This window comes from Callithrix jacchus, chromosome 16 (genome assembly GCF_049354715.1).
Source record: "Callithrix jacchus isolate 240 chromosome 16, calJac240_pri, whole genome shotgun sequence".
NCBI classification, from domain to species: domain Eukaryota; kingdom Metazoa; phylum Chordata; class Mammalia; order Primates; family Cebidae; genus Callithrix; species Callithrix jacchus.
This window is the reverse complement of record NC_133517.1, coordinates 63692290-63764378: the sequence shown is the minus strand read 5'-3', so window position 1 is coordinate 63764378 and position 72089 is coordinate 63692290. Positions and strand designations below refer to the sequence as shown.

General features: G+C 44.8%; 1 long non-coding RNA gene across 1 annotated transcript; it reads right to left on the bottom strand.

Moving 5' to 3' along the window:
• Positions 1-28430: 28430 nt before the first annotated feature.
• On the bottom strand, positions 28431-50988 carry LOC144579802 (uncharacterized). Its single transcript, XR_013528214.1, has 4 exons — positions 50891-50988; positions 49780-49860; positions 29651-29924; positions 28431-28601 (listed from the first exon to the last, which is right to left on the bottom strand). It is a non-coding gene; the product is annotated as an uncharacterized LOC144579802 (long non-coding RNA).
• Between the last annotated feature and the right edge of the window lie 21101 nt (positions 50989-72089).

Sequence of the window (72089 nt, the reverse complement as noted above, 5' to 3'; positions counted from 1 at the left end):
TCTCATGCCTGTAATCCCAGTACTTTGGGAGGCCGAGGCGGGTGGATCACAAGGTCAGGAGACCGAGACCATCCTGGCTAACATGGTGAAACCCCGTCTCTACTAAAAAATTAGCTGGGAGTAGTGGCGCATGACTGTAGTCCAAGCTATCAGGAGGGTGAGGAAGGAGAATTGCTTGAATTTGGGAGGCAGAGGTTGCAATGAGCTGAGATTGCACCACTGCACTCCGGCCTGGGCAACAGAGCGAGACTCCATCAGAAAAACAAAACAAAACTGACATTTGAAAGGCCACCTGAAATATGTTCACAAGGCAGGACAGGGTGACCAGGAGGTTCAAAATCATGTTTTAAAATAGCATTTGAAGACCAAGGGCAGTTTAGCCCAGGGGAGAGGCACCTGGGGACTGGGGGACAGGACTGAGTTGGAATCAATGTGCTTCTTAGGGGCTATTGTGGAAAAAGAGCAGGCTTGCTTTGTGAGGAAATCTGGGGAGAACCAGGGCAAAGAGCTAGACACCACAGGGAGATAGCCACATCTCTAAGGTAAGACTGGGAGAGAGCATTCTCCCATCAGACCTTTCCAGAGCTGGATTAAGCAGACTCACGAGATTTGGGAGTCTGAAGAACCATCGGGCCGGAGAAGTCAGCTATTCCAGTTGCAGGAAGGACTGTGTGTACGTGGATGTAGGCACTGAATTTGGTAAAATTCCAAACTGGAGTTTTTGGGCTTCTTCACTGTTTTCCTAGGAATTTTGTCTCCAGAAGCCCTTGGTGAGACTGTCAGTGACCCTGGGAGGGGCACGTTTCTTGGCCTATGATCAGACCTTTGAACTTCACATGCTACTGAGACAGGGAATTGGGTGCAGCTTCCTTTATTCTCTAAGACAATGGTCCTTCTACACGTTATTAAAGGGAAATCAAAATATTTTGTTTCAGGGTTTCTCAAACCTTTCAAAGACAGGAAAATCTGTGATCTAGGGTGTTGCATTGCCCAGTCTCTCCCCCATGGCCTCCCATGGCCTCCCGTGGCATTTTCCTCGGAGGTCTATCTCAGTAATTGGTACAAAGTACAATAAGGGTGTATTTGACCCCTCCCAAAATGAGTTTATCAGTTTTTTTTTTTTTTTTTTTTTGAAACGGAGTCTCGATCTGTTGCCCAGGGTGGAGTGCAGTGGTGTGAACTCGGCTCACTGCCACCTCAGCCTCTCAAGTTCAAGAGATTCTCCTGCCTCAGCCTCCCGAGTAGTTGGAATTACATGGTACCACGACTGGCTAATTTTTTGTATTTTTAGTAGAGACGGGATTTAACCATATTGGCCAGGCTGGCCTCAAACCCTTGATCTCAGGTGATCCGTCCACCTCAGCCTCCCAAAGTGCAGGTGTTGGGATTACAGGCGTGAGTCACTGTGCCCAGCCCCTTAAAGGAGTTTCTTATGTGTAGAGTTTATGTCTTATTTATTTCTGTATTCCCAGTTAAGTTCAATGTGTGTGTGTGTGTGTGTGTGTGTGTGTGTGTGTGTGTGTGAGAGAGAGAGAAAGAGAGGGAGAGAGAGAGAGAGTAAGAGACAGAGTTGTTGGTGGGGGTGATGTGCAGACTGAATAAATCAGATGACATTTGAATGATAATCACGATGCAACTTTTGAACTTTAAGCAGTTTTGTTTTCTGCCCTCTGACTGGAAAAAAACCAATAGGCTAATATATATATATATATATTTTTTTTTTTTTGCTCACAGGAAAATAGCAGACATTCCTGCATTGCCTTAAGTCTTCACTTCGAAATTTGAGACTCTGAAATTTGAGAGTTGTGGTAATTCCAATCCTGTGTATTTCCTGGAACTCTCAGCTGCCTTGCTGCTGAATCTCCTCTTTCCTCGTAGCTTGGGTCGGTGTTCGGGGCCAGCCTGCAGTGGCAAATGGGCATGCGGCTGGCTTCTGCTTCTGTTCCATCTCTCTGCCTGGTCTGATCTTTTTCTTCTCTAGGGCTAGTTCTGATGTGCCATAGAAAATACAAACAGACCTACAAAAAAAAAAAAAAAAAAAAAAAAAAAAAACCGCCCGAGAGCCGTCCTAGTCATGAACTGGCTTTGTCCCTTCAGGCCTGGTTGTGGCTCCAAAGATAAAGCTGTTTCTCCTGTGGGCTCTGGACGGCCCTCCAGGGCCTCCCTGCACCTGCTGACCCAGGGAGGTGGCCTCCTGAATCCCCTTCTTCAGCCACCAGGTACGCCCTGCAGCTTCCTGTTTCTCCACTTCCCACTCTCCATCGAGAATGATCTGAGGCTGTTTTCAGATGCCCGCTGCAGCCCACGCTTGGCGGAGTCACCATCTGATCACGGCGTGCTTACTCCCTAGCCGTCCATGAGTGAACGTATTCCAATGGAGCCACCCACTCATGGCCCCCACCGGGGCAGCTGGTCATCTTCTTTAATCACTTAGGCAGAAGTCAGACCTAGTTTCTCCTGTTCCATGGGGTAGAATGGAACAGGTCCTCCCAAGCTCCCTTCAAGCCCCTCTTTCTGGAGCTGGGGGTGGAAGGTAGTATCTAGCCCAGAACAAGGGATAGGGACTCTCGTATTATGGACTCACATCACTCTCGCCAGAGGTCTCTCCACCACGCTCTTTTTATTTTCTTTCTCACCTTAATGTTTCCCACTGAAAGATCCAAAGAGCAGTCAAGCAGGCTTTCCTTCATTCTTTTTGTAAATTTTGCAGCTGCATGTGTTGGTGCGGGCTTTTCCTCCCCTCCCTTTGGGATTCTGTTGGTCTAGTCCAGGCACCGTGTTTAAATTGTGGCAGGAAGAGTATGATTGGAACAGCTTGTTACTTGTATGATCCGCCTTGGGTCAGGCTCTGGGGCGTGAACAGAGCTGAAAAGGGGAATGAGGCCAGGCTTGTGCTCTGGAGGAGTGCTTAATCTGGTGGGTGGAGGGAGGGGAGAGACGGAGACAGAGACAGAGTGCTTCAGTCAGCTCGTATTTATTGAGTGCCTACGGACATCAGGTATGATGCCAGGTCCTCAACATGCACAGGTGAAGAAAATAAGCATGGTCCCTGACATTAAATAGAACATTGTAAGGTCCAGAGGGCATGCAAGGGAGAACAGTAAAGCTGAGGGCAGAGAGGTGAGGGGCTGGGGAGCACGGCACTTATGTTCTGGTGGGTGATTGTCAAGGACTTTGACTTTAACCATAGGGAGCCATTGGAGGGTTGAAAGGTGTCACATGATCTGACCTGTGTTTTGGAAGGGTCGTTCGTTCTGGTCCTTATAGGGACACAGGGCAGAAGCAGTGAAACCAGTTTGGGGCAAGTGGAGGAACGCTGTGGAGCAATGTGTAATAGGAGTGATAAGAAGTGGTCAGCTTCGGGGTTCATTTGAAAGTATAGCCAATGTTTGCTGATGGATTCCACCTAAAGGGTGACTTCAGGACTTTTGACCAAGCTTCAAAGGAATGAAATTATCATTAACTGGAATGAAGACAATTGTGAGAGGAGGAATTTGGAAGAGGGGTGGGAAATCAGAAATGTTGGGCAAGTAAAGTTTGAGATGCTTTTTATGCAATGCAGTGGAGATATTTGTGTGCATGAGAGCGATCAGACCTCTCCACAATAAAACTGGGGAGTCATCAAGGAAAAGATGATATTTAAGCCATGATATTCAGGTGCTCACCTCAAAGGTGCATGTAGAAAGAGAAGAGGTCTGGGGAGTAAAGCCTGGGTCATTCCAGTGTTTGTTGGTGGCTGACATAGGGAAGAACTGTCAAGGAAGAAGTCAAGGGAGGATGAGGACCGCCCAGAGCCGCGTCCTAGAAGCCAACTAAGAAAGGGTTTTGCCAGGAAGCAGTGATTAACTTATCAAACATGCCCGGTACAATGAAGTACAACGAGACTGAGGCATAACCGTTGGGTTAGCAATGGGTGGACTATTGGAGTTCTTGACAATGGTTCTTTTGTTGGATTTGTGGAGATGGAATTAGGGTTGGTTGGAGTTAAATAGATAATGGAAAAAACGTGAATACAGACAATAGTTTCCAAGGGGGAGAAGGGAGATGCAGGGTCAAGAGAGAATATTTGAAAGATAAAATATAATACAGCTACTAAAATAATGATGCAAAAGAGAAGGATGAGAATGGAGAAAAGATGAGATGTAGGAGAAGAACTAGCTTTATATAGGAACACAGACACTCAGTGGCATTTGACAGAAGGGCAGAGGTTGTGAGTACAGGTGCAGGGCGGTACATGAGGTAGTGGCACTATGCAGAATTTCTCTTCTAATTGCCTAATTTTCTCAGCAAAGTAAACAGAGGGTAAACGTGGCGAGAAGTCAAGCTGCAAATACTCCATGGTCTCTTCAAGATCATGGCAGCAAATATTGACGTCTCTTTTTGTTTCAGTAATTTTCTCAGTCTTTGGAGGACTGAAGACAGGACCAGCAACAGGGGTCCCCATCTGAAAGCCTCTGTCAGATTTCCCACCAAGGCCTAAGGCTGAGAACCCCTTTTTTTTTCTCTTTCATGCTTCAAGTTGGAAGTGATTTGTGCCTATTGCCAATAGCTCTCAAAGACCTGTGGGTACCTTTTGTCAAAAAAAAAAAAAAATCACATTATTTTGACAGGGAGAACATGCAGAGCTGGTGCAGATTCGGTGAGATCATCATCGCAATCTCATGCCAACCTGCTGTTGGTGTTTGTAAGAGAGAGTGTTGGAGTGGTCTGAGACCCTCTTCCCAGGAATAAATTGCAGCTATGGTCAGACTTCAGCTGCCAGCTGCAGAAGCTCTGGGTCCCAAATGCCCAATTGTAGATAAAACCCTAAAGGTCTTTCCTCCTTCAGATAGAGGTGATAGAGGAGCAATAGTGGCTTGTGATTTACTGGGACTTTTGAAACCAAGGAACTTCCCTGAACAGAGGGCTGGAGTCCAGAGGTGATGTTTGAATGTTGTCTGGAGACAGAAGAGAGGGGCTACAGGAGAACCTTCTGGGGCTTCTTGTACTCTTTCAACTTTATTCTTTATTTGTTAAATACTCACATTTAAAAAATTATGGTAAAATCCACATAACACAATATTTACCATCTTAACCATCTTTAAGGGTCCAGCTCAGTGGCATTAAGTGCATCCACATTACTGTGCAACCATCACCACCATCTCCTATAAATGGAATCACACAGTATTTGTCCTTTCGTGACTGGTCTATTCCACTTAGCATAACATCCTCATGTTGTAGCTGGTGTCAGAACTTCCTTCCTTTTTGAAGGCTGAATAATAGTCCATTGTATATACATTCCACATTTTGTTTATTGATTCATCCATCCATGGACACTTGCGCTATCTTCACATTTTGGCTATTGTGAATAGTGCTGCTATGAATATGGGTGTGTTTTACTCTTTATTATAAAAGAAAAATATTAGGCTTATTCCTAGTGGGGAGATACATCTGACTTTGCCAAGTGTGTAAAACTGGTCTCTGAGAAGGACTCAACATGTAGGGTTGGGATGGTTCTGATCCTAGCCTTCCTACCCCAGCCCAAGAGTCAGACCGTGGAAAAACTAGCTGCCTGTGTGGTGTATGGGGTTGGGGGAGAGTTCTGGAAGGTCGGACCATGAGGGCTGGAACATACAGTGAACTGTCCATGACCAAGCACAGTAACCTGGAGAGAAGAACCCATGGCCACCCCAGTGCACTTCAGTGGCCCCCTGGGGACTCTGTGCTCCTTGCAGAGTGGCAGAGGAGGGTCCTGGGCAGTGGCCAGATGGAAGACGGGGTGTAGCCAGGCAGCCCCTGTTGGTGTCCCGGCTATGCTGTGTGCTGCCGCCGGGGCAGCTTTCGTGCATGTTGAGCTCTCGGTTATCTCATTTGTAAGCAGGGATGATGAGCACAGTGCCCAGGTCACCGGGTGGTTGTTAACATAAAATGTGACAACATATGTAAAGTAATTAACATAATGTCTGGGCCAGAGGACAATCTCCGTAAATATTCACTGTCATCGTTATTTCCCTGTTCTTTGAGGCTGGAGACTCCAGGATTCACTGTGCCCTTTGGACAGATTAATCAGCCCTGGACTGTTAGACATCTTCCAGGAGGTGGGGGAATAGACAGAGAGAGAGGCGGGGTTTTGGTATTTCATGAGCAGCTTAGAACTGCTGAATGACTAAGAAAGCCTTCTTGTGCCAGGCAGTGGTGGGCATATTAGTGCACACTGGTGGTGCTGCACCATCATGTTTTGCTTATGAATGTTTTTGGTTTTTTTTTTTTTTTTTTTTTTTTTGAGGCAGAGTCTCACTCTTGTCACCCAGGCTGGAGTGCAGTGGCCCAGTCTCTGCTCACTGCAAACTCTGCCTCCCAGGTTTAAGTGATTCTCCTGTCTCAGCCTCCCGAGTAGCTGGGGTTACAGACATGTGCCACAACGCCTGGCTAATTTTTGTATTTTTGGTAGAGAGAGGGTTTCGCCATGTTGGCCAGGCTGGTCTCAAACTCCTGACCTCAAGTGATCCACCCACCCCGGACTCCCAAAGTGCTGGGATTGTAGGTGTGAGCCACGGCGTCTGACTGCTTGTGAGGATTTGTTGTGGTTGTTGCTGTTTTTGTTTTTGTTTTTTCCCCCAGACAGTGGTCCCTTGAGGGCAGGACCTGGATTTTGTTCATCTTGCACCTTTGTGCCCAGGACAGAGCTGGCTACAAAATGGAAAGTAACTTGTGCTCGAGGGCTTTGGGTCTGGTCTTGTGCTTCCTATGTGTGGGTCTCGCCCTCACCTGGATGTGGCCTCTGTGAGAAGAGCAGGCAGGGCCCAGTGAACATCAACAGTGCTTTTTCCTAGAAGCAGCTCCTCAGCTGTAGGCCTCTCATAAATGAGAGAGGAAGACTCCATGGGTTTGGAGACTGGGGCCTCGAAGATGATTTACAAAATTCTGACATGTTCTGGGGCTGGAATCCTGTCAGGATGGTTATTGGGTGGGGGACACCTGGAACAGGGCCTCGATCTGGACGCCCCATTGTGCAAGAGCCCGTTGCATCCTGTCCTGTCCGTGCCTGGGGATTTCTGTGTCCCTCTCCTGAAGCAGGGCCAGCCCTGGCTGCTGTCCAGCGAGGCCACTCTGGACACGTGTTGCATTTGCCCAGCAGTGAGTAGGGAATGATAATTTTTGTTCTTAGGCAGGCACAAATGGGCCCTGTGTGCAAGGCCAGATTGGCCTGAGGTCCAGGATAACTTTCGGGCACATTTCCCCCTCTGTCCACGTGTCTTTGAGTTAAGCCAGCCTGAGTTCAGTTCCCAGCTTTGCTTTCATCATAGGTCAACTAGCCTCTCTAAACCTTACTCTCCACCTGAAAAAAAAAAAAGAAAAGGAAAGGAAAAAAATCCCAGAGGGTGTTACTACCCTCCCAAGGCTGCCGTGGGGACCAGATGGAAGAAGATGCCCAAAGCACAGATCCCAGGGTCTACACCACGGAGCAAGGCTGGGTGGTTTCTTTCCCTTTCTCAGCTCCCAGTACAAAATGTGTCTCAGTACACAAGCGGCTCTTGTGTGTCTCCTGCTAGACTCAAGCTGCTCCCTTTCTCCAGGGCCTGTGTCTTCTATCTCCCCTGGAGACACTGTTCTGAGCCTCAAGCCCCACTCCCTCTGTATAAAGCCTTCTATGCCCAGCCCAAGCAGAACAAGTGGCTCCCTTCTTTTTGGTTTGGGTCCTCTGATAGACCCAACAGAAGACTATTTCCCTGTAGGTCTGGCATTTTCTAAGACCTGGAAGTTTTTGTATTGCTAAGATTTCCAGAGTTTAGGCATTTTTAACTGAAACACTGCCCAAGAGTACTAAAAGCTTCTTTAAGCATATGAGGTAGATATTTGCACACCAGTGTATATACACAAATGCAAGTCAATATTTTAAAACATTATTTCCAGAATGGGTCTTATAAATGACAAACATTCAACTCTCCTGGCAAGGAGCGCACATCTGTACCACCAGACTGATATTTGTAGCTCAGCAGAACACACACATCCTTGTGCGTCACTCATGAAAGCAAATTTTCTGTCTTTTCTTTTTCCTTACATGACTACACTGTGGTTTACGATGATAAGATATGGCATTAAAAAAAATATCTTTACACAATAATATTTTCCTATTGTGTAAGAATTTGGATGAAATCCCAGTGTGGAGAACAAAGATTGACCTGACATTCAGAAAAGAAGTGCAAGCCCCACCCATGGAAGGCGGAAGGGGCTGTTGCCTGGTGGTACCTCCCACAGAGCAGGTAGGAGGAGGCCAGTGATTCATGGGGGAGGCTCCAGGAGTTGGGGTGGGAGATCCAGAGTTGGGCTATAAGAGAGCCTCCCTAGAGACAGAAGGAGGAGGAGGGAGGAAGCTGAGCCCACGATCAGGGCAGACGCTTGTGAGCCTGTGTACACTGGGTTGTAAGAGCATGGAGAGAACATTTGAGAATCTGGCACATGTCCCGGGGTCCTGGGACAAACATGGAACACAGGCAGGTGGCACCTCTCACCTGGAGAAGTAAGAGGTGGGAGACAGGTGGAGCTGTGAGGAGACAAGGGGGATGTGGTGTGAGCTGTATGAGGCAAGGATGGTTAGATGGGGTTCCTGTGCGGCCTACTCAAAAGGGCTGCCCGCTAGGTGTGTGGAACCCACAAGACCTTGGCTGCAGGGGGACTGGCCGAGACAGAAGCTGAATGCAGGTCCTCAAGTGTCAGGACATGGTTTGGTGCAGGGATTCTTGTGAGGGTCTGTAGAGAACCAGTTCAAGGGGCAGCAATGGTATGCCTGAGGAGCAGACACCCACTGCACCAGCTAAGGGCAAAGACTTCTGTCTCTTCTTTCTTTCTTCCTCTTTCCTCTTAGCTCCTGACCCTGGAGAGCCCAGAGGCAGCAGAGAGTAGGAACCACATCTAGGGGAATGCCCAAACCCACTTGTCCCTGGTGTCTTGCTGTAGGTTCTTAAGGTAGAGGGCAGCCCGACTGACTCCATTTGCATGAGATAGAAGCTTAACTACTACTCCTAAGGATTTGATGAGTAATAGTTAAATATTACTTAATAGTACTTAAGTAATCAAAGTACTTAAATGTACTTACTCATCAAAGTACATTTCCTGTTTGTTTTTTTTCCCTAAAATTACTAAAATATCATTTATGATAACAAAATACTATTTTTCTGTTGTGTTAGAATTTGGATGAAATCCCAGCATGGAGAACAAAGATTGATCAGAACTCTGACATTCAGGCTGGGCACAGTGGCTCACGCCTGTAATCCCAGCACTTTGGGAGGCTGAGGCAGGTGGGTCACTTGAGGTCAGGAGTTCAAGACCATTGTGGCCAACGTGGTGAAACCCCGTCTCTACTAAAAATACAAAAATTAGCCGAGTGGGTGGTGGCATGCACCTTTAATTTCAGCTACTCAGGAGGCTGAGGTAGGACAATCGTTTGAACCCAGGAAGAGGAGGTTGCAGTGAGTCAAGATTGCACCATTACACTCTAGCCTGGGCAAAAGAGCGAGACCCTGTCTAAAAAAAAAGAAAAAGAACCCTAACACCCTAACATTCAGAAGAAAAGTGCACAAGGCGGAAGGGGCTGTTTCCTGGGGATGGCTTCCTACAGCACAGGCAAGAGGAGGCCAGTGACTCATGGGAGAGGCGCTTTAATGTTACTCTTAAGCAGCACTTAAACTTCCATCCCACGCACACTGAGTGCAGTCCGCCAGGCTGCCTCCTGACTAGATGTTGTTCCTAAAGATGACCTCGAAGCCGTGATTTCTGCTGGAGGTGTCACTCAGGGATGGGGAGGGGAGCAATGACAGGCTGCATCTGAGGAAGTCTATTTTGTAATTAGACTTTACCAAATTCAGCCATTAAACAGAGTAATTACCAAAATGTTGATCATAGGAGCAGCCACCCTGAGTGAATCTACCCTTTGGATGCATCTAGTTTTAGCCTCTGGGGTAGTCAACTATGTCCATTATAGCAGGCATCAATTTACAAAGCATGCCTCTTTTTCATGTCCTGCTGAAACACGACTTTGGTGATTCCAGTGTGCTGTGTGGATGTGAGCATGACAAGTGAGCTGACAAGTGAGGGGGAGACGGGACCTCAAAGAGCAGGAAGAGCTCTTGGATGCTGTCAGGTCAGTGCAGAGGGCTGTGAGTCATGGAAGATAGGTCCCTAGTCAAACCTGGAGCGCTCATGGGAGGCTTCTTGGAAGAGTGGATTTCTTTTCTATTCTTTTCTGTTTTTTTTTTTTTTTTTTTTTTTTTTTTTGTTGTTGTTGTGGTTGAGACAGAGTCTCCCTCTGTCACCCAGGCTGGAGTGCAGAGGTGTGATCTAGGCTCACTGCAACCTCCACCTCCCAGGTTCAAGCGATTCTCCTGTCTCAACCTCCTGAGTTGCTGGGACTACAGGCACCGGCCACCATGCCTGGCTAATTTTTGTATTTTTAGTAGAGATGGAGTTTCACCATATTGTCCAGGCTGGTCTCAAACTCCTGACCTTGTGATCTGTCCTCCCTGACCTCTCAAAGTGCTGGGATTACAGGGGTGAGCCACTGTACCCTGCCAAAAGAGTAGATTTCTAAGTTAATTCCCTCCAGCAAAAAGGAATTATTTAGGAAGAGAACAGAGCACATGCTAGACCTGGAGGTGAGAAAGCCACGGGGTTTGGGGGAAGTGTCCCAGATGACTGGAACCTGAAGTGAAAGAGGAAAGAAGTGGGAGGGGCAGGAGTGGTGAGCTGGGGGACGGGGGGCACCAGGTCTACCCAGGCCTTCTCCAGCATTCCCCCTCCTGGTGGCAGGTCCCTTCTGCTAGAGACAGACGTATGAAAGCACTTGATGTGGCCGAATTGCATTGCCAAAAGAGCACTCCAGCAACAATGGATGGCGTGGGATGGAAAGTGGAGGCAGAGAGGCTCCTTCTAGAGGGTGGGGAACAACATGGACCAGAGCTGCAGTAATCCAAGATGGAGAAAGGGCCTGGGTTAAGGAGGTGGTAACTGACACAGAATAGATGAGGTTGGGAAGTAGGCATTACTTACCCCATTTACAGAGGAGAGAAGTGGTTTTTGGAGAAAATTGGAAACTTCTTCACAGTCATCAAATTAAATGATGATTTTATTCTTATTCCCGTGGTCTTCAGAGAGAAGGAAGTAGACAGAAGGGATCAAAGAGGCAGAAAAGAATGGAAAGGAAAAATAAATATAATTTCATTACCAGAAGCCTGGATTCATCAATGCATCCACAGGTTTACTGAGAGACCTCTGTGTGTGTCATAACAAAATAGGGAAGATCAGTGCATGCAAAACTGAACCCAGCCTTTGGCTAATCCCATTTCTGACTCAATCTCCTCAATTATCCAAGATTCAATTATTATTTTCATGTTGTCATATTTCCATCCTAATAAAGAGGGCAACATTGTCTGTGCACAGGTGTCTTTTTTTTTTGGAGACAGAGTCTCACTCCATGGCCCAGGCTGGTGTGCAGTGGTGCTCACTGCAACCTCCACCTCCCAGTAAGTGATTCTCCTGTCTCAGCCTCCCAAGTAGCTGGGACTACAGGCACTTGCCACCGCACGCAGCTAATTTTTGTATTTTTAGTAAAGATGGGGGTTTCACCTTGTTGCTCAGGCTGGTCTCGAACTCCTGACCTCAGGAGATCCACCTGCCTCGCCGTCCCAAAGTGCTGGGATTACAGGTGTGAGCCACCATGCCTGGCCTGTGGAAAGGTTTAACATAAATGAATTTCCCTGTAGAAATAGAATGTCTCTCTCCCCAGAGGTCTTCAAATGATTATGAATTATAAATTCTAATATTCCCTTGACCAGAGGATTTTTTTTGCCCTAGGGAGTAACATATTTGGAGGTGAGCTTCAGGAGTAGCAAGCTGGGTGGCAGGAGGGAAGTCACTATTCATTTTGCTTGTCATTACTTTTTAATCTTGATATACTTGCACTTCTAATTGGCATCATAAAATGTCTCTGGAGACAGAGAAGCCCAAAACACTTAATAGCTATCATGGTTCTGGATGAAAAATAATGAGCTGGAAACAACTTCAGTTAAAAAAAATATGCTTTTTTTTAAATGGTAAAATCCATTCGAATACATGGAAAGGAGCCCTCATTTAATACACACCATCTACGAGCCAGCTGTATTGCACATACTGCTCTGAAAATAGTTCTCAACACAGGATTCTAAGAGAGACAATATTACTCCTGTTTTGAACGGACAAAACTGAGGCTCAGGAGATTTGAGTGACATACTCAGAGTCAAGCTGCTGTAAGGTAGACCATGTGACCCCAGAGCAAATGCTCTACTCATGACACTCTACTCATTTCTGACCAGGGCCACTGTCACATGGCAGGTTGTTAGTTACGGGTGCAGTAGCAGTGGAGAAATTTAGGTCGGATGCAAGAAAGGACCCACTGATCGTTAAAGGGTAGAATAGATAGAGAGACGGTTGCTATCATTTAGACATTTGTCTGCCAAGCCTCATGCTGAAATTTGATCCCCAAGTTGAAGGTGGGGCCTAAAAGAGATGCTTGGGTTGTGGGGATGGATCCCTCATGAATGTCTTGGTGTTGTCCTCCTGGTAATAAGTTATTACTCTATTAGTTCCTGCAAGAGCTTGTGGTTAAAAGGAGCCTGGCGCCTCCCCATAGCTTAACCCTTGCTTCTTCTCTCACCATGTGATTTTTGCACAGCCAGCTTCCCTTCCCCTTCCACCACGAGTGGAAGCAGCTGGACGCCCCCATCAGAACCAGATGCCAGTGCCATGCTTCTTGTCCAACCTGCAGAACTGCGAGCCAAATAAACCTCTTCTCTTGATCAATTATCCAGCCTCAAGTATCCCTTTATAGCAATGCAAAATGAGCTAAGACAATAGTCTTTGCTTATTATTTTTATTATGACTATAGGTGTTTGCCACAGCTATTTCCTTGCTAAAAGTTTTGTAACATGTTGTTTTACTAGTATATCACTATCATTATAATAATTAATAATGTGCTAGACATTGTAATATTAACAATTACAAAGATCTTTCATCTGGCAAAGATGACCTTTTTCTTTTTTAATAAAACCTTTAAAGCAGGTATTATAGTTCCAGTTAAATAACAAGGAGCCTGAATCTCAGAGATGCCAACTGACTTACCCAGGGCCACACCATTTGAATACATCTCTTTCTTCTTGGAGCTTATGTCTTTTGCAATGTCAAGAGAAACTGAATATGAACTTTCCTCCAATGATGGCGGGAAGATGAATGAAATAACCCATTAGTTGTCCATGAAACCTTTGTTCTTTAAAAGTAAGATGGTGGTGGTCCAACACCAGTTTCCAAATCGTAAGATGATGTCTAAAGATCAGACATGGACCTGACTTACCAGAGCATAGCCTGAGTGGGATACAGATGTGGGGAGTGAGGATCCAAGGAAGCAGCTGCTCGTAACTTTCCTGAACCCAAAGATGACTCTTGCAGCCTTCTCATAGAGGGATGTCCTGTTCTGCAGGTCAGAGGCCTTCACATCCCTCAGTGCTGGCCCAAGGTCCATTCCTAACAAGAAGCCTCCCTTTTCCTGACTCCCCACCTTCTGGAGTTACCAGTCCTGTCAAGTTCAAGTTGAGATGACTGGATCCAGGCTGCTCTTCTGCCCCTTGCCCACCCCGTCACTGCCCTCGTTCAGCTTAATCTTCCTCCCCGAGCCTCTGCCTCACTAACTGATCTTCCACATGCTGCCACACTCATCTTTTAAAATTTTTGATAGAGTATGTTTAGTCTTATACATACTCATTCTAGAAATAAATACATACTCATTCTAGAAAATCTGGAAGGTACTCCAAGCATCATTTCAGAGAAATAAAACAGAATCAGATTTTAGATTATTTTCCTCCAGTTTTTATGACAGGAACATCTTTGTGATAGCCAGAATTACGTTATCAGTTGCTATTAGGGCAGGAGGCCACTGGAGCCCAGAGAGATAGGAGCTCAAAAGAGGAAGGCAAAGAGAAACCAAGTCATCCTTCCCCACCGCCCCACCCAGAGGGAATCAAGATGTGGGGTGTTATAGTCAAATGTTTTCTTCTATGTACTGCCAGAGCGTCCCTAAAACCAGGTGGAGGAACTCTCAGAGGAAGACTGTTATTTGTTCAAAATGTTTTCTTCAATCTATTCATTCAAGAAGACTATATTTCCCACCCATATAACGTTTAACCACATGATTTGCTTAGGCCAAATCAAATTTAAGTGCAATTCGTGTGTATCAACCCTGGGGGATGTTTTAAGGTGTTTCTCTCTTTCTCCTCCCACTGTCATGAGGCAAGTTTGTGCTGGATAGGGGCTACTCCTTAGTCCTGGAATAAAGAGGTGTGGAGCAGAGATGTACCCCATGTGCATCTTGAGATGAATGTGATTGCAAACAAGATCTTAGTTGCTTCAATCCACCAAGATCTGGGGGGGGTCATTTGTTCCTTCAGCATAAGCCTAAGCTGACTGTTACACCTCTGTTGATGGCTGAGCCAGTCATGCAATGTGGTTACACTGGGAAGATCTAAAAGCCGAGGACTAGGAACATTAAAAATAAAACGTTGGCTGGGTGCAGTGGCTCACACCTGTAATACCAGCACTTTGGGAAGCCAAGGTGGGTGGATCACGTGAGGTCAGGAGTTCGAGACCAGCCTGGCCAACATGGTGAAACCTTGTCTCTACTAAAAATACAAAAAAAAAATTAGCCAGGCGTGATGGCATTTGCCTGAAATCCCAACTACTTAGGAGGTTAAGGCAGGAGACTTGCTTGAACTGGGGAGGTGGAGGTTGCAATGAGCCGAGATCTCGCCATTGCACTCCAGCCTGGGTGATAGAGTGAGACTCAGTCTCAGTAAAAAATAAATAAAACATTAGCATTATGCAGTTCAAGCAGACATGGCAGTGGTGATGCAGGAGTACAACAAGCGGAGAGACAGCTGCTCTTGTTAAAATGGTGGTTACTCTAAAGAGGACCAAGACGATGAGATACACCATTAATGTGAGCCACCATTTATATGGTGCTTCCCGTGTGCGAGCAGTCCTGCAAAGTGAGATTACAGGCATTATATCATTTGATCCTTCCCCGAGTTCTAGAAGGGGGATGTCCGTGATTGGAAACAAATTGAAGCTTAGGGAAGTTAGAAACTGACTCACTCATGTAGATCATATGCAGTAGAGCAGCAATTTGTGTTCAGGTCTCTCTGACTCCAGCATCTAACTACTTATAAGGCGTGGATTCCTGGAGAGGTTACCTGCAGGGCTGTCCATTAAATGGTAGCTCCTGGCCAGGACCTTGTGGGGAGGGAGGTCACAGCAGGGGAAGATTTGTTAGAGCAAATTGCTCTACTGGCATACCCAGAAAGCACTGGTTGTCCATCTTTCATTCCCAGAGAAACCCCTCGAAGCAAAGTTTGGTGGATTGATGACAGTTGCCAAGGCCTAGATCCAAACTATAAGAGAAGCAAGAGGGTCCAGAAATGTAAATGATATCCACTCATGCTCTCAAGATATTTTTGAGATTGTAAAAGTAAGACAAATCTTTGAATTATAATCAGCTGAAGTGGAAGTGGAAGTAATCCAACTGGAGCTTATTTATGCAAGAGACAGAAAGTTACTGGGAAGATACCGAGGCAGTTCCCAGAACCAGGGACGGGAACATGGCAGGACTCAAATCTGCGAACGTCAGAAGCCAGAGACCAAGAAACAACCAGGCTCTTTCTAACCTACTCTTGGCACTGCCTCTTAGGAAAAGAGCTTCTTTCTTTTCTGTTTCAGCCTCACTCAGCTGCCATGAACTCTTGAGCTCTCACACCTCATGTTTCAACCACCTGGAAAGGACCGTCTCAATTTCTTTTCCAGAAACCTGTGGAAAAAACTTGGATTTGGTGCAGTTTGATTCAGGTCTCTATCTAAGCGGTGGACAGCAGCCTGGGGTGTGCTTATGTTGTATACATAGCAGCGTTTATGTTACTGAGCTCGTGAAGTGGAAGGTTCCAAATGAACAGCTGAGGACGGGGCGGGCAATTCCATAAAGGTTCAATTGACATGTACACCAGAGAATATTTGGATCAAACAGAAAATAATTTGAACCAAACGCAAAGAATCCTTGTCTCTCAGAGGCAACCAACTGGAATATCCTAGTATATTTCTTTATTATATCTTTTGAGTACAGTGTTGTACTACATGGTTGAAACTGTATGGCATATACTGAGTTAAAGTATAATTGGCAGAGACAAATTCTAGGCCTTAGGTTGAAGATGACATGAAAAGGGTTTCATCGTCAGAGGCTAGTTGGCACCAAGGGGTTCATTCATTTTTCCAATTAAAAACCAGACTCAAAGCACAATGTAAAAACTCAGGATGTCAGTTATGAGTTTAAAGTCTCAGTGCACGTGTTGATGTAAAGAGATCACTTTAACACGCTCTTCCCCTGGCCAATTCTCTGTTCCTCTCAGCTAAAATCCTAACCCCTCAACACAGCAAACATGGTCTTTTGTTCACTTGTTCTTAGGCCCTGCTTCAGTCTGAAACTCCAGGCAGATTCATCTGATTGAAGTGTGCTCACTGATTCATTTACTTACTTATTCATTCATCACACATTTATTAAGATAGGCAATGCAGACACAGAAATGAGTAAGGCTTCTTTTTGCTTGAGAAGCTCACAGCCTAACAGGGGAGGAAAATGAGCAATCAGGAAATATCTACAAGGTGACAAAGACTGTGGTAAAGGGAAGCCCAAGGTGCTTGCAGCCACGCAAAGCCTGAAGAACTTGCAGGGGTTTTCCATGGGGAAGCGAGAAGGCCAGGTGTAACTGTGGTTGCCTCTCAGAGCCAAAAGCTAGTATATCACCATCTTCTGCTGTTCCAATTTTTCCAGGGAACTGGCACTGAAACGTTAGTGCCAACTCCCCTGTGGGTTGGCCCTCCTCTTTGCTGTCCATTTCTACAGTATCCTCAGTCCCCAATCGAGAAAGAAAGAGGAGCACCTTTGCTTCATAGTCACTGTCACCCCCTGTTCTCCTGAGCCTGCTGTGGCTCGTGCTGCCTACAGGATTGGCATCCTCACTCCGTGTTTCCTTCAGCATCTCCCAACCCCACCACCCCATTTTCAATGCCCACCAATATTGCTAGATGTGATGAGTCAGGCATGCCTGCCACACCCCCTGGGCTGTTAGGCCATTGTCAAAGTCGACATTTCACGTTTCCAGTTGTTAAGTTGCCTTCCACCTATGTGATTGCAAAAAAGATCTTCCTTTTGGATCCAGTGCTTTTTAAACGCTAGAGCCACAGTAAGAAAATGCATCTATGTGGTGAAATTAATTATAGAGAACACTTAGCACCTCTGCCAAAGTGTTTGTGCGGAGATTGTTCTGAGTGTAGCAGAGAAAAGAGGCTCCCGATTCTCAGATGAGCAGGGATTGAGTGATTAAGTCTCGGAGTCAGGCAGGTTCCTGGACTCCAGCATTAGGTGGGAGTGTGTGTGCATGGTCTGTCTTTGGATGTGTGCACATCTGTGTGTGTTTACGTCTGTGTGTGCAGATATGCTCACATAGATACTAGTGGGCCTGAGGACTGGCTTGTGTGTAGGTGATTCTGTATGCACAAGTGATTCAGGAAGGTGAGAATTCATTCACGCATACATTTATTTACCAGTAGCAAAAGCACACCGGATGACTACTCTACCAGGTTTTATGCGTAGGCGTTGGAGATTTAAAAATGAGTAAGTTGAGATTTCTACCCTCAAGCAACAGAGTCAAGAGCAGGGTTTCTCAACTCAGCACTACTGACATTTGGGATCAGTGAGTTCTTTGTTGGGGACGAGGGGTTGTTTTGGGCACGATAGGATGTTTACCAGCATTCCAACTCTCTACCCACTCAACACAACCCCCTACCCTGCAGTTGTGACTATCAGAAATGCTCCTTAGATAATCCCAAATGTCATCTAGGGGGCAAAATCACCCCCAGTTGAGAAGCACTGTTTTAAAAAATGTTAAAGCAGCCAGGCACGGCAACTCACACCTGTAATCCCAGAACATTGAGAGGCCAAGGAGGGCAGATCACCTGAGTTTGGGAGTTCAAGACCAGCCTGACCAACACGGAGAAACTCCAGGTGTGGTGGTACGTGCCTGTAATACCAGCTACTCAGGAGGCTGAGGCAGAAAAAGCGCTTGAACCCAAAAGGCAGAGGTTGCAGTCAGCCGAGATCACATCATTGCACTCCAGCCTGGACAACAAGAGCAAAACTCTGTATCAAAAAAAAAAAAAAAAAATGTAGAAGCAGGTAATTTTGATAGGGTAGAGAGAATTAGCTTTAAAGGAGATCTACCCTGATGCTTGGGAGCTGAGGGGAGAGGGGGTTGGGAATCACAGGGAGGTTGAAAAGGAAGATTATATCATCACAGGTGACTAAAGGAAGATAATACTATCACAAGTGACTATAGCCAATTGGCAAGCCATGCTCTAGACACAGGGCTCTTCCGTAGAAGGCAGAACAAGACAAGATGGGATGGAACAGTGCTGGGCCTTAGTAAAGACAGAGCTCAGTTGCTCACTTACTTGGTACAGTGTAGGGTCTGTCTCATGGAAAGTCAAATATCAGGTGTTTCCCTCCAGGATGGAGCCTGGGGTGGGGTATGACTACAGGGAGAAGAAGGGAATGAATTCACAATACTGCAATCACAGGAGAAGGAGAACCAGGGAACCCCACTGTCCTTCTGAGATGGACTTCAAGCGAACTTGAGGGGCATGGATAGGTATGCTTCAGAAGGGAACCCCACTGTCCTTCTGAGATGGACTTTAAGCGAACTTGAGGGGCATGGATAGGTATGCTTCAGAAGGGAACCCCACTGTCCTTCTGAGATGGACTTCAAGCGAACTTGAGGGGCATGGATAGGTATGCTTCTGATCACCGTCTGATAGTGGTGTCATGCACAATACCGGCACGGCCTCCTTGGAGGAGTGGAAAGCACGTGGCCCTTAGTAGGTGGCCATTAAGCCAGAGGAGGGTGATATAGTTTGGATATTTGTATCCGCCCAGATTTCATGTTGAATTGTAATCTCCAGTGTTGGAGGTGGAGTCTGGTGGGAGACATTTGGGTCATGGGGGTGAATCCCTCGTGAATGGCTTGGGCCATCCCTGTGGTGATAGGTGAGCTCACTCTCTTATCACACAGATCTGGTTGTTTGTGTACCGCCTTCCCCTGCACTCTCTCCTGCTTGTTCCTGCTTTCACCATGTGACATGCCTGTTCCCCCTTTGTCTTTCACCATGATTGAAGGCTCTGTGAGGCTTCACAAGAAACTGAACAGATGCCAGAACCATGCTTCCTGTGCAGCCTGCAGAACCATGAACCAATGAAACTTCTTTTCTTCATAAATTACCCAGTTGCAGGTATAGCAATGCAGGAGCAAACCAACACCGTGAGGCTGAGCCGAATCCAAGTCCCCCAGTCTGGATGCTGGTAGAGATTTCCACTTCCTTGTGTGAACTCTGAGATAAGGTTGCCTGTGTGAACTGAGATGAAGGCTGGAAAGTTGCCATCATAGTCTGCTGTGTATTCATCCTCTACCTGGGGCCACAGAGTTGCTATTTCAGGTTCTCTATCTGCCTCACATCCGTTTCCACCTGGAAGGCTGCAGGATGACTCCTCCCCATTGCTTCCCAGGACTGGTTCCTGTTTTCTAAATGCTCCGGCAGTGACATCACACCAGGTGGTTTGATCTCAGGCCTTGAAGGTTACATCAACTAAGACAGAGGTCATACCAACTGGGGGCGGGGGCAGGTGTCACCTGCCAGTCACTGGGGGGAAAGGGTGGGTCCTTGGAAGGATTCCAGCAGGGAGAAGGGACTGGATTCACTGTGTTTTGATTTTTCTCTTTTTAACACGAAGATGTCTGGGGTTATAAAAGAAGGTAATACATAAGTCCTCCCCATGGCCTCCAGTTGTGAATGGGCTCCATCTACTTGAAACATTACTTTTGATTTGTATTCAGTAGATGGGTTGGGGTGAGTGCAGGTAGATTCCTCAAGGAGATCCCACAGACTTAGAGGAAAAGTTCCCCTTCCTTATCCCAAAGTCCCAGTGCTCCTGTGGGAGGCTAAGGTAGGTCTAATGTCTGTGCCGGGATCTCCATGAGGGTTTTCTAGTGGACGGTTGGTTCTGGGGAAAACTGCTCCCCTTGGAACTGCCAAGAGCTGCACAGTTCACTCTGCTCAGAGCAACAGAGCAGGGGTTCCCCATAGGCCTGGGAGATACCACACAGTCTGTGCAGGGCAGAGGGCCATATGGTCTCCATGTCTGTCTGCCTGCCTGGGACCAAAACTGTGCCTGGTACATAGCAGGTGCTCAGACAACATTGCATTAAACGGACCCAACTGATCTAGTCTAATCTAAGTCACTAACCCCTTGTGTAATCTTGGAAGAGCCTCGCTGTTCCCAGCTGTTAAGTGGGGAGCATAATAACGTGAATCTTGGACTGTTTCAAGGATTACATGAGAAAATGTACGTAAACACTCTTTATGAACTTTAAAAGGGTATACAAGCCGAAGAACAAAAGGGTAGAAAGCTGCCTCTCAGTTGCTACCGTGCAACTCTTCCAAATGTTAATTTAGCTTCGGAACATGCCAGTTTCCCCATGGGAATTGTTCAATTCTAATAGTTTTCTATGCTGTACAAACATATATTATCTGCCTAGGGCCCAGTAAAGCTATTTTCATCTTGAATGAAAAAAAGTTACAGCTTGTAAATATTTTACTTTTACCTGAAGTGGCCTTTGTGTTAATATAGGTTGTTGTGAATTTATCAGCATGCCAGTGTCTGGAGACAAAGTATGGGAAGAGAACCCTGGTGAGGAGGGAGCAGAACTTTGTTCTTTGCAAGTCAGACTGTTTAGTTCCCTGGTATTCTCCTTAGTTATTGGCTAACGACATTTTCAAATCTCCAGTATGTCCCAGCAATACTTGAGAGAAACAGGGCTCTATTTTTAGGCTCTCCTGAGGCTGAAATGTAGGTGGCTAAGGAGGGGGTCAGAGGGTATATTGCAGTTTCCTCTTGCTGCTGTAACAAATGACCATGAACTTAGACTGAAAGACACAAATGCATCTTTTTTCAGTTCTTCAGGGTGAAGTCTAAAATCAAGGTGTGGGCAGAGCCGTGTTCCTCCTGGATGCTCTAGGGGCACCTCTGACTCCTTCCTTTCTCCAGCCTCTAGAGCCTGTCTTCCTTGGCTCATGGCCACGTCTTGGCTCTGACCTTGCTTCTGCTTCTTCTACTTTGGCCCTCCTGCTTCCTTCTTATAAAGTCCTTTGTGATGACATTGGACCTATCCAGATGACCCAGGGTAATTTCCTATTTGCAAAGTCCCTTCGTGTTATGTACTGAACACTTGTGCTCCCTCCATATCCATATGTTGAAACATGAACCTTCAATGTGATGGTGTTTGGAGATGGGGCTTTTGGGAGGGTTAGAGTTAAACTGGATTATGACAGTGGGTCCTCACAATGGGATTAGTGGCCTGTGACAGGAGCACAGAAGCAAGGCCATGCAATGAGAGGGGAGTTAGCCATCTGCAAGCCAGGAATAGAGAGCTCTGATGGGTGGTCAGTGACAGGGAAATCTGCAGCCTTGGAGCTGTTGAGAGCTGCACAGTTCACTCCACTCAGAGCAACAAAGAAGCAGGACCCTATAAGCCTGGGAAATACACACCCAGTCTGTTCAGGGCAGAGGGCCGCATGGTCTTTATATCTGTCTTTAAATCCACCTACCTGGGACCAGAACTGTGCCTGGCACATACCAGGTGCCCAGACAATATTGTATTAAATGGAGCCAACTGATCTAGTCTAATCCAAGTCACTAACCCGCTACATAATCTTGGAAGAGCCTCACAGTTTCCATCTCTAAAGAGGAGATCTTAATAACATAGGCCTTGGTCTGCTTCTATCAGAAACTGAGTCAGCTGGCACCTTGACCCTGGACTTCCCAGCCTCCAGAACTATGAAAAACTAATTTGTTTTTAAGCCACCCAGTTCATGGCAGGTTGTTAAGGCAGCCTGAGCAGACTAAGACACCAGGGAAGGCCACATAGTCACAGGCTCTGATGGGGGATTAGGACATGTACCTCTTCAGGTGGCCTTTATTCAGCCTCCCACAGGGCATTGTTTGCAGAGAGCCCCAGGGTGAGGTAGGCTTGGGAAGGTAGCCTGGCCCTGAGAAGCTTCTCAGCATTAAAGTGGGAGGTCTCAGGCTGATGTGCACGAACGGGGGTCCCATTTCCCCACATCTTGCTTCCATCCCTGGCCTCCATGCCTCTGGGATGGGTCTCAGAGACAAACAGGTCCCTGTTCATCCTTCTGCTTACTGAGGTGGGGACACACAGGCCTGGGAGATGCTCCATCTGTGTGGGGCAGAGAGCCAGATGCTCATCTCTGTGTCCTCTCCAATCCCAGGACCAAAACTGAGCCTGGCACATACCAGGAACTCAGACTCCAGGTTGGAGTCAGGAACAAGTCGTGAGGTGAATCCTCTGAGGATTCCAATTTAAAACTTGGGGGCTGGGTACACTCATACCACCACCTGGCTCTTGCCGTCTTTCCATCGCTTACTTATTTATATATTTATTTGATGATATCACTGAGTGGCTGCTCTGTACTCGGCACTCTTCTAGGGGCTGGAGATACATCAGTGAACAAAACAGATGAGTAGTAAGTGTCTGTGCAATAAGCACACGTATCAGTGACAGCCCCCACTTAAAAGTTCTTCGTTCATCTCATCACCAGGAAATGGAGGCGGATGAAAAAGTAAAAAAAAAAAAAAAAAAGAAAAGAAATGAAAGAAAAAATGAAAAGAAAAATTTTTTTAAAGTTCTTTCTTTCCCAAGGTCTCCTTGCAACTGGGGCCACTGATCCTTTCCCACACAGACCCAGCTTCCTGCATCCTCAGCTCTTCCTGCAGAGAGCTCATTCTAATCCAAAACCTCACCCTGCCAGATCCTTGCTTCAAAGGCTCCCCACGATGAGCAGTACAGAGTCTGCAGTCCTGGGCAAAGTCAAGAGCACCACAGCTTACCCTCTGCTTCCCTCCTGCTGCCCCCACTTCTGACTCATTTCTCTGCATCCCCATGGCACCTCATGTCTATCTCTGCTATGGTGTCTCTTCCTGCCGCAACACCAGGACTCTGAACTGCTGATACAGAAAGAGCGCTCCAGGACTGTCCTCAGTATCTGTGCTCACATCCTCTGGCAGGTTTCTTCTAACAAGTTGCTGGGCTGTGGGAGGTTCACCCGACCCCCGTGTTGGGGTCCTGGTTTGCTGCATCATGGGCTTCATTGGGGGCTGAGTTTGCTGGTGAGGAGTACTTGATGCCATGGGGTCTGGAGTCAGCCAGGCCTAATTTGTAGGCCAGATTCCATTTCTGACTGGCTCAGTTGTCACCGTGCACAAACCACTTCAACTTCTTCACCTACGAAAAATGAATAATGTTCCCCATTTTGAAAGAATTTTAGGGACACTGGATCCAACCACTTTTTCCGTTTTTGAGCAAATGGGGTCAACTTCCTCATCTCTGCAATGGAAGGCATGAAAGGGCTCTTGGGATGAATGGAGCTAATATGAACACAATGCACGATACATGGAAGGTGCTCCATAGATGTGAGTTGTGACTGCACAATTATGTTGTTGGTCTCATGGATGTTCTGTATTTTGCCACTGATCTGAGCCTCTACAAGCAAAGTGTTCGGCAGCCACAGCAGAAGCTAATCTGGTTGTACCTGAAATAACAAGATAATCTCCCTGCATCTGAGTTAGCACTGGTTATATGCATACTTGTCTTTTTATATTTCTGTAAACTCTGAGTGAAGAGATGGATTTCTTTCTCAGATAGCATCTAAACCATCACCTGGTATCCTGAATTTGCCCAATTTGAGCTCATCAAACACATTCATTCTCAAGATCCTTTTCCATTTGAATTCAACTATCATTCACAGATACTCTTTGGTGCTCAGGCTCTTTGGTAGGCTTTGCATGCCATGTGAATTTAATGCTGCTGACCACCGGCAGGTCATGTGTTAGTCTCATCATCTGACAGGGGAGGAATGGAGCCATGGACAGATGCTCATGCCACCAGGTCTGGTCTTCTAGATATGAGCAAGGGCAGAGACGGGGCCTGGGGGGACGGCAAATAGGCATCGCTGGGTAAAATCATTTGCTACTCCTTGTCTAGATGTCAGAAACACAGAGAAGTCTGAATCAGGAGCCAAGAAGAGCATATTTTTCCAGGTGGTCGAGTGATTTTGGTCTCCTCACTTCTATAACTAAATAAAATGCATATTTCCTCACCATGGTGATCATGGTTTTCATTTCTTCTTGGAAAATGCTTCTGGAGCAATACCTATTTGATAAGCTTCGTTGTTGAAATAAAAACTCCTAGGAGGTGGAATTAGAAAATATCTGCTGGGCTAGAGTGGAGTTTTCTGCAGTAGAGCTGACCTGCTGCCTGGGCAATGCTGGGGTTTACTGGATGAGGATGAGAAAGGGGCATGGTGGAGATACCCATCTCCAATCACAGCTGGTGTTGGCACAGAATCCTTGGCCTCCCTGACCGCCCACACACACATCTGATGAAGGTTGTATTTTCATCTCTCCTATCCTTAGGCTTTTATTTTGAGGGATGATGGGAGGCCATAGTTGTACAAAGATAGCAGCTGTCTTGAAACAGACACACAGTATAATCCTGAGCAGAGAAATGGTGGCTGACCTTTAGAAGAAGAGAAGAGGCATGAGCAGAGAGAAGCCTCTAGAAAGTGGGTGGGTGGATAGATCAATATAAATTGAAGGGCATAGCCTCTCAAGCTGGACTTGCAGGTTTGGGTCCTGCTCCTCACCTCCCTAGAGATATGGCCTTGGGAAAGGCACTTACCTTTCTGTGTCTCAGTGAACTTATCTGTAAAATGGGGTAACGATAATAGCACCTGACCACCACGTTACTATGAGGACAGAATATGAGAAAGTTTAGAAAAAGGAACCTGTTTAAAGCAATGCCTGGTATATAGCAAGTGTTAAGAAAATGTGAACTCTTATTACAAGTGAATCAACATATCTAAGTAAAGCTGACTAGAGCTAAGAATGCTGAGGCCTAGAAGGGTTTATCATTTTTGTAGTCTAAAGATGACTCTTGAAAGAATATCTGCAATGCATCTTTACTTCCGGACAGTCACAGGGAGGATGTAGGAGGGGTGTATTAGTTCATTTTCATACTGCTGTAAAGAACTGCCCAGCATTGGGTAATTTATAAAGAAAAGAGAGATTTAATTGACTCACAGTTCAGCATGGCTGGGGAGGCTGCAGGAAACTTACAATCATGGTGGAAGGTGAAGGGGAAGGGGAAGCAAGCACCTTCTTCACAAGGCAGCAGGAAGGAGAAGTGCTGAGTCAAGGCCGGAGGAGCCCCTAGTAAAAACATTAGATCTTGTAATACTCACTCACCGTCATGAGAACAGTATGGGGGAAACCACCCCTATGATTCTACTACCTCCACCTGGTCTCTCCCTTAACACATGGGGATTATGGGGACTATGGAGGTTATGAGAATTACAATTCAAGATGAGATTTTGGGTGGGGATACAGCCAAACCATATCAAGGGGGGGACATGGAGTCTGCCTCCAGGAACTTTGCCTGCATGAGTGGAAGGGTCAAGTGTAGCCCAGGTGGAGAGGATAAGGTGTTGTGGTTTCTTAATATATGCTAAGCAGGTATAAAATGGGGCCCAAATCCTGGCATTCATAACAGTATGTTATTTAGAGCAGGAAGGGACCTTTGCCAGCCTTTAATCCAGCCTCTTGCTGTTTTCCATTTTAGAGCTGAGGAGACAGACTCAAGGGTGCTATGGGACTTGTGCAGACACAAAGCCTGTGGGTGGTCACAGGCAGCCTGTGGGCCCTGGGTATCTCCTCTGCCAGAGCACATCATTCCTGAGCTGAACCTTAGATTCCTCCTCCTCCATCAGCAGCCCCGCAGGCGTTAGGGCCCCCACATCACAGTGTGCGAAGGCAGTTCCCCGAGGTCTCAGGACCACAAGCCTAATGAAGACACAGTGCTTGAAAACTCAGTGTTCTTCTCCTCCCCACCTAATTATAAATATCAGAAAAATGTAAGTGCAATCCTGGCTAGAAACCATAAATAAACCCATTTTCCGGACACTCCTTCCCTCTGGGTTGATTATTGAGATGCATTTGGGTACTGAGCAAGAGGCAGAGAAACAGAAAGACTTTTTCTTCTCTTCCATGAAGGCCCTTCCTGCTTTAATTTTCAAATTTGGTCATGATTTCTCAGTGGATTCTGAGAGGGGCGTTGCTGTGGTCAGGTTAGAGAAAGACAAGGGTGTGGTGTGTGTGTTGGGGGCGATCCTGCTTGGCTGGGTGAGGAGGAAAAGGGTTGCAGGGAGGATCCTGGGGCTGAGATAACCCTCCTGGTCCCCAGGCTGAACCTCCGATTTCTCTTCTTGCACACCAGCCTCACAGAATTTGGGGTCCTGGGACCAGTGTGCAGCGGTGGTCCCCCTGAGGCCTGATGACAACATTCCTTGTTAAGGCCCCAGCAGCATGGGAAGGACTAGGGCTGCCTGGCAGGACAGCTCTGCGTTTCTGAATGGCTCTTCTGCAGCTGCCATCCCCTGCAAAGCTGCCCTGCTGATCAGCCACCTCAGGCGGCAGGCCGTGGGGACAGGTGGGCCCTCCACACCCTCTCTTCAGCCCCTGTCCCTCTCTGTCTTCATTCTGACCTTCTTGGTTATTTAATTTTTGTTTCTCTCCCTCTCCTTTTTAGGCTTCTTTTCTGCCCTTAATATGGGTGCTCCTCAATATTGGGGCCATGGAATTGGTTTTCTGTGATGAGGTTTTCCAAGCAACAACAAAGAGTCATAAAGTTACTCAGAAGAGGCAAACGTGTGGTTCTAGAATGTGGGGCTTTATGGGAAAGAAGAACGAGGGTGGCTGAAGTCCTTGAGTGCAAAGACAAATGCCTTCATATATAAGCTGAATTACATTAAAAATAAGATAAATTTTAAAATGTATACATTTCTGTATAACTGAAATGTGACTATTTGTAAATTCATGTATATATATTAATAAAAATTATTTAGACAATAAAGACAGATTACAGGTAACCAAAGTGTGAACGATATTTTCTGAAACATCTGAAAATTGCAAGAAAAAGAAAAACCGATGACACTGGAATACCCGTTTAGCCTCCTTTGTGCCATGACTGTCCAGGAGCTTCCCCTTCTGAGACCTGGAGGAGGCGTTCACAAACGCGGTTTGCAGTAATATTAACATTGTTCTTTACCAAGTGTTTCTAGCCCTCTGCCCTCTGGTAAGATTGCATTTTTTTCTTTTTTTTTTGAAATAGGGTCTCACTTTGTCGCCCAGGCTGGAGTGCAGTGGTATGATCTTGGCTCACTGCAGCCTTGACCTCTGGGTTCAAACAATCCTCCTGTCTCAGTCCCCCAAGTAGCTGGGACTACAGGTGTATGCCATCATGCCCGGCTAATTTTTGTATTTTTTGTAGACATGGGGTTTCTCCATGTTGCCTAGGCTGGTCTCCAGCTCATGGGCTCAAGTGGTCTGCTTGCCTTGGCCTCCCAAAGTGCTGGGATTACAGGCATGAGCCACTGCACTAGACCAGATTGTATTTTCTAACCATGTGGTAGGTGTTGGCCAATGACAAGGAAGCAAAAGTGATATGCGTTACACCTGGGTGGGAGCTTTGAGGGCCGGTGAGCAATTTGCTGTCTCTTCCCCCTGCAATCATGGTCATGAATCTGACAGGGGCTGCCTATCAGCCTGGCCTTGGAGGGAATACAGGCTCCAGCCACCCTCAATGGGCAGCTGACCTAAGAGGGAAGTAAACGTTCGTGGATTTAGGTCACTAAGATGTTGCATTATTTGTTATACAACACAACCTAGTTATTCAGACTGATAAAAAATATTATGATGTTTTTGTAGACACCAGACTCTTATTTTCTGTGTCTGGCTCTTGATCATATATTTGTTACCTTTTTGATTTTCCACCACTCTGCCTTCTAGAGAGCAATGCCAGTCCATGATCTTAAGGCCCCCGACACAAATTTTCCTCCTTCCTGCAGCCTAGTGTTTCAGGGAAAGCAGGCCCCAGGACGAGAGTGTTTTGCTTCCTTTCCGTCCCAAGATCTCATTGCAAAAAATCTCGACTTTGGCCCTCATTTCAATTTCCTCCCTGGTATTGTGTCAGTATTATTTGTGAGTATTTTCCCCTCTATACACTTGACCCACAGCATTGTTGAAAACATGGAGAAGGAAAGCTGAATGGATTATAATTTTCCTGGATAGGAGTTGGAGGTTGTAAAGCGATTATTGTTGTTTCTTAATTTCCTAGAGACATAAATTTTTCAGGGACCTGTTATTGTTCTCAGAGTCAAGCTTGTTAATGCAACTTTTAACCAATCAATGCTGTGCTGGTTGAATGAAACAGAGAGAGTCAGCACCAACAATTTGGTAGGAGTTGTGCCAACATTGGGGCACTTTAGTGAGAGGGCACCACAGGTTTCAGAGATAGTGTCCTAGTGGGGTCCTCCTGAAATCAGAAGGAGCTGGGAGGACTCTACTGAGATGGTTTGCTTGGCAGGTTATCAAGGAGTGAGGAAGCAGGGAAGAAGGAAACACCAGTGCCAGGGCTTGTTGGCGAGGATACTGATGTGGGCTGTGGAGCGCTGTTCCTCCAGGGCTGTCTGCGAAACACTCAGGATGCTCCTGGGAAGTGTCAGCAGGGAGGGAAGGAGGCGCTTGGCTCCCACCTTCCCTCCTTACTTGAGGGCACCCCTCAGGGCTGCTCAGACCCCTTTATGTCTGATCCATACTTGCACATATAGGGTGGAGGAAAGTCATTGTGGGAGCGGTGCCCCTCCAAAGGCACAGAAAGCAGGGCCATGCTGTGCTTGTTTGAGGCAAGATGCTGCCAGCATCAGGGGAGCAGAAGCACCCCCCACCCCACAAACATCCATACCAGTGGCAGCCATCGTCTAAGGTGAGGCAGAGAGTGACAGTCACAGTGACAGTGACAGTCATGTCTGCTTTACAAATCATATTATGATGTTATTTGTAATAAAATGTATGTGCCCAGTAGTATGGAACATGCTTTTGTTCCTGGAAAGGCAAGTTGACTGTCAGTTCTGTTGCTGATGTGCCTGGATGTGCCCACTGAGGGTGGCTGGGGGCTGGGCTCCATGCTGTCTTCCCGCCAGGGTCAGGCTGATAGGGCAGTCCCTGTCAGATTCATGACTATGATTGCAGGGCGAAGAGTCAGCAAATTGCTCACCGGCCCTCAAAGCTCCCACCCAGGTGTAACACATGTCACTTTTGCTTCCTTGTCATTGGCAAATACCCATCACATGGCCACACCTAAAGAAGGTTAGAAAATACAATCTGGCCTAGTGCGGTGGCTCATGCCAGTAATGCCAGCATGTGGGACGTGGGATGTGGGTGGAGCAGTTCATGCTCTCTGGAAGGTGGCAATTCTATCTTACACTGCCTTTCATAAGGAAGTCATCAGATCCCGAGTGTTTATGACTGGGGAAACAGAGGCAATGCAGTACACTTTCCAGGCACTGTGCTCTTGGCATTTACCTGAGGACAACCCTGCTCCTATTTGGCCTGGCTTTGTGCCCCCTTCCTCCTGCATGGTCCCTGTAGGCCATGTTGTCCGTCAGCATAACCTGCACATGAACCCCAGAGGAAAGGCGTGCTCAGGATGCTGTTGCTTTTCTGGTGCAGAGACAATTGGATGCCCTTAAACGCACATGCCTTCCCACGTAATGCCTTGGGAACACAGAAATGAGGGTTCAGAATTGCCGCTGGCAGGGGTGCTGCTGGGTTCGCGTTTCTTTATGCAATATACCATCTGTAGGAGAGAAATTGATTTTTTAAAGCAAACAGCTTTGTGTAAAATGTATACATATGTATGGTGCCGTTATTAGGTGTTGCAAATGCCTTTCTTCCTCTGAAGAATTGCCAATGCACGGGGCTCCTCCACCACTGATACGAAGGCACTCGTGACTGGCATTTGCATGAGGAAAGCAGCAGGAAGTCTGTGGCCCCTTCCACAACCTTCTGAACCCATGAGCTCAGAGAGGGGAAGACCCTGGGTGACCATCTTACCTGAGAAGCATTTAATAGGGGTTTTCCAGGCAGGGAAAGAGCAGTGGATGCTGTTCTGCTGTTGGACAAAGGCAGACATACCCTGAAACATCGATATTGATGTGGGCACTGGGCCAGTCTCAGTGGCTCATGCCTGTAATCCCAGAACTTTGGGAGGCTGAGGTAGGAGGATGACTTGAGGTCAGGGGTTCAAACCAGCCTGATCAACATAGTAAAACCTTCCTAAAAATACAAAAATTAGCTGGGTGTGGTGCCACCTGCCTGCAATTCCAGCTATTTGGGAGGCTGAGGCAGAAGAATCGCTTGAACTGGGGAGGTAGGGGTTGCAGTGAGCTGAGATCCTGCCACTGCACTTCAGCCTGGACAGCAAGAGCGAAACTCCATCTGAAAAAAAAAAAAAAAAAAAAAAAGACATTGACATAGGCACTTGGGGCATATAGGATCAAAACAGAACTGATACCTTAAAGTATTGGGGTCTTCATTGACCATAACGAAAACATGGGTTATATGGGATGAAGTAGCCGCTTACAAGAGAGGAGTAGCAGAATCTAAGAGGACCCCTGTGATGGTGACTTCTATATGTCCACTCAGCTGGGCTATAGTACCCAGTCATTTAATCAAGACAGAATCCAGGTGCACTTGGCAGGTGTTTTGCAGATGTGGTTGACTTTAAAGAATGCAGATTACTAGGCCTCGCCCAATTTGTCCAAGGTCATAACAAACACTGAGGTTTCCCAGAAAGAAAGAAATTCTGCCTCAAGACTGTAGCATCAGCTCCTGCTTGAGTTCCTACTCTGCTACCAAGCCCTGCAGAAGTCAGATTTGTCAGGCCCATAGTCATGTGAGCCAATTTCTTAAAATAAATCTCTCAACATCTATGTATCTATACATAGAAAAATAGAGTATATGTCTTAATAGATATATCTAAATCGATGTCTCTCTCCATAGTCCACGCTAATTACTTCAAATCACTTTCCCTGAATATTTATTTCCAGCCCAGGCATCTATCTGATGCTCTCGACCAGGGTCAGCACGCTCTGGCCGTCCAGCCAAATCCAGCCTGTCACTACCTTGGTCAATTGGTTTTACTGGGACACAGCCACATCCAATGGTTTACGCATCATCTGTGACTGCTTTCCAGCTGCAACAGTGGAGGTGAGTAGTTGTAGCAGAGACTGAACAACCCGCAAAACCAGAAGCATCCTCTCCCTGCCCATTTACAGAGTTTGCCGACCTCTGCTCTAGACCCAAATATCCAGCTTCTGTATGCAATTTACATGGCCTTCCCATGAGACCACAAACCCATATAAGACCAACTACCTTCTTTTTCTTTCTCTGTCTCAGGGACAGTATCTCCCTCCACCCATTTGTCCAGACCTGAAACCTTAAAGTGTCCTTTGACTTTCTCTGCATGTCCCCACAAGCCAACACGCAATCCCACATCCAGTCCCACAAGTCCCGTCTCCTGAGTAGTGCCTGGCTATCTTCCCCAGCACCCTGGTCCTCTCCCTTGGTCTTCTCTAGCTGCCTGTCATAGCCTTCATGATATCTCCTGGCTCCTTCTCCTGTGTGGTCCCCTCTCATCCTGCCATCAGAGGCTCTACCCCCCAAAAAGCAAAAGCAAAACAAAACAAAAAACTGAGCAGATCATCTTGTCTCATTGTAAGAGACTTGGGTGAGACACAGTTTAAAAGTCCAACTTCTCATTGTCCTCTCTCATGCCATCCCTGCCTGGTCTCCCCTCCCTCCTAGGGATCCTCCACACCCTGTCCAGTGCAGCCCTGTGTTCCAGCTTTGGCCATTATCTCTCCGTTTCCAGGATCTGCCATGTTCCTGCTGAACTCTGAAATCTGCATCTCCTGCTTCCTCCCTCTGTTCTGCTCTCAGCCCTTGCTTTGTGGGTAGACTCCAAGGAAACCTCAGACCTTCTGGGGACATTGCTTTTTCTGGGGAACTTTCCATGCTCCTCTAGGTTTGGCTCCTGCCTTGGGCTTTTCTTGTCTAGGATTTTGTACCCCACATTGTAACTTCCAGTTGTCTGCGTCCTCCAGTAGTCCATCATCTCCACCAGGGCAGGGTTCATCTGTTTGCTTGCTGTGGTACCCAGAGGCATTTTTTTAAGTAAATGAAAGAGCAAGGGGCTAGGGGTTGGTCCTACGCAGCTTCTGGGAAGCAGAGGGAAGGACTGTTTCCATATCACCAAAGCACAGAGGAGCTCAATTGTTCTTCATGGGAGGAGGTGCCAGGAAAATAAGGAAATAAACACATGTGGCTTCCGTGCCTGGGGAGAGGCCCAGTATGTTGGGGGAACTCCCTCTTCCTCCTCTTCCCACTCTGGAATCTTCGGGAGTGCAGACTCCTCTTTCTGGTCAGATTGACAATCTCTTTGCTCTCCTTCTCCCCTCCTCCCTCCCCTTCTCCTTCCCTTCTTCCCCAATTCTCATTTCCCTCTTCTTTCTCTCCACTCCCCTGTCCCTTCTCCCTGTCCTCCTCCGATTTTCCCATTCCCTTCCCTCTGTTTCTCAGCTCTCTTCTTACTTCTTCCCTTCTTCCCCTTCTCCTTTCCCTCTTTTAGTCTGCCTTTCCCCCTCTACCCCTCCCACAAGTGGGCAGTGCTGAAACCTGCCCCCCACTACTATGTAACCGTTAGCAGTTTTATCAGCTTTAAGTGATTTAACCCAAGTTGATAAGCTTGCATTAGGTTTACGTTAAGCCCTCCCATATGGCAGGCATGTGTTGAGCCACTGACATGCTGATGATATGTGTTGCCTAATCACATTCACAGTATTCCTTTGAAGTGGGTATTATTATTTATAGCTGTGCAGATTGCATCACCTGTGATTCAGTAGGTGCAAGGCCCTGTGGAGAAAGGGAAAAAAATGATTTGATACATGGTCTACTGCTCTTAAAGGACATTCAACCCAACAGAGGGCTACGAAAGCCCCCGAAAGTCTAAGGCAGACTCTAGGAAGTGGGCGTGCCTTAAGCATGTATCCTACTGCACTCTCCCCACCCTGTTTGCTGTTTGCTTTTTCCTGCTCACATCGTGGATCTTACAGCTTTGACTGCTACATTCTCATCAGAAACCTCCAGCCCCAACTTCTGCACTAGATACTTTTGAGAATACTTAATCCTTTTTGTTTGTTTGTTTGTTTTGTTTGAGGTAGGGTCTCACTCTGTCATCCAGGCTGAAGTTCACTGGTGTGATCTCGGCTCACTGCAACCTCCTCCCTGAGCTCAAGTGATCCTCCCTCCTCAGCATCCTAAGTAGCTGGGACCACAGATGTACAACCCCATGCCCAGCTAAGATTTTGTAGTTTTGGTAGACACAAGGTTTCACCATGTTGCCCAGGCTAGTGTCGAACTCCTGACCTCAAGTGATTTGCCCACCTTGGCATCCCAAAATGTTGGGATTACAGGTGTGAGCCACTGTGCCAGGCTGTGAATACAAACGATTTTCTCTTCAGTTTTGTGGCATTTCTGTAAGGCATCCCCATTCCTTTTTAGAATGAGGGGTATATTAGAGTCAATAAATGAGTAAAACAGTCATCTAGGCACCCAGAGTGCAAGGCATGGCACTGACAGTCTGGGCTGGGCTGGAAAAAAGTCCATGCCAGCCACTTGCCAAAGTGTCATTTCATGGCTTCGAGCCCCATTTCTATAAGCTGCAGGCACTACTTCTCAGCAGATTGGTCAGAGGATTAAAAAACTGGTAAAGTGCCTGATACTATCTGGCATTTGGTTGGTTTTCAGTTAACATAGTGCCTCTTTTTTTTGACAAGTCTTGCTCTGTCACCAAGCTAGAGTGCATTGTGGTGATCTCAGCTCACTGCAACCTCCACGTTCTGGGTGCAAGTGATTCCCCTGCCTCAGCCTCCCAAGTAGCTGGGACTACAGGTGAACACCAACATGCTTGGATAATTTTTTGCATTTTAGTAGAGACAGGGTTTTACCATGTTGGCCAGAGTGGTCTCGAACTCCTGACCTTGTGATTCACCCTCCTTGGCCTGGCAACGTGCTGGGATTATAGGCGTAATCCACTGTGCCCAGCCTAGTGACTCTTTAATAATTAGTCTGTTATGGGTTTTCGTTGAGCCTTCTGTTGGGCAATCCCAGGTAATCAAAGGCACTGCTAAACATGAAGTTAATGAAGCCATGATCAGTCTGTAGCATTTTACCCCCTTGCCAGCAAACACCTTATTGAGGGAAAGCTGACTCTGGGCTATGCTGAGGTAAAAAGCTGCTTTGGGTTTACCCAGTGGATTGCCTCTTGACATCAGACAGATAGACTAAAGGAGCAATTAGCATTGGACACCTCCGCACCGCACTGAGGACGGCTTTCAACTAGCCGGCAGCTGCTGCACTCCCATTAGTTAATGTCACCATTCCTGCGTTTATTCTGAACGATAATTGCAGTATGTACCAATGTGTATTTTTAACTATTCCTCTTAAAAAAAAAAAAAGGAAAGAATGTCATTCTCTTTCTACAGAGGCTCAGCTGCAGCACTGCTGCCCCAATAAGGAAAAATAAATAAATACTAAACAGATAAAAGAAACCCAGAACAATCCTGCCCTGGCCAGTGGCCAAGTGAAAACCCAGCCTCTCAGCCTGAAGGCAAAATGATGTAGCCGTGTGTTTGGAACCAGTCTTAGCAGTGTGCAGTGTGCATGTGTAGAGCATGGTGTTTGTGAGGCCACACACATTCCTGGAATAATTGCTCTAGGTTGTTTAGAGTCAATAGTGGTCCTCACATATCCTCTTGGACCCTGGTTTATTTTTATTTTCATTTTCATTTTTGTAAGGAGTGAGGTATGCTGGACACGGTGGCTCGTGCTTGTAATCCCAGCACTTTGGGAGGCCAAGGCGGGCGGATCACCTGAGGTTACAAGTTTGAGACCAGCGTGGCCAACATAGCAAAACCCCATCTCTACTAAAAATACAAAAATAAGCCAAGTGTAGTGGCAGGTGCCTGTAGTCCCAGCCACTTGGGAGGCTGAGGCAGGAGAATCACTTGAACTTTGGAGGTGGAGGTTGCAGTGAGCATAGATTGTGCCACTGGGCAACAGAGTGAGACTACATCTGAAAACAAAAAAAAAAGAGTGAGTGAATTGAAGCTGTAAGGAAATGGGCATGAAACAGGCAGCTAAAGTTTTGGTGACCTGTTTATTTTTATTTTTATATTACCTGAAACTTTGTATTTTGTAATGTTTTTAGATTTATAGCAAAGTTGCAAACATACCCTTTACCCAGCTTCCCCTAGTGCTAACATTTTACATAACGATGGTGCAGCTACAACCACCAAGAAATTATACTGGGCTAGAACCCTGAGCTAACAGGCTGCATTTGCCAGGGACCTAGTTTTTCACTGATGTCCTCTCGCACATTGCATTTAGTTGTCATGTCTATGTAGTTTCTTATAATCCAAGGATTTCTTAATATTTTTCTTTGATTCTCTAAAGAGTTTTGAAGACTACTAGGCGGTTTGTAGAATGTCTCCCTGTTTGAACCTGTCTAATTAGATTGGGGTTATAGATTTTTGAGAAGCATATCATGGAGGTGAAGTGTTCTTCTGGTTGCATAATAAGGAGTACGTGATAACAAGCAAGATAACTTATCACTGCTGATGTTGATCACCTGCAAGGTAGTGTCCACCTGGTTTCTATATTTTCATTTGTATACCTCATTCTTTGGAAACAAGTTACTAAGTCCAGCCCAGAATCAAGAGGAAAGGAATTGAGCTCTGCCTTGTGGATATGTATGTGATACATTATTTAGAATTCTTCTGGAAGGAAGATTTGGGGAGCCTGGCCTGAAAGACGAATCTGTCAGTATATGATTTGGGATCCACAACTCAACTTCTCTTAGTCTAAGATTTTTATTCTAAATAAAAGGAAGTTGTACAAAGATGCATTCCATGGTGTGCCCATCTTGAATGCCCAGTGCTCAACCTGTTGTTAGGGTTAGGGTGACAGATTCTGAAATGAGAAAGATGAAGCTTTAGGTTTCAGGTCCACCAGGTCCACCACTTGCACATATGCCTTTAGGTAAGCTTCTTAAACTCTATAACATTCAGATGCCTTGCCTATAAAATGGAATGACACTGATACTGAGATATCACCTGTATGGCATCTAACACAGAGCTTTTTGTGTTAGGGACACACAAGTTCCAGCTGTTATTTTGACCAAATAGCAGCTCGGTAATACAGTAGTCGAAGACAGTGTTTAATAGTATCTAAAGACTATATAGAATTATTTCTCCGTGCATGCTATTGAAAAGTATTTTAGGACCTTTTGAGCCCTGCTGATTTGTGGTATCTATCATAATAGCATGACAACAATCACCTTAGCTTAACCCCTGAATTTTACACAATTACAGTTTTGGGAGAGTCAACAGAGCCCATTTTGAATGTCAGGTAGAAAACATGGCTTTGGGTCAGCCCAACCACTGAGCAGCAGGACATTTTCATCTGTGCTTCAGTTTCTTCATCTGTCAAATAAGCATGACTGTTTTATGACTGTTTTAGCTTCCAGCACAGTGACCACCACCTGGTGAACATTCATTCCTGAGCCAAATAAACAGCTGGCCCACCCATCATAAACTGCTTATTACAAAAGAATACATGGGCACACAGCCATTAACTCTCAGAAGGTGGTGTTGCGCTGAGTCCCTGTTAGGCTCAGCAGAGAAAGCACTAACTTCAAGAGGCCAAACCAAGGACCCAAATGAGTCATGGGGCTTCATTAGGGGCTTACGTACAGGCAGAGGGAGTCCAGTGGTGGTGGGCTGGGCAGGGAACTGCCTTATGTATAGAAAAGACCCAGTGGCAGTGGGTGGAAAAAGATTACCTCACAGCCCAGTGGTGGTGAGCTGGGTAGCAAAATCACAACCACCTGCAAATATCATGCAGTTTATATATAATTTTCACTTAACATCTGATGTGGTTTGGCTCTGTGTCCCCACCCAAATCTCACTTTGAATTGTACTCCCATAATTCCTACATGTTGTGAGAGGGACCCAGTGGGAGATAATTGAATTATGGGGTGGTTTCTCCCATACCGTTCTCTTGGTAGGGAATAAGTCTCATGAGATCTGATGGCTTGATAAGGGGGAAACCCATTTCACTTGGCTCTCATTATTTTTCTTGCCACCACCATGTAGGAAGTGCCTTTTGCCTTTCACCATGATTGTGAGGCCTCTCTAGCCACGAGGAACCGTAAATCCATTATTAAACCTCTTTCTTATGTAAATTGCCTAGTCTTGGGTATGTCTTTATCAGCAGTGTGAAAACAGACTAATATCCTCCTTGTAATAATCTCCATTTGGTAACTTTCATTTAACCCCAAACTCAGACCCTTTAAATCTCCTATATGGAACTATGTTTCTTGAGCTGGGGCAGTGTGGGAACTCAGATGCTTACCATACATAAGGAACAAATGAATCTCCAGGTTAGCCACTCCTGGATTCCCTAGTTTGAAACCCCCATTCAAGTGCATCTGCCATACAGAATCATTGTAAGGGTATGCTTACATGATTGCTATCAGATACATTTGCCTTACAGGTGGAAAGTATCATGACATCCAAAGTGGATGACATGATGACAGTGGTTTGATTTCAGATAATATAGTCAGTGTGTGTAGTAGAAACAGACAATGAAGGACCTCAAAGATGATCATTTCCCTGTGAAAAAGTGAATAAATGTACAAGGGTGACTAATGTTAAGTAATTATGAGAAAAAAGGAAATTATCTAATGGGAATGGCTAAGTCTCTATTTCACAAGTTCTTCAGTCGCAATAGGCTAAAAACAAGAACTGAAACAACATAAGGAACACCAGGGAACACTCATGATAAATTGTTTAGTGTAGATACTAATAAGAACATGACATGTACTAGTCCATATTTGCACTGCTATAAAGAAGTACCTGAGACTGAGTAATTTACAAAAAAAAGAGGTTTGATTGGCTGATGGTTCTGCTGACTATCCAGGAAGCATGGCTGGGGAGGCCTCAGGAAACTTACAATCATGGCAGAAGGTGAAGGGGAATCAGGCATGTCTTCCATGACCAGAGTAGGGGGAAGAGGAGGGCTGGGAGGCACTACACACTTTTAAACAAGCAGATCTCATAAATAGCTCACTCGTTACCAGGAGAACAGCACCAAAGGGGAAAGCTGCCCCCATGATCCAGTCACTTTCCACCAAGCCCCTCCTCCAACAACAAGGATTACCATTTCTTATTTTTATTTAATTATTTATTTAAGACAGAGTCTTGCTCTGTTGCCCAGGCTGGAGTGCCGTGGCACCATCTCAGCTCACTGTAACTTCTGTCTTCCAGGTTCAAGTGATTCTCCTGCCTCAGCCTCCTGAGTAGCTGGGATTATAGGCACACACCACCATGGGGTTTCACCATATTGGGCAGGCTGGTCTTGAACTCCTGACCTCAAATGATCTGCCCGCCTTGGCCTCCCAAAGTGCTGGGATTGCAGGTGTGAGCCACCATGCCCTGCTAAGGATGACAATCTGACATGAAATTTGGGTGGGGACACAGATCCAAACCAGGTATCAACCTGCATACCATGCTTGGGACTGTGAAAATACATGAGTATGTAGATGGATTCTACAACGGAATGTGTAGAAATGAAAGCACGCCTCTCTGAAGACAAATACGAAGAGATTTGGTAAAAGTTAAGGAAACCTTTTATTTTAAGTTTCCAAACAAATCTTCCCAGGAAAACAGAAGTAAATGTGTCCAAATTTCTCACTGTTTTGGAATAAATAGTTGGATATTCCTCCCGGACACCTGCTTTACATAAACATGTTCTCAATCTCCCGCTTCCCATATATGTCCCTCAAAACTCCTCTATAAAATTATATACAGTCAACAGAGCTATTTGTAAAACACAAAGAGAAACAATTTCAGGACTCTATACAAGGAGGCAAAGATAAGCCTTTTTTTTTTCTTTTCTTTTCATTCTTCAGCAGCTTGTTAGAGTCTCAGAGGCTGTGCTATTGAAACCCCAGGGTGACGAGCATTAAGGTGAATCTATTGCCAAGCTAGAGTCCTTTAATGAGTGCATTGATCAGAGAAGAGAGGCAAGAAAGCAGAGTCCGGTGGCACCTGAATAAATATAAATTTAGCCCCGATTGAAGTTCCTCCACAGTTGGCCTGCTCCACGCTGACAGTGTTACCGAGAGGAGAGAAAAGCAATTTTGGTCTTCAGTCTTGATTCTCTTCATGCTGTTGGCAGTTTTTAAGAAGAACAAGTTATGACTATTTTACTCTTAAAAGCAGTAGGAACTTGTCAAAGATTTCCTCCCTGGAAGTGACAATTGAGAATGCATCCACTTGGTGCAGATTTTGAATCTGAAATCAATCCAATGGATTGGAGAAAGAAGTACCTTCAAACCAATGGAATTGTTGGGAAATTGGTCAGGCTGCCTCAGCAGGAAGTGAGCACCCCAGAGAGTACAAGCAAGCAGGCTGGCCAGTTGGCAGGACGTTTCAGAGGGGTTTCAGCGTGAAAAGAAGGACTGCAGGGAGGTGGAGGGCTTGATACTGGGTCACCTTGAAGATGACATCAGAAGACAGATCTTAGTCCTCCATCATTCTAGAAAACCAGCCAGCAAAATGAGAGGGATCACAGGTTTTTGGAACTAGACAGATGGATTTTGAAATTGTGGCTTCTCTCTTGTGTGACATTGAACAACTTACGTTCTCTGTCTCTTTATTAGTCAAATGGTGATAGAAATATTACTAACTCATAGGTCTTCCTGGACAGATTAAATTAGGTAATGTCTGAATATAGACTGCTCATTGCAGTGCCTGGAAATTAACTGTTCTCAGGAATGTGCTCATGATTAGGATGGCCCAGTGATTGTCTTCAGACTCAACTTTGAATATTGAGCCCTTTTTGGATGCTTGATATTTTTGCCCCTGTTATTTTACATGAAATCCTCAACCATCTTGGGAGGTATGTCTGTTTAACTTCACTTTCCAGAAGAGGACACGCAGGTTCAGAGAGGCTCAATGACACATTCAAAGGCCACACCGCTTCCTCAGGAAACTGTTTGTTGTTTTCTCATCTATGACACCTACGGTGCCCAGCACAATGTCCAGCACATAATAGGAGCTTGATAAAGCGAGGGTCTCTGAGGACTCAACTCCACTCAGCTTCCCCAACTCAGCCCCTTTCCAGCATCAGCCCCTCCCTTCCACCCTGCCCTGAGATGCTACCTCTTGCTCATCTGCTTCCTCTACATGTTCGAGCCCCTGACTCTCCTCCCTTCTCCCTGCTTCCTCTCCCTTCAGACTTTGGCACATCAGCGCCTTTTGATTTCTGTAGCCTCTTCAGAAGTATTTTTGACACAAACAATAGTCCCGGCTTTTGCTTTTCCGAGAGGCATCAGCACAATCGCACCAGATACTGGTGACTCATTTTGATCATCGCCTTTAAGCAATTCACTCTGTGAGCCCAGACTTGACAGGCCTCACTGTGCCGTGAAATCTAATACTATTTTTATGTCTTTTAATCTATCTTTTAACAGCATCCTTGTTTAGAACTCTGCGCCCTGGATTCACTGAAAGCACGTTTTTGAGAGTGGTGAGGACAAACTTGGCCTGTCTTAATCAAAGGCTCCGGAGACCCAGTCTGGGGTCTTTACCCAATCCTCAACTCTCCTAATGCCTTCCCCCACTGCTTCCTTTTGTAATGGCCTCAGCGGGAACCTTCCTGGCTGCTTGACAGAGCCGCTGGCTGGCTTCTTCCATCTTAATAACTACCCAGCTCTCCAAAGTAGGAGGTTGTCAAAATGTTTCTAAAGTGCCAGAGTTTCTCCATTGAGTCACTGTCATCAGAAAATCATTATGGAAATAAATTTTCAGGGTGAATGTCAGAAAAGGGGCTAGTCACTTCCTTCTGAAGGCTTTCCTAGATATCCCCAGGCTAGGCCAAGTTATAGGCTTCTCTCTCGGGTTCTTTAAGAACTAAGTGCCTATCTTTGTGCTTATATTTTATTTAATGTGACAAGTATCCATTAAGGATTTACATGAGGCATTGTATTATATTTGTTTAAATGTCTTGATTCTGGACTATACCCTGAGTTTCTTTGTCTTATTAGTTCAGGGTAGGGACGCAGCATGCTGATCCCAAAACCCACTTCTGCTTTCGGGAGATCCAGACCAAGAGAACTGCGCACACAGGAATGAAAGCCAAATGGAAACAAACCATTTCATTCATAGAATCACTGGGCAAGCAATGTGCATTGGTTTCTGCTGGCATTTTTTGGGAAAATGGAGCTGAAGAGTGGGATGGAGGCTGGGGTCCTATGGGGATTCTGCTACTCTCTGTTACCTAATCCTGGGTCCCAAGAGGGATCCTGAGACCCTCAACACTGCCATTAAAGTGGATGAAGGTCAAACAAGACCCCATGGGGCAAGCATGGGAGCAGGAAATGAAAGAGAAGGCGAGGCTCCAGGACTGGACTTCAGGTTGTAGCCTTTCAGCTGGGAATTAACTCCTCTCAGTGATTTGTGATATTGTTAGGAATGTTTCTTTTTCATTACGGGAAGAACAGAAAGAAATATTTCCTCTTCCCAGACACACCAAGAGTCAATGAAACTTAGGCAGAGAATGCAGAAGGGCTCCAAACCCATCAGAGAAATTAGAGCTGAATGGAGCCTTCAAAGGGTTCAAGTTAGGAAAAGGCAAAAGGCAACACAGACCACATTCTACAACACAGACAACTGTCCACATTCATGGACGGAGGTGTGATCGGAGCTTGAGTGTACGGGCTCCCTCTATCCCTTCATCCTAGAGGCTACCAACCTGAGGACATCCCTTGTCTGATGATGATCATCCTGCCACTGTGGAAACTATTCTACAGTGAGGAATGAGCTGTGACCTCCTTGAGCAATTTTCTCCACCTTTGACTTTCAAAATAAAAATGTCTCTTAGGAAGAGGACTTCTCTGAGGGTTGTGGAGGGACCTCTTTTCTTAATAAGCCTTCCTCCCTCAACTTCAGGGTTACTGTTGCAAATTTGCTTTCTTGTTCTGCTTCAAAGCATACATTTCCCTCTCTCCACTGCCCAGAGGAAAGCCAAGAAATGTAGTCTGAATGGTACCTTGCAGCCAAGCAGAGAGAGAACTAGCAGATAAATTCAATGTGATGGGTTCACTTTGGGGTTGGGATTTTAGGCAATAAGTTTATCTGATTGCAGTAGTGGGAGGTACTGGAAAAAGATCAACCTCTGCCATGAAATTCCCCATTTCATGCAGCTGGGAAAATTGGGACTTCAGGGGCATAGCTCAAGCAGAGAACCCAGATATTGCATCTCAGGAAGAGACGGAATTAGGGATGAGCCCCCAGGTCCCAAGACATAGAGACCAAGTTCTTCGTCCACAGAGAGTTGAGGCCGAAACAGTGTCATATGTGAGCATTCACATTTCCCAAGGTTTTTGCCAGTTACTCACTTGGCCCATGAACACCAGTTGCTGGCCAATGTGCTTAGAAATCCTTCCTTTCTGCCATGGGATGGGGGTTAGGTGAAGCTTAGAAGAAATGGCATCTGGGTTGATTCTTGAAGAATGGGCAGAAGTTCAGGCTCACTGGTAGAAACAAAGTTCCTTTAGAGCAGAGGAGTTGCCCAAACATAACACAGAGGCAGGAAGCTTCATGGCAGATTTGGTACCGTGAATGTTTCTGCATGGCTATGGTTCATGGTCTGGTAAAGGAGATGAGACTGGAAGGGTAATCAGAGACTAGACCAGCTAGGTCCTTCCATGCCACTCCAAGTTGGTGTGTTTTTCTGAAGGCATTTAGAAGCTACCAACTGTTTAAATAATGGTCAGTTTTCACTTCCATCCATAATGAAGTAACAGGGACTGAACTTATCCTCCCACGGATGAAATATATGAAATAACAGTATTCATGCACTAGAAAACAGGCAGTGCAGACAGTAATCCTTGAGAAAAAGTTAAAAATAGGGCAAGTTCTAGGAATATTTCTCTATTTTGCCTGGAGAGAGTTTCCAGGCTGCAGTGCAAAAAGCAGCAGCTCAAACTGAGTCCAGTAGTCTCCCCGAGTTTAGAAGGCAGGACTGAGAATTTAGGGAGGCCAGTGTGGCTGGGATTCTCTCAGCAGTGTTCCTGGGGAAAGCAAGCTTCATAGAAAAAGAGCTTTGGAGTTCTGTGGAAAAGTACTTTCTGAGGCCTTAGCCGAGTGCCAATCAGCACATGCACTAAAGAAAGCTACCTGAGGCCAGGCAGGGAAAAAAACAAACAAACAAAGGAAAACAATAACAACAACAACAAACACCAGGAAGGAGTAGATAGAAAAACTTCTGGAGCCACACAGGACTGGGAATAATTAGTGTTCCTGACAGCCATTATAGGATACCTCACATGGCACAGGGTTCAGGTTGAATATTCAAAAGGGTGTTGTCTGATTGATGGGGACAGATTAGTGTGTGTCTGCCTAGCAGAACATAGAAACAGGCCTGGAGAGGATCAGTTTGTTCCCAACTACCTTAACTGTACCCAAGAACAAATCTGAAGAATAGTTACAGGAATACAGAAAAAAATGTAGTACCCTAAAATTTAAAGTCACCAATATCTAGCATCCTACCAAATAGCCTAGATACTCAAAGAAGGAAAATATAACCCATGATAAAGATTTAAAAATCAATCCATAGAAACAGACACAATAATTAAATGGCACAGATAATATAACTGGTAGACATGGAAATTAAAACAGCTATTAGCAATACATTCTGTATATTCAAGAAGATAGAGGAAAACATGAGCATGTTAAATAGACATGTAAAAGCTATGAAAAAGATCCAAATCAGACTTCTAGAGATAAAAAATACCTGAGATGTAAAATACACGAGATGGTACTAACAGCTAATTAGAGGCTACAGAGGAAAATATTAGTGAATTTGAAGAAAAAAATAGCAGTAGAAAACATTTAAAATAAAACAAAAAAAATACTAAAAATAAAATGAACACCAATGTGCATTATCTCATCAGTGTGCCACAGGGTAGTTTCACAAGGTCTAAGATATGTGTAATTGGAGTCCCAGAGAAAAAGGGGAAGACAAGGATATTCAAAGAAGTATGTTCAAAATGTTTCCAAATTTGATAAATCCCATAAACCCCTATATCCGAGAAGCCCAGAGAACTCCAAGATGAAGAAACTTGAAGAAAATGACACCAGTGCACACTGTAATCGATTTTCTTAAAACTGATATAAAGGGAATATCATAAAAGTATCCAGAAAAAGTAAATGCATTGTGTGCAGGGAAACAACAATGAGAATGATGGCATACTTTTTGTTGGCAGCAAAGCAAACAGAAGAAGATGGGGCAATATTTTAAAAATACTTAACAACAACAACAAAAAACACCTAGAATTCCATACTCAGCAAAAACACATTTCAAAAATGAAGATCAAATGCAGACAAATAGAGGAGATTTGGGTTTAGAGATACAATTGAGAAGGATCACTCTGTTCACAGGATAATGAATAGTTGGGTAGGAAAGACTCAAAGGAAGAGAATATTTTAATGATCTCAACATCGGATGATGCAAGCCTAAGTTAAGACAGTTATTGTAGAAATAATGAAAGAGATGAGTCGGAGAGATATTGATTCTTGTCTGCCTAGAAAATATCTGCTCATCCTTCACAGCCTATTTTGAAAAGCAGAAACTGACTTCTTCATCTCTGATTCCGTAGGACGTAGCGTAAGCACACTGCTGGCTCTTAGAAAATATCATTTCAATTCTAGTCGCCTTTCTTTGGGCTGACTCTTGTCTATACCACTCAGTTTTACTAGATAATTGCTTCTTGAAATCATGTTGGCCATATATTTTATAAATAACTATAAGAAAATAGAAATTATTAAGTTTGAAATGCAATGGTTTGTTTTGAAGTCTTGCCCTGTAGTAAATGTCATGAGATATACTTGCCAATCTTTTCTTTTAGTTTTCTATGTTTTCCTCTACAAAACAATCTAAATTTATTTAAAAATGCTAATTAAATTGTATAGTAGAATAGAGTTAAAAATAAGCAAGATTCAAAAATCTAAATTAATTTTCAGTTTATAGTATATATTTCAAAATAAAGGAAGTCCATGCTTTTTTGATAATAAAAACTCCTACCGTTTAGGTAGCAAACATAACACCACTGAATTAAAATTATTACAGTAGCAATCAGATTATTCTTTCTGGACTTAGGATGACTATTAATACATTAATGTAATTGTTCAACAAAAAGAATACAATTATTACTGGTAGATAATTACTGGTAATACTTTTATTACTAGTAATATCCTTGAAGACTCTGCTCAAATGCCACAATACCTTTCCCTGATTCCTCTAGGTAGAGACAAATACTTATTACTCTTGCTTCTATTATATTGTGTACATATTTTTGTGTTTTTCCTCAGCTTGAACTCTCTTCTCGAATCCCTTAGTGAGCTACTACTCATTTTATTTTTAGTTTAGAAATTATTTTTTACAGAAAGCCTTCCTTGAATTCTCATGCCTGTATGGATGTCCCTTCTTTGCCTCTCATTGACGTAGATACTTCCCCTGATAGAGGTGTTGTTACTTAGCTTTGTAATTCCTCCTCTATGTGCCTGCCCCTTCTTTCCACACTGCAAATACCAGGAGGGAGGAAACCATATTTCTCATGGTCACATGGATCTCAATGCCTATTAGAATTCCTGGTTCATTTTAAATGAATACAGGTGTCTAAATCATCCTAGATCCTCAGTTACTAATGTACACAGTACTTGGCACACAATAGTTGTTCAACAAGTAGGTATTGGTTAGACTTATTTAATGCAAAGTCCTTGCTTATAGTGTCTGGTGAAAGACACACATACATAATAGACCACAATACATTAAGAATGTGCCAAACACTAAAAGAATAATTCATTCTAATTGGAACGTTTGAAAGTATAATAGAAGATTGATGTTCTTAACAAATGGACATGATGGTTAAAGAGGGAACTTTTGGCAGACAAAACATCACGGCACAGCAGTATAACTTGCAGTGCAATGTATTGTGAGGACTGGTGAGCAGTTCTGTGTGATCACAGCATAGACTGCTCCAATGCCTGGGGCTGGAATTGGATGAGGAAGCTGTGGGAGCTGGGGTTGGAATTGGATGAAGAAGCTGTTCCCACAGCTGGGGCTGGGTTAGCTCCTATTTTAACACTTTCTTTTGCAAGAGAGTTGTCTGGATGCGTCAGAAAATCTTGGAAAGAAATATATATTTACTGTTAACTTGTGTGGGAGCCTTTGTATATATTATTTTATTTAATACGACAATCTTATGAGAGATTATACATTTTCTAGAGGGGGAAACTGAGGCTCAGAAAGTTAAAAGAAGCTGCCCAAGTTGACCCAGGTAAGTGGTAGTAAGTAGAGCCAGGATTTGAGACAGGCCTATCTGAATGAGAGACCTTCCACTTTTAAATGGATGTTTTAAACAATCATTCGCTCCCTTGCCTGTGTCTTTTCACCCGTATCCTTGAGTGAGAGATATGTACACAATTTTGGGTAAAATCAATAACAATGTTTATAGAGTTGTAACAATGTAAATATAGGAGGTCCCTGCTAAGCTAAGTAGTGCACAGTTACATCAACTTTCTCCTCCAGATTTTTGTTTTACCGGGAGTTAATAATTGCCTTGATTTTCTGTGGTTTATTTTCTACTTGTCTATTGTTACCTTTTTTAGTGTTTCGACTTTATGTCATATGCCTATAAATAGCTCTTCAAATAATTACCACAGTTACAAGCATTCAGTTTTATTTATTTATTTTTTTATTGAGATTGAGTCTTGCTCTGTTGCCCAGGCTGGAGTTCAGTGGCACGATCTTGGCTCACTGCAACCTCCACCTCCTGGGTTCAAATGATTCTCTGGCCTCAGCCTCATGAATAGCTGGGATTACAGGTGCCCACCACCATGCCCAGCTTATTTTTGTATTTTTAGTAGAGATGGGGTTTTGAGACAGGGTCTCACTCTGTCACCCAGCTAGTTTTTGTATTTTTTTGGTAAAGGCAGAGTTTCACCATATTGGCTAGACTGGTCTTGAACTCCTTACCTCAGATAAGCCACCCGCCTCAGCCTCCCGAGGTGCTGGAATTACAGGCATGAGCCACTGTGCCTGGCTCAGTTTAGTTTTTATGGTACTTAAAACCTGCTTCCTGCATCATGTTTTTCTTTGAGTCTCCACGGATCGCTTTTTCAGCCACTCTGGGATCTCCCTTTGCTCGTGTTGCTCTCATCGGTTGGATCCTCTGTCTCTTGGGTCCTCGGTCTCCCTTTTCTCTTTCTTCATCTCCGTAAGTGCCTCCTTTAGTAATTCCTAAGAAAGGAAACAGAGAAGACCACTTTAAATTCATTATTACCATTATCATTATTATAGTGTTGACAAGTCTGAAACTGTCCTCATTTTCTTGGAGTTGATTGATAAGATATTTCCAGGTTGGTAATCACACCAGGGATTGGCTCACTCAACAGCTATTTCATCCTGCCTTTTCTATGCTTTCCTATAATTTATAGTCTGATAAATTAAAAACACATTTTACAGGCTTCTGGTCATCATGCAGTAGCTGGTACTGGATAATCTCTCCTGCTGTAAACAAACATAAAACTGGATAAAATATGAGGTAACTATTTTCAGGTAATGCAAATCTGCATTTCTTGAGCGAAGGGAAGCTTCTGAGATGAATCTTGTGAATATCCACCTCTGTGCTTAGAACAATTTCCTGTTGCAGCACAATAAACTGGAGTCAAACAGAGAGCATGGCCCCAGTGAGCTGATAAAACAGAGATCGCAGTTCAGAATTATGGGCTTGAGGCAGATGGAATCCTCAGGGTGGGCCTTGAGTAGAGGAACCTCTGTGGAAAGGGGATTCCATACATTGATGGAGAATTCCTGAGATTTTCTGGCTGAATTTTAGTTGTGCACGTACAGAATAAGTCATCCAAGCCTTACCATGTAGCACATACTATGCTGTTAAAAGCAGAACACAGATACTAGAAGTCAAGCAGGTCTTGAATAAAGAATTGCAAGGAAAGTTGGAATTCTCACCCTGTCAGAATGGAGACATCTCTTTAATTCATCATTAATACCCTAGCATCTAGCTGAGACTCCAGAAAGCTTGTGTCTTAAGAATAAGGATCATAGCACGGACCTGGCCTAACCAAGGTCACAGAAAAGATCCCTAGAAAATAATGAGTTTAATGTTTGGTTCCCCCGAGAAAGAGAGGCTTGGAAAATACCCTGAGCTTTTCATAGACTTAAATGAACAAAGTGTTAAACCAAGCATTTAAAAGTTCAAGTGATCAACCAGTAATTAAACGACTTGTTAATTTGAAAGGGCAATCCTGAAGACAGTCTCTTCAATGTCTTTTCTACAACATTCAGTATTCAACACAAATATCAGTAAATAACAAAGAAATAGGAACATAAGATTTGAAAACTACTCTTGTAAAGATGTTTAAATAAAGAAAAATATAATTTTAATTAGTGAGCAGATAAAAAAATCCAACAGAAAAACAATGTAGGTTATAAAATTAAGTAGAAATTCTAGAACTAAAACAAATGAACAGAAATAAAAAGTTGACTGAACAGGTCTAATAGAAGATTGGAAATGGCAGAAGAAAAAGTCAATGAACTTGATCATAGATAGTAGAAATTGCTTAATTTGAAAGAAAGAAGGAAAAAAGATTGAATAAACTTTAAAAGAACCCCAGGGCTCTGTGTGAAAATAGCAAATAGTCTAACCTATCAGCACTAAGAGAGAAACTAGTGAACAAAAAGCAAAGAAAATATTTGGCCTGGCATGGTGGCTTACACCTGTAATCCCAGCACTTTGAGAGACCACAGCAGGTGGATCATTTGAGGTCAGAAGTTCAGGACCAGCCTGGCCGACATTGTGAAAACCTGTCTCTACTAAAAACAAACAAAAAAAAATAGCCGGGTGTGGTGGCACATGTCTGTAGTCCCAGCTACTCAAGAGACTGAGGCAGGAGAATCACTTGAACCCAGTAGGTGGAGGTTGACGTGAGCTGAGATCACACCACTGCACTCCAGCCTGGGCAACAGCATGAAATTCTGTCTCAAAAACAAACACACACACACACCACACACACACACACACACACACACACACACACACACATACACACTTGAAGAAATTATAGTTTCTAATTCCCCACGTTTGATGATTTATAGATCCAAGCAGTTAAGCAAACATTAAAACCTGATAAACATAAGGAGTTGCATCTCTAGTAGTAAGAGAGTCAAATGGCTGAGAACCAGAGGTAAGAGGAACATCATGAAAGAAGCCAGAACAAACAGACACATTACATGTAGGGGACAAGCGTAAGAATTATTGCTGACTTGGTATCAGAAACAATGGAGGCCAGAAGATTACGGAATAACATCTTTGATGTGCTGAATGAGAAGAGCAGTAACAAAACCAACTGTCAATACAGAATTCTGTATTGAACAAAAATATCATTCGAACAAGGATGCGATAAAGACATTTTAACTTAAATTAAAATTCAGTGATTTTTTTTTACCTCTATCAGACTTGTAGTATGAGAAATGCTAAAGCAAGTCCTTCAGGTCAAAGGGATGTACTATTCTATAGAAGTTCAAATCTACAAGAGAAAATAAAAGCACCAGAGATGGTGAATAAGTAGGTAAATATAAAAAACTGTTTTCTTGTTTTTTGTAACTCACATAAAACACAACTATTTAAAGCACAAACAAAAACACTAAGAAGTGGGGTATATGACGCTTATAAAAGACATCACAATTATATCCTGAATTTAGTCATTAAGGAAGAAGGAGACAAATTGCATTGCTCATCCTAAAAGACAAATGACATGTAATTTTCTTGCTTGCTTGCTTTCTTGTTTTCTTTTTCTTTTTTTGACATAGAGTCTTCCTTTGTCACCCAGGCTGGAGTGCAGTGGCACAATCTCTGCTCACTGCAACCTCCACCTCCCAGGTTCAAGTGATTCTTCTGTCTCAGCCTCCTGAGTAGCTGGGACTGAAGGTGAGCACCACCATGCTTGGATAATTTTTGTATTTTTAGTAGAGACAGGGTTTCACCGTATTGGCCAGGCTAGTCTCAAACTCCTGACCTCGTGATCTGCCTGCCTCTGCCTCCTAAAGTGCTGGGATTATAGGTATGAGCCACTGCGCCTGGTCCTGACTTGGAATTTTCAGAAAGACCAATGTCTTTAAAATCCATAAAGGTAAGAGAACTATTTTAGATTAAAGGAGACTAAAAAGATGTGAGAATCAAATGCAACTCATAAATCTTAATTGGATCATGACTCAAATACACAGATACGTGCATGTGCGCATGTACATGCAGATGCAGCATAAACAAGACTTAATTGGGATGATTAACGGAATTTGATTTGAATATGAACAAGATGTCAGATAATATTATTGTTTTACATAATTATCCAGTGTGATCATCATACTGTGGTTATGTAGGAAAACATCTAGTTGTTAAGAGATTCATATTGCCTTGTAATTAGTGGTCAAAATGCCATAATTGGTGATTACAACTTGCCTCCAAATGGTTTGGGGAGAAAAAAGAAAGCAAAATAATAGAAATTGCTGTCACTGCTATAGGAACTCACTGCTCCAATTTCCTTTTAAGAAAGCACTTGCCAGTCAGTTGCAGAGTGTAGTCAGCTGGAAGTTTCTAGTCATTAGGCCCTTCAGGATCCAGTTCTGCTTTTGAGCTGAGGCCACACTCTTTCCCAACAGCGCCCAGCCAGTGACTGATCCATGCATGATATCAGATGCCCAGTGAGAAATCTTTGCTCTGGAGCTCCCTGTTAGGTTGGCTGAGACCTTGTTAGATCCCTATTATACTCTGAGACGCTCCCTGCTGGTGCTGCTTCCATTCCCTCGATATCTTGTAGACTCTCCTCTGGCATCCTAACTCAGTCTCGTCATTAGTGTCCTCCCAACTGGGTAATTGCTGACTCTAATTGAGGACTTTATATATGTGCATTATCTTACTCTTTCAACGTTGGTATGGTTTTGAACTTTTCACAATAATAAAAAGTTAAAAGCCATAATACAATGAGAATACACACTTCTATGTAGCTAGGGTTTCTAAGTAATTCCAGTTTTATTGATCAGAATTACTCATGTGAACCTTGGAATGGGATGGAAGTTAACTGTGTGATAATCCATTTCTAATGGAATGGATGGCAGAGACAGGGAGGCTATTTTGGTCAAAAGCTCCCTTATTTGATAATTCCCTATAGTGATGGCAGCAACATTTCCATCTTAGCAAGAGCAATGTCTTTCTGAGGGCTGAGAATTGTTCTAGAAGCTCAGCCTAGAGCTTGTTTTCCAGATGTTACATCATATTTTGAAAATCTACACAACATCCTAGAAGTAAATCTCTTTCCGTTCTAGCAGCTTGCATGGTTTCTGTTGTCTTCAACAGAACCTTAGCCAATATGCAGGTAGAGTGCCGTTTTTTCTCATATAGGTATCTAAGAATCTTTTCTCTTATTTTCTAGGTACCAACGTTGCTGTTGAAAAGAACACTGTTGTTTTTCCTCCAGTTTCTTTATGTTTCCCTCTATAAAAACTTTTAGAATTATGTCATTATCACTTGCAATTTTGAAATTTCATAAGGCAACTTTTTATTTGTTACGTTGAGTGCTCAGTGGGCCCTTTAATTTATTATACTTGTTATTGGATGTGCACACCTTTCAGGTACAGAAATTTCCCTGTCTTATGTCTTTGACAATTTCACTCAGGAGGAGTTTCGCTCGTGTTGGAGTACAATGGTGCAATCTGCAACCTCTACCCCCAGATTCAAGCAACTCTCCTGTCTCAGCCTTCTGAGTACATGGGATTATAGGTGCCCACCACTACACCCAGCTAATTGTTGATATTTTTAGCAGAGACGAGATTTCACCATGTTGGCCCAGCTGGTGTCAAACTCCTGACCTCAGGTGATCTGCCCACCTCAGCCTCCCAAAGTGCTAGAATTACGGGCATGAGCCACCGTGCCCAGCCCACCTTATTCTTTTCTTAGCTCATTTGGGAAGACCACATATCAAACCCTTGGTTTAATCTTCTAAATTTTTATTTTGTCTTTTAGTCCTTTTTTCCTCCTTTATTTTTTTTATACTTTCTGTGAGGTTTTTGTTTTGTTTTGTTTAAAACTTTCAGGGTTTCTATGCTCTTTTCTAGATTTTATTTTTTCTTCTTTTCTTGTTTAATTGCTGAAAACATTTTTGTTTTGTTTTTGTTTCTTTTTTGTTGCTACCAATGCTTTTTGGACAGATATTCTATCTTATTCTTTTGGAGATAAAAATGAATTTTAGAAAAGTTTTCTTCCATCTCCTGCATTAGCTTCATTTCTCCTAACTCTCTCCTCCCACTGCTTATTTTTGTCTGTCTTTTCCAATTTGGAAACTTTCTTTAATGATTTATGATTTCTGCTTTGCAAGTCCCCAGTATGAAGTCAGTCAATTATAAAAAAGATTATTGTGAGCTGTTTATGGGTAGACAGAACTTACGGGTTATTGGGTTTCATTTCAGGAAGACTGTGTGTGAGTTGACTTTTTCACTGAGTGAAACTGAAATGCCAGTGATCTGACAATTTCTAGTTTCTTAGTAACAGAACTAAGAATTAGGATTATTAACTTTTCTGTGCCCCAGTTTGCTCATAGAAACAACGGTAATAATAATAATAGTACTTATCATTTAAGATGAAGATAAAACGAATGAATGAACGTGAAATACTTAGAAAAATGCTTGGCACAGAGTCAAGCCCTGCAGTAGTTCCCCCTTCTCTGAGGTTTCAATTTTTGCAGTCTCAGTTACCCTTGGTCAGCTGCAGTCATAAAATATTAAATGGAAAATTTCAGTAATAAAGAATTCCTGTTTTAAACTGTGCACCGTTCTGAGCAGAGTGAGGAAATCTTGCACTGCCCCACTCTGTTCCAACCTGGACATGAATCACGTTACCCCGAGTCTCTCCACTACCCATCACTGAGTCACCTTGGGGCTGTCTCAGTTACCAGATTAACTGTCACAGTATCGCCAGGCTTGTGTTCAAGTCACCATTACTTTACTTAATAATTGCCCTAGAGTACAAGCGTAGTGATGCTGGAAATTCACGTATGCCAACGAGAAGTTGTAAAGTGATTTTTAAGTAAAAAGGTAACCCTGGTATTCCTTGGCTAGGGTTTGGTAGCATCTGTAGTTTCAAGCATCCACTGAGGGGATTGGAATGCACACCCCATAAATAAAGGAGGATTATTACACATAAATCATTTCATCATCATCATCATCATCATCATCATCATTCTTGTTGCAGTGTTGTTTCTTACTAGAAAAATCCTTCAATACACTCCTGGGTGGTATAAACTTGGTTGCTGCTATTCTGAGAACATGGTAGGAGTGGTCTCATCAAATCCTCCTGATTCTGTTTGATCCCTTATCACTCCTTTCCACTGTGCTGGTGTCTTGAGTCTGAGAACTCTTCAGTTCAGTTTGTGTGGAAGATAAGCCTCTGATCTGTGTATGCCCATGAGCACGCACCGGTGTGTCTGGTTGCCTGGCTGGACGGGGTCAGTAGGTATGGGATGAATGAGAGTCTACCTGCTTTGCATACGGACTTCCAGCCAATTCCATTTCCAGCCTCAGACTCGCTCCTACCTTTCTAAGTACCCGGCGCTTTGCACGAAGGCCTTTCGGAGCTTCTGCAGGGTGATTTGACTCATTTCTCATTGTTCTGTTCTACTGTTGCTGTAAATGTTTTTCTACTTTTCATCTCCCTTTCTCTTCCATTACCTGAAGTCAATAATCATCTTATTTCACATGAATCCTGAAGGAATTACATGAGATTGCACCGGTGAGAAGCCTGGCATTGTGCTTGTCACATAGATCATTGATAATCGATGGGGTCTATTTTCCTCCCCTCCCATCTTCCCTCCTTCTCTTCCTCTTCTTGTCTTCCTTCTTTCTCTCCTTTTGATCTTTCCTCCTCCCCAGCATTATGCATTCATACACTTTGACTACCCCAGGCTGCTTTCAGGACAGCAGTTTGTAATTACTGCAGCATGGAGTATAGTGTCTGTGGCAAATTTATTTCCTCTCATATTTCTTGTAAGTGTTGCTGATGCAGAATGAATGCCTCAAATCACTCAGAAGCAAACAAATGGGATGGAAAACATGCTGGTAATAATGTTGGATCATGAGGCATGTACTCTTAAAAAAATCGTTCTCTTCTTTGTCTGAAACTGTGTAGCCCATTAGAGGCTTATCAGGGGCGAAAACAATCTGTCCTCTCCCAGAGGTTTGTTTTTTCCTGGAAAGGCTTGGTCCTGGGCTAAAAAAGAAGATGGGAGGATTAGAGTGCTGACCTTAGTCAACAGTCTTCTTCTACAAAGTGCTTTAGAAATGGAAGGGATCTTAAAAAGGATTGAATTTGTAGGGAGGGAGGCTGGGATAGGGAGACTGGCCTTGACTTCTTTCAAGGCCAAAGCAGTTCATGGTGAGCTTGGACTAGAATCAGGGTCACACCTGGTCCAGGTTTCTTCTGGGTTCAAGAAACAGCCCATTCCTGTTCTCTTTCCTTCATCTTCAGCCATTGATAGATAGTTCCTAGAAACTAGCCAATTGGTTTTGGTTCTGTTTTTATTTTAAATTAATTAGCTCAGCTAATATTTATGGTGAATTTCATGGTGCCAGGCATCTTTCTGGGCACAGGAGACACAGACGAATAGGACTCTGTCTCTCTTCTCGAATTGCTCCCAGGTGGTCAGAAGGCTGACACTGACCAGAGGCATTTTCAATTCTGTGTGGTTGGTGTCAGAACACAGGGTAGGCTGTGGGTAACAGAGAAAAAAGACCCTGAGCCTTTTCCAGGGCTTCTGAGTGTTTCTGGGAAAGGTTCTGCTTAAACTAAATTTTAAGGAGAAAAGAGAATAGAGCTTTTCAAAAAAGAATCAAGAAAGAGGGGGGAGAGGAAGCCAGTCCTGATGGGAAAATAATTTGTGTGTGATGGTAGAGTGGGATTTCAACCCAGGTAGCCTGGGCCCAAAGGCCAAGCCCTCTCCTCTTGACCACACAGCCTTCTGGGCTAAAGGCCATGCTGGTCTAGGGGTGAGGGTAGTTCTCAGGGCAAGGGTATTTCTGAGGGCAAGATAGAGGCAGGATGTCTAACACTTAGCATTCAAATCTCTCCACCTTCCAGAGTACCTGCACCCCAAAGACCAGATCCTTCTTCCCCCCTTATCCTCACAACAGTACCATGGAATCAGGTATAGAGAGACTTGTTCAGGGCCTAAGGTTATGCTTCTCTCCTTCCTCCTGCTCAGCTTCCTCAGGGAGGCCATGGCAGGATGGTAACCAGACAAATGGCACCCAGATGTGCAGGGCTTCTTAGGAGGTGTCCCCAGAGTTCACAAAGTACATTCATTCATTTACCTGGAATCCTCCTCGGGGAAGTATGCACGGGATAATAACAGCCTTTCACTGGACCTTGGGTCAGGTAATGTGGAAGACTTTTATATTCTATTTTCATTTGCTGAATCTTCCTTCCAGCATTCACAAAACAAATGGATTTTATCATCCCTACCTCCTAGCTGAGGAAGTGGAGGCTCAGACAGTTTACGAAACCTTCTCAAGGTCACACAGCAAGTAAGATGAAATCAAAATGCAAACCAGGCCTACCTGACTCCAGAGACTTCACTCTGGAACACAGACAAATAAACTCTGTGAGCAAAAATGTCTCTGGGATTTCATATGGATCAGTGTAAAACCCCAGCTTCAGTCTTATAAACCCCATTGGCTTTAAAATAGATGGAAGAGAAGTGGCTTAGAGACAGATCATGTGTCCAGTAACTGAGGCTTTATTTGACCACCTGACGGTGTGACCCAGATCCTCGAAGCCACCCTAAGAGCAGTTGGTGGCCAAGAGACTAGAAATTGCATTGCGCTGACCTCAGTCCCATCCCTACCTATGCATGCAGAGCTTGAGAGCTCTCTGATGATGGAATAGGCTGCCTGTGAGCAAGTGAGGCCCTGGCATTGGAGATATGCAGGGATCTGTGCTTATGAAAGAAATTGTAAAGGCAACTCCTGACCTGGATAGGAGGTAGCTGAGCAAGTAAAGTGAAGCCCAGAGAGAGGAAAGAACTGTCCAGAGGGTTCATGGGCAGGACCAGATCTCTGTCTGCAGAGTCTTAGAGGCATTGTGAACATGGAGGGAATTGACATGCAGGACACTCTTCATCACTTGAATTAAGAGCTTTGCATATTCTACCCAGTGCTTCCTGGCCCAGATCAAGCCTCGGATTTACAAAGTTGAGGGTGGACATTGTTAGGCAGCAGGGCGTTAGAATCCCCTTTTGCAGGCCAGGCTGTGTGAGCCATAAACATTTGTCACAGAAACCCTGGATTTATGGGGACAAAGAGCCCTGAGCACAGGAACAAATGGACTCAAGGCCCATAACTCCCCTCCATCAATCTTTTCTTCTGGATTGTGCAAGACTCTGGCTATTGCATAAAGTGGCTCCTGGCAGCCTCGAGTGATGGACAGGGGCAGTGATAAGAGGGACATTTCTGGGAAGAAAGAATGTGCTTGACCTGGCAGGGTGGTATCATGGGAGTTGTTAGACAGGAGGCCCAGTTAGAAAACAGACCCTACATGAAGATATGTGGATAGAGTACTCCAGCAACCAAGTTGGGAGGGGAGGAAATACTGGCCAAGCTAACTCCAAGAGAAGGCAATTTGGAAGAGACAGGAGTTGTAGTCATGTTTCCCTTCAGTATTGTAATAATTGTATTTTCAGTTGCCACTTTTTATGGAATCAACAGCAAACTTAATTACTTTTTGGAAAACACTTTGCCACTGGGGGACTATGCATGAAGATGCTTACCCTCCACATGCAAAGGGCAGGCTCAGACTTGAAATTACACCTAGTAGGTAATCTCCTGGGGCTTTGCATATTGACAAAATGAAACAAAAGCAGAAAGAACAAGAAGAAGACAATCAACCACAGCTCGTTGCATGCATCTTAGAAGCAATCCCCTGCTACCTGAGATCTCTTAAAGGACTGCAGTGAACAAAAAATGCAGCTCTTACCTGGCTTGAAACATAACTATATTGACTCAAATCACGAAAATGTTCAGACATAGAGGCTGACGGGTTTGTTTTTATCCTTCCATTGTTTCTTGGCTGAGCCTCCTGTGACATTGGCTCCATTGTCTACATAGGTATTGTGCTCATGGTGGCAAAATGGTTGCAGTAGCTCCTGCCCGCATCCCTCCAGGATCAAACCTGATGGAAAAGAGGAAATGCAGGGTTAGCTGGACTGGGGTTAAATTATCTGCCCTCTGTCTTGAGTCGGCTGCTCTTCCCTGAACCCATCACTGAAGCCAGGAAGAAGGAACGTACCAATTTTTTTAGACAGAGGGCTTATGCTCCCGCCCAGGTAGGGGGATAAAGTCAGCACCACCAGAATCATGTGGTGCTGTATGGAAGGTGTATGGATCCACCAGTGACAGCTGGGGGCTGCTGGAATCATTAGTGTGAGAGAATGACAACAGATAGCCAAAAAAAAAAAAAATCAACCAAAGTCCACTGTAGGCTGGGCATGGTGGCTCATCTATAATCCCAGCACTTTGGGAGGCTGAGAAAAGAGGACTGTTTGAGACCAGGAGTTTGAGACCAGCCTGGCCAACATGGCAAAACCCATCTCTACTAAAAATACAAAAATACATGCCTGTAATCCCAGCTACTTGGGTGGCTGAGGCACAAGGATCACTTGATCCTGGGAGGTGGAAGTTTCAGTGAGCCAAGGTTGTGCTACTGCCAGCCTGGGTGACAGAGTGAGACTCTGTCTAAAAGAAAAAAAAGAAAAGAAAAAAGCCCATTGTCTTTTATATATTCCTTCTTCTTTTTTTTTCTTTTTGAGATGGAGTCTTACTCTGCTGCCCAGCCTGGGGAGCAATGGCACGATCTCAGCTCACTGAAAACTCTCCCTCCCAGGATCAGGGATTCTCCTGCTTCAGTCTCCCAAGTAGCTGGGACTACAGGTGAGTGCCATCAATCCCGGGTAATTTTAAGTTAGTGATAGTCTATCACATTTTCCAATATATTCCAGTTTCAATTCCAATGTTTTGTATGTTAGCTATGATCAGTTTCTGTTGCTTGTACTCAAAGAGCCCTGAATAATAAATGAAACTTGAGCTTTGCAGCTTGGGTGGAGATTTGATCCTGTGTCATGGAAATGATAATTGCTGTCCCATAATAAGTGCATCTCTAAAATCTTGGCTTATCTGGGAAGCAACATTACTCAACAGTTTCCCGACTGGTGTTAACATGGGGTTAAAATACCTTGGCACCAACAGGCACCCTCCCTTGACTTTCAGTTAAAATAAGAGAAGAAGATACACACTGGAGACCCATCCCAGTCAGACCTCTCTGTTAGAATCTGAGTCTTGGAGTCTAAAAGAAATTAGCATGAATCCTGACTTTCTCATACTCAAGCCGTGAGACTTTAGGTAGGTTCCTTAAACTCCCCAAGCCTAAATGTCCCCTTTTGTACAGTGTGGATGATAAGAGTCCTTGCCTTGCCAGGGTTATTGTGAGGATTAAATGAGAAATGATGTGTGAAGTGCTTGGCACATTGCATAACCCATGGAAACAATTCTTAATCCATCAGGCATGCTATTACCATCATCATTGTTTCTTTTCCTCTTGCTGCCGTAACAAATGAATACCAAGACAGTGGCTTAGAACCACACCAATGTATTGTCTTCTAGTTCTGCTATTCGGGAGTCCTAATGGGTCCTACTGGGCTAAAAGTAAGGAATCAACAGGGCGAGGTTCCTCTTGGAGGCTCTAGGGGAAAATCCGTTTTCTTGGATTTTCCACCTTCTAGAGGACCACCCAATGTTCCCTGGCCTTGGTTCCCCTTTTCTCTCTTAAAGCCAGCCATGTTGCACCTCTGTGACTTGGCTTCTGTTGTCATGCCTCTTTCTCTGACCACAGCTGGGAAAAGTTCTCTGCTTTTAAGGATTCATGAAGTTAGAGTAGGTCCACCTGGACAATCTAGGGTAACCCTCCAATCTCAAGGACTTAACCCGAATCATATCTGCAGGGTTACTTTTGCCAGGTCCGTAGCATATTCACAGGCGCAAATGATTAGAAAGTGGACATCTTTGGGGGTAATTCTGCCTAACACACATATCATTACCATCTTCTTCTTCATCATCAGTAAAAAGAAGTCAGATTACCCAGAACCAATTATAGTTTGCATATTGCATGACTATAAAAGAGAATTTTACAAAATGCAATGGAATCTAGCAGAAGTGCTTCTAAAGGAATGACAGGAGGACAATTTACTTGGTAAGGTGGCCGGTGGGCAAGACTGATGAACTGGTTGCAGTGACAGGAATCACATTTCTGAACCAAAAGCAAAACATCAAAAGGCCACGGTCTGACAAATGTGTGGATACTTCAGTGGACATGAGGTGAGCATACTGGGAAGATGTGGCAGGGGAGGTGGCTACAGGTTGTAGTAGCAAATTTTGGGGTGACCCCATTACAGAAAAATTCATAGGCTATTATACCAACAGGACGGTTAACAAACGGAAAAAAATACTTATCTTTCAAAATGTCAGACCTCAAGGAGAAAGGCTTGTGACAAATTAAGAGTATGAGATTTGAATGTTTTATGCTGATAACCACAGTGTTTCATTCCTCAGTGGTGACTCATTTTGTTCTCTTTCTCTCCATGCCAACCCCATCTCTCTCTCACAGACACTCAGGCTCCCTAGTACCCAGGGTTCCCAGGGCTCATGCCTTGGGAAGTGAGAGGATTCCGCCTGAACTCATGAAACTCAGACCAAGTGGAAGCCACATCAGCTGGAAGTGCATCCAAGGGCCATTTCCTTGGGAATTTCAGAAAGAATCTGGGAATGTTATAAACATGGTTGATGCTTTGAGAATCCAGGTTCTAGTCTGCATGAAGTCTTAATATCTTCTTAGAGTTGCTTGGAGTTCCATGCCTCGGTGGTTGGGAGGCTTTCATGGATGCAGAGAAGAAAGACTTCCCTGGGACAGAAATCACTGCTGAAACTTATCTATAGGCTAAGCTTCTTCATTTACTTAGTATCTGGGAAAGGAGGAGAAGAGTGGCTTCCTGCCATTTGTCCAATACATGCTTGTCTAGAGCCAAATATGCTGAAGTCATTCTAGGCCCCCAGAATGGAAGACGAGCAAAGCAGACCAAATCTCTATGCACAGGGGCTTATTTGCTACTGTCCGTCTCTCCTTGGTGAAATTCTGCTCACCTTTGAGACCCACCATGGAAACCACATGGGTCATTCATGCATAAACATGTTCCTATATTCCATCAATATAGGCGTGAGAAAGTCTTTCCCTGAGAAGCTCAAGTGCAGGAGATGAGAGGTAACGTCTAAAGATGTGCACATGGCGCTGTGGGGGCAATGTGAGAAGCGGCGCTGGTATAGATTGGCCAACCCAGACCAAGAGCAGAGGCGTCCCCAGAGGAGGGCTCTCTGGTGGAGTAATGTCAGGAAAGGCATCCCCAAGGGATGACCGGGTCAGGGTGGAGTGGGGCTGGTGTTGTGGAAGCCCTATGTGTGGGACGGCTCATGAGGTTTCTGGGAAGCCTGAGAATCCAGGTAGGCAGAAGAACAGAATGGGCAGTGGTCAGAGGATTTGGATGACAGGAAGAGCTGGGGAGTGGAAGGCAGCTACCCAGGGGCCCTGTGGCCACATTGCAGGTACTCTTTTGGGACAGAGGGCCTGGGGGAGGGTGAAAACTGCCTGCTACGGTGACCCCCACATCAGTGATTATGCATTATGACAGTTTAACCACAAAAAAGCACCCCATTTACCCCCAAACTGTTTCAGGAAACCATTAGCCACAGAAACCCTTCCCCCTAATATTGAACAATCCTTCCTCTTTTGAAACTGAGGAGCTGTTCGCCTGCTCTTGCAGCTCAAGTGGCCAAATCTACCTGAGAACTTATTAGGATAGCTAAAACCCCTGCCTTCATAGTATACTTGACAATCCAAGATTGTCTCAGCATTTTCTGTTTTTATTTTATAAAACTGACTCTCCTTTCTAACACCTTTGAACCTCTGCCAAAATGAAGACAACAGCAGACTACCTCCCTTGCTGCAATATTATGGATAAATAACACTTATTTATTTGATCTCAGATACAGTGTTGTCTTTGGCACTAGAAACGGTGACCTGAAAGTTCTGTCATGATGAGAATACCACTTACTGAGGGCTTACAATGGGCCATCGGTCAGCACTTCATATAATCTGCACACAGTCTCCCATTCAGCAGGTACTGTTGTCTTCATCAGCATCATCTTCACTTCATAGGTAAAGAAAGCAAGGCACAGAGATGATATTGAACTTGCCAGAAGTCACACAGCTGGTAAGCGATAAAAATGGGATTTGAACCCAGGCAGCCTGACTCAAGATTCTGCACTTTTCCCCACTATGCGACATGGTTCTAATACCAATGAGGTTTTTGTTCACATGTTTGAGGGTCTGTGACATTTTTTGAGTTTAGAGACTTTAGAGCTCTGATTGACTCCTTCCCCATTCCTGAGGGATGACTGAGTCAGGGAGGGGAGCCTGAGGGGAGAGGTTCGGACATGGAGCCCAGGCAGACGCCCCTGAACCAGGGCAGCAGCAGCTGGGATGGAGGCAAGTGTGAGCCATTAGAGACCGTATCCAGCAGGCTGACACTTTCCCAGGCTGGAATCTTTAATTCCTACTGCAGAACTTAGAAGCACAGACAGGTAGGGCAGACAGCCTTTCATAGGAAGGAACTGAGGTCAAGGGTGAGTCACTTGCCTGGAGTCACTCCTCAAACCTGTGGCAGAAACAGATTCCCAGGGTTCACTGGCTCTCGGTGATGGACCTGGAGGGAAGGTGTAACCCCAGGCACAAAGGCGGAGTCCCAGGATCATACCTGTGGCTTCTGCCTGTGGGGTGTTTGAGCAGCTCATGCCCTGTCCTATCTGCGGCTCATCACACAGTTCCTCAAAGGGACACCAGAGGTAGAGTTTGAAGGACACATGCACACGAATGTTGACTGCAGCACTGTTTACAATAGCAAAGACCTGGAACCAACCCAAATGCCCATCGATGATAGACTGGACGGGGAAAATGTGGCACATATACACCATGGAATATTATGCAGCAATCAAAAATGATGAGTTCGTGTCCTTTGTAGGGACATGGATAAATCTGGAGAACATCATTCTCAACAAACTGACACAAGAACAGAAAATGAAATACCACATGTTCTCACTCATAGGTGGGTGATGAACAATGAGAACACATGGATGCAGGGAGGGGAGCACTACACACTGGGGTCTATTGGGGGGAAAAGGGGAGGGACCAGCAGGTGGGGGGAGCTGGGGAGGGATAGCATGGGGAGAAATGCCAGATGCGGGTGAAGGGGAGGAAGGCAGCAAATCACACTGCCACGTGTGTACCTATGCAACTATCTTGCATGTTCTGCACATGTACCCCAAAGCCTAAAATGCAATTAAAAAAAAAAAGAAAGGCACATTTACATATAGTGTCTCTTTGTCTTCGGGACAAATGTGAGACCTGGATTGTGATGTCCGTTTTGTGGATGTGGTTCAGGGTTTAAGTGATAAACCCAAGGAGACACATCTGGGAGATGGAGCAGCGAGGTCCGCTTCATGGCTTCGAAGTTGAGAGGGCATGGATGGCACAAGCTGCCCTCATTATCCACTTACCTCATTAAGAGCATTGGCAAAACTGAAATTGACCCTGAGCATGTGTGTACTTTCTTTAAAGCATAACTTAAGCGTAAGTGCAAAGACTCGCAATGCACTGCAAAGTGGGGGTGAGCTCTAGCAGGACCTTTTCTGATACTCGCAGCGGTCATTTCAATCTTGTCTGTTTTGCTGTCAGGCCCTGCAAAGCACCAGACTTGCTTTGACTGGCCGCCCTCAGAGTTTATGAAGATGAGAGTGTTATTAGAATCCGAAGTCAGTCATTGGCCAGTGCTGGTAAACTCAAATCCAAAATGTGTGCAAAATGTGTTTTCTTGTTGGAGAAGGTGACATCTCATCTGTGTGCCTCGGGCCCCTGGAGGATGTTATCTGCTGAGAAGAAATCACACATGCCAGGTTATCCGTCTTCAGGTGATTTCTTCCAAGTGTGGCCCCACCTCCCTTGATGACTGCCGGGGGTGTCATGAATCACCCACTTGTGGGAGAAAGCTGGAGAATGTGCTTTACCAGAGATACAGAAGTGCAGGGAAATGCTCGGGTATTGAAGTGTGTGTGCATGCATATGTGAGTTTCCATGCTTTGCATGCCCCCATGTGCACACATGTGTGCATTTTTGTGTGCACAAGTGCACTGATGTACACATATGTGCATCTCCAGCCCGACTAAGGTCTCACAGAGGGGCACATCAAGACAGTTCCTTAGAAATGACTACTAGCAAGGCCTTTTTGGAAGTGGCCTGGCCCTGGGAAGCTCAGAGGATCAGACTGTAAAGCAAAATTTTACATAATGACTCTAGGAAAGGATGCGGAGTAATGGAAGGAATGCCGATTTCCCAGAAGCAAGGCACTTCAGCCTATCTGCCCTGGGCGACCTTGGGGGAGCCTCGGTTTCCCTACCTGGGAGGCTGTCAAGCCCACACACCTTGCCAAGGTGTTTCTGGCCTGTAGTAGGCGCTGTGGTGTGTGTGACTCTACTTCAGGACTGAGCCCCCTGCCTCCCAGCTGCTGGAGCGTGGGCAGCTTGTGCTCCTCAGAAACGCAGAGTCTTTCATCCAAAGTCACACTCCCCTCCCTAGGGAGCAGCCAGCTGGGGACAGACCCATTCAGGTGTCAGACCCAGCCCTTGGCCTGATACTTCTGCAGGCCATCCTGGCTTCTTGCTCCCTGCAGGGCCCACAGAGGTCTTTCTTGAAAGTGAGTGCAGAGCAGCCCTACTTCTCTGCTAGATTTATGCTTCCCTTTCATTCCATTTTAAACGAACAGTCCCAAGAGCACTTCCCCATCACCCCGCTGCCTGTAGACTTCCATCTCAGGAGATCCCAGAAGGAGACCCCAGTAATCTACGCCTCTGTGATGGCCCCTCTTCCACTGCCTCACTCTGCTGAGGGCTGTGCAATCTTCTCTTTATCAAAGCGCACTCTAGCCTCAGGGCCTTTGCACCTTCCTCCTGTAGAAAACTCCCCCCCCCCCCCCGCACCTTTGTTGGTGGCTTCTCACCATTTAAATCTTAGTGAAATGGTCATGTCCTCAGCAAGGCCTTCCCTGACCACCCCATCTAGGTTTCCTCCCTTGGTTACTCAGAATACATCACTGTTTTATTTTTTTCCAGAACTTTATCACTCCCTGACCATCAGGTTTGTTAATGACACAGTTGTCTATTTTCTGCACCCACTCCTTTGAAATAAAAGTTCCCTGTGCCCAGGGTCTGCAGCTTGTCTGCTGCCCCATCTGCAGTGCCAGAAAGTGCACTTGGAACAAGGTAAGCCTTCAACAAATATGTGTCGAGTGAATGGAAGACAAGGTGGTACCAGACAGGGTCCTTATGCTAGGATTCGGGACATCCGTGCACTTGGGTGGTGCAGAAGTGTAACAGATGGCTGCAGGTCGTGTGGCTTAAAACAACAGGAACTTATCCTCGCATAGTTCTGGTGGTCAGAGCCCTAAATGAAGGTGTTGGCAGGGCTGCACTCTCTCTGGAGGCTGGAAGGAAGAATACCCCCTTGCCTCCGGTGGCTTCTGGGGGCTGCAGGTGTTCCTTGTCTCCCTTGACCACATTATTCAAATTCCTGCCTTGCTGGTCACATCGTCTCCATCTTCACCCAGACTTTTCCTGTTCTCTGTGTGTTCTCCTTCCTCTCATATCAACACTTGTCATTGGACTTAGGGCCCACCTGGGTAATCCAGGATGTGCTCATCTCCAGATCCTCCACTTATCTATGTCTGCAAAGACCACTTTTTCCTTCCCAAGAGTTTACAATCATTGATTCCAGAGATTAGGGTGTGGACCTACCATTGGTGGGGCCACCATTCAACCTATTAGAGACAGGAATAAAAATCCATCTTCTTCACTGGTCATTAAAGAAATGCAAATCAAAACCACATTGAGATACCACCTCGCGCCAGTTAGAATGGCGATCATTAAAAAATCTGGAGACAACAGGTGCCAGAAAGGATGTGGAGAAGCAGGAACACTATTACAATGTTGGTGGGAGTGTAAATTAGTTTAACTATTGTGGAAGACAGTGTAGCAATTCCTCAAGGATCTAGAAATAGAAATTCCATTTGACCCAGCAATCCCATTACTGGGTATATACCCAAATGATTATAAATCACTTATTATAAAGATACATGCACATGTACATTAATTGTGGCACTGTTTACAATAGCAAAGACCTGGAACCAACTCAAATGCCCATCGATGACAAACTGGACAAGGAAAATGTGGCACATATGCACTGTGGAATACTATGCAACCATAATAAATGATGAGTCTGTGTTCTTTGTAGGGACATAGATGAATCTGGAAACCATCATTCTCAGCAAACTGACACATGAACATAAAATCAAACACCACATGTTCTTACTCATAGGCAAGTGTTGAATGGTGAGAACACATGGACACAGGGAGGGGAGCATCACACACTGGGGTATGTTGGGTGGGGGTAGGGGAGGGACAGTCGGGGGCGCAGAGTGTGGGGAGGGATAACATGGGGAGAAATGCCAGATATAGGTGACGGGGGATGAAGGCAGCCAACCACCGTGGCATGTATGTACCTATGTAACAATCCTGCATGGTATGCACATGTACACCAGAACCTAAAGTACAATTTTAAAAAGTCCGTCTTCATTTTGCCTAACTTTTAACCAATATTTAGGATTTGCTTTCATCATGAATACAGGCACAGAGCACAATCCCCTCAGAGGTGCCTATGAAACTGTCACTAGTTGATATCACAGAAATTTTTGCCATACGAGAAAAAGATGCCTGTCATTTTCATAAACACGGCCCTTATCAGACTCTCCCTTACTTCTTGTTTTAGAATCTGACACCAGAGAGCTTATATGTTGTTCTTTTACCAGTTTGTTTTTAAACTAGTTTGAAAGGTTGGGCATGGTGGCTCATGGCTATAATCTGAGCACTTTGGGAAGCCAAAGTAGGTGGGTCACTTGAGGCCAGGAGTTTGAGTCTAGCATGAGCAACATAGCAAGACGCTGTCTGTACAAAAAAATTTTTTTAAAGTTAGCTGAACATGGTGGCATGTGCCTATAGTCCCAGCTACTTGGGAGGCTGAGGTGGGAGGATCACTTGAGCCCAGGAGTTTGAGGCTGCAGTGAACTATGATCATGCCGCTGCACTCCAGCCTGGGCCACAGAGTGAGATCCTATCTCAGAAAATAATAATTACAAATAAACGAGCTATTTTGATGATCATATTGCAATTTAATTGGTAGTTCTCTAATCCTGTGCATTTTGTTCTATGCATTTAAAAACATTATTCTAAGAAGGGATTCATAGGTGTTTTGGGAAGACAAGAGGAGGCTGAGAGCCTCTGGATGAAGGGTCTTTGAGGTGTTTTGGTTTTTTTTTTAACCTTCACAAGTTGAGCATTTTTTAAAATCATACAGTTCACTATTGATTATTTCTTTTTTTTTTTTTTTTTTTTTTTTTGGTCACTAGTAACACTATCAGAGGCAAGACAATGAGCTCTCCCGCTGCGGTCAGTGCTGAGACCCAAGAGCAGAGGGCCGGCTTTGAGAGAGGATATGTTCAATGCTATGATTCTTTGCATCTCTTAAAGACATTTCCTGTCCTCACATGATGTTGACAGAGCCCAGGGTGGCAGATCATATAGAAAGGGCCTTGGGATCCACAAGAAGAGAACTAATTCCACTATAAAGCCTCTGCATCCATAGCTAGCTGATAAGCAGACACCAAATGAAGACACACACGAAAGATGGTGTGTGTAACGGGCCAGCATGGCACAGCTCCTGTCCAAGGAGAGAACCCACAGAGAACACCTGTAGCTGAACCAAAGCTGGTTCAGCCTTGACTTGCCCCTGGACTATGGGAAAAGCTACTTCCCATAGTCCAGGGGCAAGTCAAGGCTGAACCTGCTTTGCAGAGCACAGAACCGTTCTTGTTGAAGCTTCATAACTGTGAGCCACTCCAGGGCATGGTGGATCAGTCAGCCGTGGCCCATTAAAGTGGGTGATACATATTTCATACCCTGGGCTGGAGGGTGTCACTGGCTGCTGCTTGCTACCCAGCTGTCTGCAGCTGTGATGGGCTTGTCTCTCCATTAACTGTGAGAATTATGTTAAAGCCAGACCTACACCAAGTCAGCCTGGCTGTCTTGCCTGAAAAGCAGATTAGATGACTCTCAAGACCTATGTCTATCTACCCAGAGGTTATTGCTCAGCCTGAAGTATATTGTTAACACAGACGCTATGCTTTGTATTTTATTTTTATTATTTTTTTGAGGCAAGGTCTTGCTCTGCCACCCAGTCTTAAGTGCGGTGGTGTGTCAAAGCTCACTGCAGCCTCAACCTCCCAGGCTCAAGTGATCCTCCCATTTCACCCTCCTTTGTCACTAGGACTACAGGCTCACACCAGCACACCTGGCTAGTTTGTTTTTATTTTCGTAGAGAGGAGGTTCTCACTATGTTACCTAGGCTGGTCTCAAACTCCTGGGCTCAAGTGATCCTACCTTCTCGGCCTCCCAAAGTATTGGGAATACAGGTAGGAGCCACCACACCAGGCCTGGATGTTAAGCTGTAAAGAGGGACTGGATAACATGATTTCAAATAAGAGTCTCAAACTGGTGCCCTGAGTTTGCACATGAATCTAACTTGAACTTGTGTTGTGTATGCATCTGCCTGTTAGAAGCCATCTGGGAAAACAATTCACATTTGACTTGAAGTAATCTGCATCAGCTGCCAAGGACACCACTAAAATATCAGTCTCTGCTTCTTTGTAGGTGAAGTGAACAAGCCAAACCCTGATTCTTCTTACCTTACAGGGTCCTGGGGGGCTGGAATGAGAGAGTGAATCATTGCAGTTTCCACTGTAGTGCTCCATCCGCCTGCTTATTCCTTGTGGTTGGGGCTTGATTGTGCTTAAGTGTTAATCCCCCCTTTGGAGAGGATGATCCTCCTCCCATGATATTCATGGTAATTTCTTTTCCCTGCTGGGTCTTGAGTTAGGTAGGACCATGTGACACAGACCCAGAGGAAGAGACATGAGAGGAATTCTGCTTGGATGAGTCTGAGAAGATATTCCTGGTTTTCCAAAAAAAATAACTCAAGATAGGAATTCTCTTTGCTTTTGGAAAGGTTGTGCAAGGATGGCTCTGACAGCCATCTCAAAATCGTGAGGGCAGCGTGGCCCACCTGCTAAAGATGGCACAGCAGAAAGGTGAAGACTCGGGGCTCAGATGAGATTGTTGAACTGGCAAATTAACACAGAAGCCTTCTTTCCCCACGTTCCTTGTTCTGTGTATAAGGTTATACCACTGATTGTTTATGCCGTTTTGGGTTGAAGGTTTTTTTACTTGCAGCCCCAAGCGGACATGAAAGGTCTGTTAGAATCATGAGCAGATCGTGGCAGGTTATTTCAATAGTCTAGATGGAGAAACTTTAATGCATGGGTTTTGTGATAGCAGTTCTGCCTCTCTACGGATATTCCCCTTCACTTCTGGGTTTACAGCTGTGATTTGGATACCGAGTGCAGGAAGAGTTCACCCTCATCCCAGTGGCATGCTACTATCTCAACAGGCTGCATGGAGAGTAATAGAGAAAGACACTCCCTTGACCAAGCTCACGTTGACTCCCTGGAGCTCTGAAAGTATTTCGGGGGCTGGGAAGAGCAGACCCACCTGTGTTTCCGTCAAGCCCCAATTTCCTCATTACTTTGCTCAGCTTCCAAATTGAGATCATTATTAATACACTTATAGTTATTAATATATGATAACATTAATTAACTACATTCTACTAAATGCCCCCTGTATGTCTGGTCTGATGCTGGGCGTTGCACTATATTTTCTCACTGAACCTCCTAATCCAAGAGGTGGGTTTTGCCATGCATATTTTACAGGAATGAACCCAAGGTTCAGATAATTAATTAATGTGCCTGAAGGTCCACATTCTGATTGGAGATCAGCAGAGGCAGGATATCACCTCTGCAATTCTCCCTGGTTCTACTTCTCTGAGAGGAGTTTTGCAGACGGAAGCATCTGTTTTAGATTTGCACCACTTCTTGGCTTGTTCTGGTGGTAAAGAAGAAAAACATTAACCTTGGTGTCAAGAACCTGGGCTTGAATCCTAGTCTGTCTACTGAGGTGATGATGGGGAGGGGCAGGTGTCATGGCATGGATTGATTTTTTTTCTCCTCTTTGAGTCTTAGTTGTTTTTTATTCTCTAAAAGGGATAATAGTCCTTAAGCTTCATGTAATTTATTGTCAAAGGAAATAAAAAATGTGAAATTATCCAGGTACAGTGTAATAGGTACCAAAACCCCATGTTTAGTTCATTTGTTGATTCGCTCTTCACTCATTCCTCATATCATCTTCTGGGTCTGCAAGATGCAGCATGTAGACACCCTGGTAGTGAACTTGAACACTCTGGCAGGAGTCGGTCTCCATCACCTACCAGCTGTGAAATGGTGGGCAGTGCAAGTACCCTTAGTAGGTCTTACTTTCCCATCCATAACAAAAGCTCTTCTTTTGTTACAGCTATACTTTCATATTTTTAAATGTGTGAACCATTAAATCTTCTCAATAGCCTTCAAAGTCAGCATATAATTATCTCCCATTGCAGATGAGGACATTGAAGCACAGGGAAGTTAAAAACGTGGCCACGTCACATGGCTAGTGAGTGCTGGAACTGGAAACTTATCCCATAAAATTGAATTGCAGAGGTCATGGTCGTGTGCAGCTATTTCTCCTCCTGGAGGTACTGTGAGGATTCCACAGATGTTAATTGCATGCAAAAGTGTAGCTAACACATAAGCAGCAGTCCATAAATGTCATCTTATCATGTCAGTGAGATAGTGTGATGGTCACATAAACAAGTTCTGGGGCTGGGAAACCTGGGTTCCACCCCAGCTTCATTGATTAGATGTATAAAATCTTGGGCAAGAGTCCCATTTGCCTCATCAGCAAAAGACAATAAGAAAATTCTACATCTGAAGGTTTTTGAGAGGATTTATCAAGCTAGCCGAGGGAAAGTATTAGAACAGAGGCTGGAATATTTTAAATGCATTCTGAGCATTGTTTTTTAAAACCTCCTGCCTCTTTCTACCTGAGCTACAGCTGTGTGTGCTCATGCTGCAGATATTTTGCAGGGGCTGATGTCTTATTAATCATTGTCTTTTTGCATCTCAGGGCTTCGTGCTCAGCAGAGTCCAGGTGGGGATGCCTAATAGAAATAGGTCACTCTGAATATAGCCTGGGATGTTTTGGGTACTGTTACCTCTTTGTGGTACAGACATTCATAGGACCCATGCATTCACTGAGTCCTTCCTGAGCAAGTCACTCACATAACAGGCTACAGTGGGACAGATAAATACCAAGCAGCTTGGTGTGAGAAGGGAGGGGTTGGAGTGGAGAAGCCTGGGATCATGAGCCCTTTAATAATTCTTTCAACTCTGACACTGAAGGTATTTGTAATTTGCCTCTACATTCATTCAATCATTCACGGTAGAGAGCCTCCATTTCTGTTTATTTCCCCAAGAGAGGCAAAACTGCACATTTAGTTACTCCTTCCTTCCTTCATCTTTCTGAAAATGGAGAACCTTCAGTCCTTTGTCTCGGGGAGAAGCCGGGTTATGAATCCTAAAACTCCCTCTTCTCTCATTCCTGTTCTTGGTGGCTTCGTTCAACTTGACCTGTCAAATCTCTCTCTAGTGTGCCCCATGCCTCACGTGTGGACACCCTTGCCACCAGCCACTGGTTTCTGGCAGCAGCCCTCTCTTCCTGCCTGCCAGCCCTGCCTTTGCCTGGACTCTTGTAATCCATTCTCCATCCTGTGGCCAGAGCAATCTTTCCAGATACGATCATCTCAATTCCCTGTTTGTCATGCTTCTATGGCTTCTACCTGCTGGAGGTCAGGCTTTGGAAAGAAAGCATTGAGAACAGACACAGCCTGTGCCCTCGTGGAACTGGCGGCTAGTCTGTGCTTTGTCCACAGCTGGGATTGTTTCTACCATTCACACATTGGGGGACTCTGAGTGTGGACCCAGGGAAGGCTTATCTAGTCTATCTAGTTGGGATAAATAACCAGGTACTTTGGGAGTTGCCATGTGAGCTAAATGCTCATGACAAGGAGAAATTGACCTACAGGCTCTGTAGGACATACCAGGGAGAGGGGAAACAACAGGCGCCAGAACAGGAAGTGTAGGAAACCTGCCTCTGGCTTGGTTTGTACAGCACTTGTACCTGTTGTCACTTGAATGATGGTCACTTGCTTATTTGTGAGCATCTGTTCTCTGCCCTGTCCCCAGAGTTTTCTGAGACCAGAGGCCCTGTCTTCTCTTATTCTATGTCCTCAGTGCTTAGTGAACACCCAAGAAATATTACTCTCAGTGGGGAACTAAATAAAGAAGAGAATAGTCTCTTTCCCATCTCTTCATCATTTGTGTGAAAACTCCTTCTGCCATCCCACCTCTCACTCTTGTCATTGCCTTTCCTGCTCAGAAATATATTGAATCTCTCATTTATTCTAGCTTGTCCCAAGATACACCTCTTTTGAGTTAGATACAGAGAATTCAGTGGGAGCACCTGCAGG